Raw genomic sequence first — 72089 nt, 5'->3', positions numbered from 1 at the left:
TGATTGAAAGTTGTTCCATAATATGTGAACTTAAATTTTCATGTACGGCTTTAAGAATTTTTATTAATGAAATCTATAAAGAATTAGAGTTAAACTTAGTGGCTTGAAAGAGCTTGAAAAAAGAGAATATGGTTTATCCCACATTGAAAATAAATAAAGATGGTATTGGCTTTATATAATATCACACACATGGGTATACATGGGTATTGTACAACTACTAAGGTGTGTGATAGTGCATTGTGTGCTTCACGCGCACACACACGCGCGTCGCCGCGCCGCGCCGCACCGGTCCGGGTCGGGTTGTGTGCTTCACGCGCGCGTCGCCGCCTCACCGCGCCACGCAGCGCACCGCACCGGTCCGAGTCGGGTCAGGTCGAAGGGCGATTTGGGCGAATGTCTCGGCGTCTCGCGTATGCGAGGCGACCCGGGCGAGGATTTTATTTATTTGTGATTTAATATTTTAGTTAGAATTTATTTATTACTGTTGGGCTGAGTTCGGTTTCTGAATTGGGCTGAGTCACTTTGTAAGTTGGCTTAGTCAGATTCATTGAACCTGGACATTTGACAAATAACTTTGTAACTGGTAATATATATAAATTAATATTAAATCTGAAATATTGTGAGGGATTAATGAATAAGCTGTTACAATTTTATTTTAAATTCAAATTATCAGTTTTGATTTATCTATTAATTGTACAGTTTAATTCTGATATTAAATGGGGTGGCCAGTTACACTCAGTCTCTACTATAAATAGAGGACTAATGTGCTGAGTTTTTTACACCACACCCTACATTCTTCTTCTCCTCTCTATACTCTCTCCTCTCCCTTATTCATATAGTGGTTTTTCCGGCGAAGTGAGGTTCCAGTCGAAGTTGAGCTTTCGAGGTGCTATCAACTTAAAACTCGGAGTTGTTTTATCCTAGAGGAGTTGTTGCATAGCATCCCAACGCAACCATGTAGGGGAAACTATCTCTTCAAGAGCAGTCAGGGCTTCGAGCAAGGCCTGGCGACTCAGCTGTTTCGTTATTTTCTGCATTTTACCAGTTGCACATCACTGCTTTCTGTTCTTTCTTTATGTATTAGAGCTATGGTTACTGGTACGCTCTCTTGTTTTTTTTGTTCTTACAGTTTATGACTTGCATGTTGTTTACCTACATGCTTCGTTGCGTTAACCGTAATACTGAATCACAAGGACTCACAAGGACTGGAAAAGTAGTATGACACATAATACTGACTCACAAGGACTGGAAAAGTATTATGTGGCAAGGTTCTTTGAGTTCAAGCTGGTGAACAATAAGTCCATGACTGAGCAAGTACATGAGTTCAAGATGATAGTGCATGCTTTGAAGGAGTCTGAAATGGACCTCCGTGGGAAGTTCAAGGTTATGAGAGTGATTGAAAAGCTCCCGAAGTCTTGGGAAGAGTTCTTTCTCTCCCTCAAAAGACAAAAAGGAGAGATCACATGGACCAACCTTATGTTGGACATCTCAGCCCAAGAACAACACAAGTCCAAACAGGGACATGTGATGCCAACTGAGCACAATACCTCGAAGGTAAACGTAGCAATTATAGGACAGAAAAGGAAGGCTATTGCTAAGAAAGTGAATATTAATAAACCTAAGAGTGACGAGGACAAGGCCAAGAAACCCAAGGCAAACAAACCATGTTGGTCTTGTGGGCAGGTTGGGCACTGGAGTAAGGACTACCCTACGAAGAAAGCGAAGAAAACCGAGGTGGTAGCGCAAGCGAATGCTGTGCTTGGAACCACAAGTGGGCCCGTAGTGAACATGGTTTTTTGTGAGACTACAACTTCTGAAACCAACGTTGACCGATATGTATCCTACAACCCTTTAATATTTTCTACCTATATGTCAAATGAATGGTTGATAGATATTGGAGCTAATGTGCATATTTGTGCTGATATTAGTTTATTTGTATCATATCAACAGAGTCATAACTTGACTGTGAAGACGGGGAATGCTAGTGCCGCTCAAGTACTTGGAATAGGAAACGTGGATCTGAAGTTCCCTTCAGGACGTATACTATCTCTGACTAGAGTGCATCATGTTTCCAACATGCGTAGAAATATAATAAGTGGAAGTTGTTTAGTTTCTAGTGGTTTTGAAATTTCTTTCAAGTGTAATACAATAGTTCTTATTCATACTGGTACATTTTTTGACAAGGGTTACTTGTCAAATGGTTTATTTGTTATTAATGTTGAACCCGTTTTGGGGAATTTGAATAATAATATTATTCCTTTTGTTAACTGTGTTGAATCCTCGGATATATGGCATGCTATACTAGGTCACTTAAACTTTGGTGCTTTTAAGAATACGATGAACTTAAAGTTGATTCCAAAATATACCATAGAATAGAATTCTAAATGTCAAGTATGTGTGTCTGCTAAATAAATAAGGAAATATTTTCATAATATTGTTAGGGATTCAGACTTGTTAGATTTAGTACACACTGATATTTGTGAATTTGGTTGTGTGTTGACCACATACTAGTTTAGATACTTCATTACTTTTATAGATGATAGTAGTAGATATTGTTATGTTTATTTACTTAAACATAAGGATGAAGCACTTAGTAAATTCATTATATATAAAACCGAAGTAGAAAAACAAACTAGTAAGTTACTTAAACGATTGAGATCTAATAGAGGTGGTGAGTATACGAGTAACGCTTTTAATGAATTTTGTGCAAATAATGGTATAGTTCATGAAGTTACTCCACCATACACACCTGAGTCTAATGGGGTTGTTGAACGAAAGAATATGACATTTAAAGATATGATTAATAGTATGCTTATTAACTTTGGGTTGCCTAAATACATGTGGGGAGAGGCTCTAAATACGGCTTTCCATATTTTGAATAGAGTCCCACTGAAACACATGGATAAGACACCTTTGGAGTTATGGAAAGGCAGGATGACTAGTCTTAAGTATCTTCGTGTGTGGGGGTGCTTTGCTAAGGTGCTTGTTCCTGAACACAAGAGAAAGAAACTAGGTCCGAAAACTATTGACTGTATCTTTCTGGGCTATCTTGAAACCACTACATCTATGAGATTTTTGGTATTAAAATCTGACATAGATGGTATATTGGCAAATACGATAGTTGAATTTCGAGATGCTACATTCTTTGAGGATGTCTACCCTATGAAGACTGGAATCCCTGAAACGACTTCTGAGGAAGATCCTACTCACACATCGAGTTCTATTCCTGATCATGTGGAAAAGATGACAAATGTGGGGGCGGAACCTAGTAGTAGCTCTATTCCTAAGGAAGTAGAGGAGACAAAGAGAAGTAAGCGTGCAAAGGTAGTTAAGGACTTTGGAGGTGATTTTATCACTTACAATGTCGAGGACGAACCTTTAACTTTCCGACAAGTTATGGATTCTTCGGAGTCTAGGCATTGGAAGGGTGCTGTGAAGAGTGAAATTGCCTCTATTGTTTCTAATGGAACATGGGAGTTGGTTGATCTCCCTCCTGGGTGTTCTACTACTGGGTGCAAATGGGTCTTTAAGAGGAAGTTGAACCATGACGGCTCAATAGATAAGTACAAAGCTAGACTGGCAGCAAGGGTTTTAAGTAGAGAGAAGGAATTGATTACTTTGATACATACTCTCCGGTTGCTAGGATGGTAACAATCCGAATGCTTATAGCATTGGCTTCCGTCCATGGTCTTATCATACATCAGATGGATGTAAAGACCGCTTTTCTTCATGGTTAACTTGAAGAAGAGATTTATATGGACCAGCCTGAGGGATTTGTTGCATCTGGCAATGAAAGGAAAGTATGTAAGTTGATCAAGTCCATCCATGGCTTGAAACAAGCTCCCAGGGATTGGCATAAAAAATTTGATGAAACTGTATTGCCATTCAGTTATATGATTAATGAAAGTGACAAGTGTGTCTACACCAAAGTTAAAGGTAGTGAGTGTGTTATCTTGTGCATATATGTGGATGACATCTTATTGTTTGAAACCAATATTGAGATTATTAACGAGATAAAAGAATTCTTGAAAAGGCATTTTGAAATGAAGGATATGGGTGAGGCTAGTGTGATTCTTAGAATCAAACTGATTCAGTCGGCTGAGGGAATAACCTTGACTCAATCTCATTATATAGAGAAATCTATACTTGAGAAATATGGTTATTCACAGTGTAGAATCGCTAGTACACCCTATGATCCTAAAGTTGCCCTTGTCAAGAATACTTCAGGACTTCCCGTGTCTCAGTTAAGGTATTATCAGATTATTGGGAACTTGAAGTATCTTGCTAACTGTACTAGACCAGATATTTCATATTCTATGTCTAAGTTGGTTAGATATACAAGTTGTCCAAATAGAACTCATTGGGATGCTCTTGATAGAGTACTTAGATATCTAAAAGGCATGATGTACCTTAGTTTACACTACAGGAGATTTCCTGGTGTGCTTGAAGAGTACAGTGATGCAAGTTGGATAGCTAAGAAGTCTGGTTCCAATGGAGTGACTGGATATGTATTCACCTTGGCAGGTGGAGCAATATCCCGGAAGTCAAGCAGACAGACTATAGTGACTCAGTCTACATTTGAGGCTGAGTTGTGTGCACTAGATGCCACGGGGATGGAGGCTGAATGGTTACACGGACTTATGTCTGCGATACCCGTAGTAAGCAGACCGCTTCCTGCCATTGCTATTCATTGTGATAGTCGAACAACTATCGACAAGATTAGCAGTAAAAAGCATAATGCTAAAATAAAGAGACACATCCAAGTTAGACTCAAGTCTATAAGGGGTTTAGTGACTGATATGATTATAGCTATAGAGTTAATAGGAACTCAGAATAATATAGCTGATCTTTTGACTAAAGGAGTCGAACATGCAGTGGTCCTCAGGTCAAGGTTGAGGATGAGACTGTCAACCCAACATAATTCATCAACAGTGGGAACCCAATACATATGAGAGAAGATCCCTCGAAGTGTATTCAATGTGGTAATAATAAGCTGTAAGGATGAATTGGTAGTACCTTTGCTACGTAGATGATACTGTTGTATCTGAGTCTATCCCCTGTAAACCTATAAGGTACTAACACTGCTAGAAAAGTAAAAGTGTTAAAACTCTGAATGGGATCAAGTCATTTGACGAGATAGAGGCAGTATATCTCTGGAGATGCCCAGTTAAGCGAATGTAATTGTGTGGTCGCAATTAGAGGAAAGGGTTATTCCTTGAAGCATTCGACGAACATGATCGAGACAAGACCATTAATGTCTTAAAGCCGTAGATTGACACCATAGTCGTTGACTTATCGTCGTATATGGAACATGGTTATACTAAACAGATTAAGATTCAAGGTGAAACATTCCATCTGAATTCGATAGCCATTGAAGTAGAGGACTTATGAGGGTTCAAACCCGGAAGGGTACCGACTCTGAAAAATAAGTTAGGATGAAAAACCTGATCGCATTTCTGTATGGATTGTGGGGGATTGTTAGAAAAAAATAATTTTAGATCATAGTTTTATTATGTTCTTGATGATAATCCTAAAATCTAATGATTGGAAGTTGTTCCATGATATGTGAACTTAAACTTTCATGTATGTTTTTAAGATTTTTTCTTAATGAAATCCATAGAGAATTAGAGTTAAACTTAGTGGCTTGAAAGAGCTTGAAAAAAGAGAATGTGTTTTGTCCCACATTGAAAATAAATAAAGGGGGTATTGGCTTTATATAGTATCACACACATGGTTAGTGTACAACAACTAATGTGTGTGATGGTGCATTGTGTTCTTGTGTTTCACGCGCACACACACGTGCGCGCCGCTGCCCCGCACCTGACCGGACCGGGTCGGGTCGAGGGCGATTTGAGCGAATGTTCGGCGTCTCGCGTACGCGAAGCGACCTGGGCGAGGATTTTATTTATTTGTGATTTAATATTTAATTAGAATTTATTTATCAGTTTGGGCTGGGTTCGGTTTCTGAATTGGGCTGAGTCACTTTGTAAGTGGGCTTAGTCAAATTCATTGAACATGGACATTTGACAAATAACTTTGTAACTAATAATATATTCAAATTTAAATTAAATTTGAAATAATGTAAGGGATTAATGAATAAGTTGTTACAATTTTATTTTAAAATCAAATTATCAGTTTTGATTTATCTATTAATTGTACAGTTTAATTCTGATATTAAATGGGGTGGCCAGTTACACTTAGTCTCTACTATAAATAGAGGACTAAGGTGTTGAGTTTTTTACACCACACCCTACATTCTTCTTCTCCTCTCTCTCTATATTATCTGCTCTCCCATATTCAGATAGTGGTTTTTCCGGCAAAGTGAGGTTCCGGTCGAAGTTGAGCTTTCGAGGTGCTGTCAACTCAAAACTCGGAGCTGTTTTATCCTGGAGGAGTTGTTGCATATCTGCTCTCCCATATTCAGATAGTGGTTTTTTCCGGCGAAGTGAGGTTCCGGTCGAAGTTGAGCTTTCGAGGTGCTGTCAACTCAAAACTCGAAGCTGTTTTATCCTGGAGGAGTTGTTGCATAGCATCCCAACGCAGCCAGGTGGGGGCAACTATCTGTTCAAGAGCAGTCAGGGTTTCGAGCAAAGCCTGGCAACTCAGCTGTTTCGTTACTTTCTGCATTGTACCAGTTGCACATCACTAATTTCTGTTCTTTCTTTATGTGTTAAAGTTATGATTACTGGTACTCTCTCTTATTTTTCTTTGTTCTTACATTTTGTGACTTGCATGTTGTTTACCTACATTATTTGTTGCGTTAACTGTTATCTTGACCTTGCCTTACTAAATACAATATAAAATTACCTCTATGTTGTTGTAATAGTTAGTATTATTTACAACATCACCATCACCCCAAATTTGATACAGGCTTTGCAAATCACCAAAAAAATCAATAAACTCGTTCTCAACCGATCCAACACGAAATAAATCCAACCATAACTAAACAAAAACATAACAAAACACTCCAAATGAAGAGACAAAACACACAGTTCAAAAGGAAAGACACACAAACACCCAAAAAATGGGTTTTATTGAAAATAAAATTAACGAGAATAAAGGAGAATGAAAGGGTTGGGGTTTCCACCGGAGAAAACCGGTGGAAAGCCCTCAATTTACTTGAAAATGTACAAAATTTATTTTTAGTATTATATATTTTTTGGAATTTAATTCGAAGTAAAGTTACAAAATTTATTTATTTGAATTTTTTAAATATATGAGTTGATAATAATTATAAATATGCACATCGGTGTACAAGTGATAGATTTTTAATTTTTAAAAATGAAATGACCGAAAAATATAGTGTTTACAAAAGATAATTATATTTTAATTATTTTTTAACTCTAATCAATAATATAAAAATTATCTTTCGTTTGTTATATCGACCAAATCCAGCTAAATATATTTAGATTTATTTTAGTTTAATATGTTTAAGACCGTATTAGTGGTAAAAAAATTATGTTTAATGGTAAAAAAATTATGTTACCTAGGACAAAAATACCTATTATTTTATTTTAACTGGTCTAATTATTTTCTTATTTTAATTTTGATTTATCATGATCAATTTTATAATTTTTGTTCGAATAAATAGTATATATTTATTTATTTTATTTTGACGCTATTATACTGACAAATGAATCATCCCTGTTTTCATTATGTTAAAATAATATGAATATTATTAAAGTTTTAAAAAATCACTAATTATATAAGCTCAAACATTATACACACAAATTGTCTATCAAACTTTTAATGTTTCGGCTCAGTTATCCCAGCCTTCTGAACCTACACTTATGCATACCAATCAAATAGGCGAACTTTAATTTTATTTTAATTTAAGTTCAAGTTTTGCTTGATTGTTATTATGTGGATTCAAATGTTTTATGGAATATGTATTGTTTGACTTGTTTAAATTCTTGAATCATGGTTCTAAAAATCGATAATAGAAATTAATCGAACTAGGGTTTAATTAGCAGATATATTTTAATAGCATTTAATGTATTGGTCTTATTTAATATTAAATAAACAATTCAAAATATAATTCATAAAAATTAATCAAATTTCAAAAATTCAATCAATAATAATATAATAATAAGGGAATTTTAGAACACAGACATTGAACTTCTAATCGTTTGACTTGTACCAACTTAAACTATTGGCAAAGAGTATCTATACTACTCCCTCCGTCCCAATTTATCTATTTTATTTGACTTTTTACGGTCAAATTGACTCAACTTTGACCGAAAATTTCACATAGTATAATATCGAAAATACTTATAAAATTTATATCATTAAAAAATATGTTTAATCTCTTTTATATGTATATTTTAATTTTTCAAAATGATGAAAGAATGAGCTTTTATTTACGGTCAAAGTTGAGTCAATTTGACCATCAAAAGTCAAATAAGACAGATAAATTGGGACGGAGGGAGTATATTATAATAGCCGGAATAGAGATAATTTGGTTCAACGGTTTTGTTCAACGATAATTCCCTAATTTTAATTATTACAAAAATAAATAAATAGTATTATATATCTAATAAACTACTAAATTATTAAATTACTACTAAATATAGTATACTTATCCTACTAAACTACGAATACAACTTATCCTATTATCAAAAGATATAAATAATAGTGTTATATATCTGCTGAACTAATAAATTGTTAAACTACTACAAATAGTCTATTTATTCTACTAAATTACGACCACATGTTATTCTATTATTTTTATTATAAATTTATAATCATTATATATTTATATAAATATTTTAAAAATATAATATAACTGAATAAATAAAAATTTAAAATATTAATGGGAACTGTGCATCGCACGTGATTTATGCTAGTTTGTATTAAGATTGGGAAAAGATTATGAAAGGATGACGGATATAAATTATAAAGCACATTCTCTCCGGAATCAGGCCAAACCCAGCCGAGTTTCGTATCAATTAGATAAGATTTTGTTGGAGAAAAAAAATCAATAACCAATCTCAGTTGAGATGTTTGAGATTTTTTCACTATGGTTCGTGAACTGATCGAGAACCTAATTATCATACTGTCCATGAATGCGAACTCGTTCATGAGTGAGCTTGCCCATATACATTAATATAACATCAACAGCATTGCTTACAAGGAATGGAAATACTAGCATTGCTTACACGCTTAACAGAGAAACTTGGAATGTAAAACTTCTAGAATAAAAAAAAAACTAACTAAAGTGACTTCCATTTTATTTGAAAGAAAGAGGAGAAACTTGGTTGAAAGGAATTTATACATCTGCATCTGGAATTTTTGATCTAGTGTGCCTAGAAGTGAAACTAAGAAAATCTTCACACTTGTGCTCAACATTCTTCACGAGCTCTTTAAGGATATCGTCCAAAGAAGATCAGAATCCGATTGCACAGTTACAATCTCACCTTTGACAATATTGGATGTGCTGATTAACCCACCAAATCTCATTTCCGTATTAGCTGCATGGGAACGATTCAAATAAGTGCATTACATTTCAAAATAATGCCAGAGCCATACTTGTACAATACTTAAACAAGGATGCATTTAAAGAACATATATATATATATATAGATGTATGTACATATATAGATGTATGTATATAACAGCATATAAATAGGCGTTTTCCCTTCTTGAAAGCACATGATAATATAATTATTTTATTCAGGGAGTTCTTGCTCTCCTCTCAACTCCTTCAAACAACAAAAAAGAATGCTACATGACAGAATTTACAATGTAAGATGTATATGTCATGTTGTCATATTCAACATGCTGCTTGATGTATATATAAAAATATATACAAGTTCAATCACTTACTGAGGTTCCATTGGAGCCCTGTGGTGGTTGTACTTGCTGCAGGTGAACCAATTGGAATAAGTCCACAGTGTGGGCCTTCAACTGAGCTCTGGATATAAATATCATGATGATAGGTACTTGGAAGGAGTTGTATTAGGCAATCTTCAGATAAAAGTATTATCCGTATAGTTGAAAAACAACATAAAACATTGATATTTCCGATTTCATGGTCGAACCTTCCACCAAGTGCTCCAACAACTAGAATGCATAACTGAAAAATAAATGAAGTATTATGTTAAAGAAATCTACCATGTTCATATGATTATGCATGCACAGTTCCTTCCAAAAAAGAAACAAAACACATTGCATTCCTCATCTAATATTGTATTTTCTGTTGAATCCAAACAAAAATGAGATACAAGGAGAAAAACACCCAATGGTTTTGGCACTCTCCAAAATCCGTACAAACATTATATTCCATGTCAAACCTAAAGACCCTGTACATAATGATGAAGAGTGGACAGTTCAGTTATACAGATATTCTGTCTGAATGGTTATGCCTGAGTGCCCTATCAGCTTAATGTCACATGTTAGGGGTTTCCAAGTACAATATCTTTATTAACATGGCACCTTAGACCAATTACAATTCCAGGCTCAAAAAAATATATAACCCAGCAAATATAGTGATGCAGGATCTCTATATCTCAGCGCTTAAGATTAACACTGAACAATTAAGAGACTATATAGATTGAATATATGAGAGAAGATAACTGAAATATGAGAGAAAAGGAGGAGAAGCTAGGCCTCACACCTAGAATGCTTAGGTCTCACACACAAGAAATATATATAACTTAATTCATTCAACTCTGCCTCAATCAAATCTGAATACAATTATTTATAGGTCTCTTTGGAACATTCTAGATAGATAACATTCAAGATATTTAACTCAGGGGACTTTCAAACTCCTAGGAGACTTCTGAACTTGTTTGACTAAATTTAAGACGTTGGGACTTCCTACAATAAACTTAATTAATTATTTTCTGGAACATTTTTCTGCCTTCTTGAATATATTTTCCCAAACCTCCTTGAATTTGCATCATATAGTGAAAAGAAGCTGCCTGCTTTTTAATATTTTTTGGGTGACACGAAGAAATGACAGAGAGTTAACGTCCAATATGGAGAAGCTAACAAAAAAAAATTAAGGAAAAATATATAATTCTTGAATTATAAACAAAGGCTTCCTTTTATTTTGTTCTACAAGAAACTAATTAGATGAGTACTAATATCTTTTAATGACTTTGTTTAGAATACTTTTTAATTTTCAAACTAGTGTTCGGTCAGAAACGAACAAAGCACCTAGATTAAGCCTTTCTCGAAAACTTACTTTAAGGTAAAGGTCAATGAAGACTTAAACCCAGAGTCCCGCCAAGGCACTCAAATGTGAGGTTTGATGAAATTTTGGTCTTACATATACACCTAAAATTTTAACCACTATGAGCATTGCAGAATATAAGTTCAAGCATCAAAAGTTCAAAACCGGTGACAATACATTGGATACCTAAAAACTCAAAGTATATTATAATAGCTTACCCTGGACTTCTCCATATCTGCATGAAAATCGCGAATGTGCGCAACACTTTTATGTAAATCAGTGGTATCCTGGTCATGAGATTCATCTACAATCTTGGTCCCCTGCGCAACAGATTATTGACACCTTGAGATATATATCTCTTCCAAGATACTATATATAATACTCTAAACAAGGTATGTCAATGTGTGTGCATGTTGTGTGAGAGAGAACTGTGGATATCATTGAATATAAGCCTGCCTAAAACTTTTACACACACAAAATGCAAACAATATTTGGATGACTTCAAATATATTATATATGTAGTTCTCGGCATACTTCGACCTTTAGATGATTTCACCATGGACTAACTGACGGAGTTATTATATACGTTAGAGATAGACGCCCCAAATAGAATCCCAATCTACTTCGCCTTCATATTATTAGACACATTACTCGGCACAAAATGTGAGATAAAAAAAATTCCTGATACAGTGTTACATAATCTCAAGGACTTCATCAAATACAGAATTCCCAGTTGGTGCCAACTTAACTGATTGCACGTTGCACCTTAGAATACTGACTCGGAGGTTAGACAAAAATGAACAGGAAAGTTCTTTAACAAGTCAAATGCTTGCATTTTTTTGTTTCCATAAAATTATGTTTGTCCTCACTAATTGCAAAAAAGTCACATGGTAGCCATGGTGTGCAGCTTCATGACACTAAGGTAAGTAGGAATCCTATTGGTGCGAAACTTGATATGACTCTAGATGGTAGAGCTGTGATGTAAATGCTATATGTAGGATCAGAAAGTGAAGCCTAAATGCAGGGCTTATGCTAGCAATAAAGTAATAATATCTAGTAAAATGAGTTTAGTTTTGTACTTACAAATCATAACAATAAAATAGTATTACCAACGAATTAGTATCTCAACTTTTGTGGGTTTCTAGTTTTCTTTCTCAACCCCATTTTCTGCTCCTACAAGAAAATTCAATTTTTACCAAGCCCAAGCTACACACATTTTATGGAGCCTACTGTTTCGAATTAGGTAGATTCTATCTTTGGAAACTAAATCTCATTTTCCCCAAACAGCTTGTGAGCAAAGTAGCAAACTAAACCTTTGCCCTTTTTCAATCTAAACACATCCTTGAGCAACATAATCTTCTCGGTTATCACTACCAGCTACAATCAAATTCAACTTAAGATATATAAACTAGATAGTGACCTGCCAATCCCTTTTCTCTAGCACAGTACTGTAAACTCCATATAAACATGGCTGGGACACATCTATTTCATTTTCAGTCGTATTCCATAATAGCATGTAACTTTTAAATAACTTTTGAGATAAATTATTTAAACGTACAGTATATGTAGCATAGTAACTAGTGGGAGACTGTAGGGAATATGTAAGCTACGGACCTAGACTTGGTAGCGCACCTATATAAATTCACCAAAATTGTGCAAATTATATACAAGAAGAAGCAACGGTAAATCCAAAAATTGCTAAAAGGGAGATTTATTAGTACAAAAATATGTGTCCTGTAATATAAGAAAAGGATACATAACAATCCTGAATCAAAACGCAACTGAAATACCCTCATAACTAGAACTCGAGTTGGGTGGTACTTTAAGAGTAGAACTTGACTTGAGGAGACCAAATGGTACATTAAAAGAATATTACCAAAATCAGTTAAAGTCCTTAATCTTTCAGGCTCTGTGTGTTGCGTGTAAGATATTTTACAGCGAACTACTTTCCTTTTTTATATATATATGTTTATTTGTCGGTGAAGTTCATAATAAAAATTTCATCTTCTTACCTAATATGCTCTACGCCAAACAAAATGAGCCTTCGTTACAGATTCATTTACTAACTTACAATTTTTTCAAAATTTTGTGGTAAAATAAAAAATAAAAATATAAGCATGGCCATGGGCAGTAAATGGACTAATCATCAAAATGGAGTATACTGAACAATGAACTACACTTAATACCTAATTCACATTAATAACTGTGTTTATAGATACAGACTTGCGATTAATAATTAAAATATATTAAACAATACATGATTCACCTAAATCATTTTAAAAACCAAATCGCAGAAGTTAAAAGATCAATAAATCTCTGAAACGTATCTAAATTCACAAGTTAAATAACTTTGTTTTTTCTATATACGAAAACAGCCAAGCAGGGGGTACAACCCCCCAGACCTTTAAATCCACCCCTGTAAGACAAGCTCAAGACAAGTACTCAATACAAAGGGAGGAGGTGGCAAGTGCTTTATTTTTTCAACCAGAAAAAGTAATCTGAAAATTGGCATCTTTCATCTCGTCTACATTACTTATCTTCCCTCCCTCTTCCCCTGACTTTTTTCTAAAATTAAGAAAGCTTTAGCTATAGTTTGGGGTCTCTTAATTAAATGCCATATTTTAAATGTTAATTGGCTACTGATTTGGCTTAAAGTAACCTGTCTAGAAAGGTCAAGCATGACAACATTCCTGAGATATCAGACCTTGCTAGCAGGAACCTAGTCATTCTATCCAAGTCCCTAAAGATTAATTGTAACTAGTAGTCTAGCACAAAAGACCAAAACACATACCATTAGGTTAGACTTTGCCAAATTGCAACCAACAGTTAGGTACTCAGCTCAATTATTATTACAAACCGATAAATAATATGCTTTTACTTATTTCAATGAGATGAAACAATATTAAAAAAGCTCTTAAAAGGTTTTATTTTTTGGGCATATAAGTTGTGGTAACACGCATAACATAACAGCATCCTCGTAGTCATAGATATATTTGAACACCACGATACAATACGTCCTAAAAAGTTTTTCTAACAAATTCAAAATCAGTTTAGTTTGCGTACAAGTCCAATTCAAAGACGGAACATTCTGGAATTAATTACTAAGATGCAGACTACAAAAACGCGTCGAAATTAGCTAAAATAGTAAGTATAACCATAACATATCTTTATAGAATTCTAGTACTTCTGCACGTACCGAATCCATGTCTCCTTTTATCACATCAGGCTTATACCTGTAATTCATAATGTAATCGAATATTTACAACACTTCATTCTATACGCTCTATACAAATCGTACGGAAAAAAAATAAACCTGTTTCGAACCGAAGAGGCATCTTCGTTAGGAAACAGGTCAGGCAAATCATCGTAAAGACGATTAGCACCGCCATCAGCACATACACGAAGCTGAGCTGCACATAATTTTGTTAATTACACTTCGAATCATATAAAGCTCGATTATATGATACTAATTAGTAAGAAATGATCATAATTAAGTGAAATTTACTGATCAAAAACCCTAGATAGAGAGTTTAGGAGACTACCGTGTTGCCAGAGCAACGGAGTGAAGCGAGGGAGACTTTGATTGAGCAAAACAAGCGAGTATGTTAGACCGATACCGGAGTCTTCGCCGGCGGGAATTTCCGGCAAGAGAAATGAAGAAGAATGAATCATTACTTCCATGGTTAGGGAAATGCTAATAACGTACAATACTTTATTTTCATTTTTCAAATGCCTAAAAATAATATACAATTTTTCGATCTATATAATGCACGAATTACTTTTGCTATTCTATATTTTATATTATTTTTATTATTTATTAAATTTATTATTTTATGAAATTTTTTATATATTTAATAAAATATTAAAAATAATTAATATAAAACTATAACCATATTATGAATTCTAATTTGAGATTGAATAGTGTAAAACATATATTATACTTATTTGTATTTTTATATTTTTAAAATAATAATATTCATGATGGTTGTTGGGAGCAAATTTGGAGCTTATTTATATATTTATAAATATATATAATAATATAAATGTTATAATTAGAGGGAGTCCAAACTAGAAAGTTGGACAATATATTATTTTAATATATCCAAATTTTACGATTTTGATTATTTGATTAAAAAGCATGTCAGACGTGATTGAAATGGATAATTAAAACTAACTAAACCAAGGTTTATCAAATTATATCACCTTAGAGGTTTTTTTTTGACAAAATGTTTTTTATAAATTGCATCAAACAAATTATAACTTAATTTCAATAGGAACAAAACTCCCATCGAAAAAAACACAGCTATAGACAAATAAACGAGCTAAGCAAATAGTCGCTTATGTTTTCAGACTGTTTAACATCATGAATCTCAAGATTTTTTGAATGAAAAAAGATTAAAATGGCTTCCTGATCGATCATACATGCACCCATTCTGGAACTAGTAATATCACAAATGACCTTCACATACGCACCATCTGTAACCCAATGTTCGGAAGCACCCAAGCTATCTACATGCCAAAAACCAGCTATAGACAAGCCGAGGGTGAAAGATCTCAAAATATGAATACATTTTAGTTGTGAAAAGTAAGCTCTTGTAATATTCGGCAGGAGCCCAAATTCAATGCACGAAAAACAGATCTCCCACAAAACCACATAAATCATTTTCAAAGTAGCTAGGAACAAAACAAAAATAAGCATCCAAAAAACATACTTCAACATTCCAACAAAAGGGGGACAATCCAGACACACGTCAATAGACGAGACTTAAACCAAAAAATTCAAATATCTTGGAATAACACCAAATTTTAGTATGATGTTAAGGAGGAGGATTTGAATTTAGAGGTAATTTTTATTTGCAGAATCAGACTCAAAATCAAGATAGATCTGAGAAATAAATTCTAGATATTTGGTTTTGGTTCGATTTTTATTGAAAGGAAGAAGGAAAATCAAAGAAAAGGAAAGTTTTGGGGCTTACCACCGGTGAAGTTCCGGCGGAAGCCCCCGACAGCCGGTAGGCAGGAGCAGAAACGGAAGAAACAGAGGGCGGTCTCACCTTAGGGTTTTCACTTACAATACATTAGAGGTTTTTAAAAAGATAAAGTATTTAAAATAATATCAAATATGCGTTTACCTTAAGAAAAATATTTGTAAAATATTGATTTTGCAACTCGATGCAATTTGTAATACATCTAAAATATTTTGAATGTAACCAAAAATTATTTTAGTTTTCTTCCATAAAACATTAAAAAAATTGCATATCTGGTTGTTTTTATTGCAAATCGTATTTTTACAAATATTTGCTTGCGGTTACTTGAGAAAATCACAAGAATATATGTATATTATAAATCATGAATACTTTTTGCACTTATCTATCGATTATGCCCTTCTTAAGATAGTTCAATTTTTAACCAAAATATTGTAACAACGAACATGAATGTAATTCTATTTAAACTAAAAATGTTTAAAAAAATCACGCATGCATATGTATGATTAAACTACTGATCCATAATTTGCTTTTACTTAAGTTCAACACAGTATAGAATTTGAAATCACAAGCAAATGGGATTTGTTGCCAAAATGGGATATACGGCAATCAGTTAAATTAGGAGATGAGACAATCAAAATATTAGATTTGTATTTGAAAGAGGCATAGCACCAGTGTTCTATTTGATTTGTGACATTTTTTTTGGATAAATGAAGGTGGCACCTCGTAATAATATATTAAGAAAAGAAAAAATATACAAAGAAAGAAACTAGACTCAATATCTTTTGGAGCCTAACTCAAAACAAAATTAAACTAAAATACAACCAAGAACTACAAATCAAAACCAAGGACCCCGGGGGAGACCTTAGAGCCACACATGGACCTTCCAACCCGAAAAAACCAAAACAAACACCGCACAAAAACTGAACTTCTGCTGCATCAAACCTGCCATAACAACCATGCTCTCATCCCAATATCCAACAAAAACCCACCACAACAACATCAAATACCAGCCAAGAATCTGCTGTTTTTGCCAAAATAAACTACCAAAAACCCAAGCCTTCCACCCCACCTTAACTCCCACCTCTCACTCACACACTTCACACGGAAAAGGCCGATAAGAAGACCATTCCATGGAAAGGACAGGAAAAGAAAATCCCAAACAAAAAACTTTCTCACCTTCAAAAACCAATTATACCATAAAAGCAAACTTCAAATACTCCATCTCCTTAACTTCGAGCACGAATAAGGAATACAAGTCGGATTAGCAACAACTCGAAAAAACTTCACTCCCAACACAGAACCCTCCCAACACAGCAAAAGACTAGACTCCACTCGCCAACTTTTTGCAAACACCAGATTATAAATTAGGCCAAAACAGACGCAAGTGAAATCACAACCCCGAGAAGAATAATAAAATTTGTACATGACTAAACACGTCCAAAGCGACTTCATACACCAGCCAAATAAATGCTCCATGCTCCAACCAGCCTGCCAGAGAATTAAACTCTCCATACCCATACTAAAACCCTCCTGGCACTCAATAACTACACACAAATCAGGACATCCAGAAGTCCAGTACAGGGAAAAAAGACCCCAGTCATTGGAACCTCTCCCATGCTGCAACATTTTATGCCTCGATAGCAACATCAAAGAACTTCATGCTAAAATAAATATAGAGGAAAACTAACAAATAAATGCTACAAAGGCCAACCATACGAACTCCATGTTCCAGACATAATCCAACTGCAAACTCCAAACACCCTACCCAACAGCAAAGACCACCCCACGCAAACTTAAACCCATCTACCACCTATCAACTTTACAAAAAGCCAAGCCAAACAGTAGTCTAGTACAGAAGACGGACATAATAAGAAAACCTCAGGCAGTTACCTCCTTCATCTGTAAAAATATTTTGTACCCCAGAATCAAAAACCATAATTTACTCCCCTTCTCCAACGATCACCCACTACGCCTACACCTCGAGCTATCACCACCTCGAAAAGACCACATCCAACAGATATAACACCAGCAAACCCACATAACTAAAATATTCACCCAAAATAAGCGAACCCAGATTGAATCTTATAGACCACCAATGACGCCCCCAACACAACCCCACACGCCTGCAAACACCCACTACACGCCATAAACATCTCCCTGAACCCCATAAAACTTATCTTTTGATCGAAGAGAGCTCTATCTCAATACCCCACCCAATCAACTCAGCTTGCACTCTCGGTAACTTAGCCACAGTTAACCCCATAAACTTTTTTCGAAAATCATCCTCCACATCAGTTATAACTTGCCAAGGCCTTTTTCTATTTTGCTGAAACAACCTTCTATTGCGTTCCTGCAAAATATAAAACACAATAGCTGCCGAAACTAACTTATTGATCATGATATGCAATGAACGCCCTCTCCACTTGATAGACGCATCTCGAATAAACTCACTCCAACTTCCCTGATAACCAGTACAATAGCCTCTATTCTGAAACTCTACCAAGATTTTGTGACAAAATTCGCAAGAAAGAAACAAATGGTCTCTAGAATCTCTACAAGCTGAACAAAAACAACACGTGTCTTGCTGCTGGACCTGCCAATCTTTTAACCTATCCTGAGTAAGAAGCCGGTTACGAATGGCTAGCCACAATGTGAAACAGTGCTTCGGGATACTTTTCAAAAACTAGACCAGCTTCCAGCAAAAAACGACACTCATACTTGGTCGGTTTATGAACTTATGATTGACTAAAGGAAATGTGATAATCTGATCATAAGATCCAAACAAACAGGCAAGCTAAGTAATTTAATGTTAAAAAAGGAGGCATGTCAAAGAAAATAATTATTTTATCAAGCAATCAGAAGAGATATAAATCCACCAAGCTTTTTAACTGAGGACCATATCATAGGTATTAATTTAAAATATCCAAGTTCTTTATATACTTTTTTCAACCCTTAATTTGCACTTATATAATCGTAACATTTATTTATATTGTGAAAACATAGATTCAATTAATATTGTGATATAACTGTTGTATTTTTTATTTGTTCAATCTTTGGTTTTTGTTTTATTCAAAATATGGGTTCTTTCTTATGCCTTCAATTCATTAATTTGTGATTTTACTCATCCTCTTGCAGTTTTTAGGTATCTATATATGGATTAGTGTGTGTGTGTGTGTATGTGTGTATATATTATTTGCACAATTAGTACATTCGAAATGCGCACTGCATGTTTTATACAATGTCTGAATTATTGTGTTAAAATTATTCTTTTATAATTGTTTCATTCGGAATTATCATTTTGATTTTGCATTCCCACTGTTTGATGTGATTTCGGTGAGATTTTTTTTTTTTTTTTGTGTTTAACATCATCGCTTCGATTGTTTAAATACAAGTCGGCTGTATATATATATATATATATATATATATATAAAATTGGTTGATTCAGTTTTTTTGAATGAGAGGATGAATGATTTTTATGTATGGATGGAGTAACAGTAAGTTATGCACATTTTTAGGTATGGATGTAAAAACTCAATTCCATACAGCAGATGTTGGAGAAATAATTTTTATCATCACAACAACAAGAGTTAATAATGTCGGCACAAAATTATCACCATGGCGACCCACAAGAATGTCCACAAGTAATATAAAATATAATGGAAGAAAAAAATTATTGATGAAAACGGGCAGATTGGTGCTTCCAGTAAAGCACACGCCATTTTGGATTAACGAAGAAATATATTTTGAGGTACTAATTTTTAAAAAAGACATTTCATTTTGTTTTTTTATGTCATAACCTCAATTTTTGGAAAATTTTGAAACCCTGATGAATAGTAACTTTTTACTGATGATATTGATTAAGGAAAATTATCATACCACACTATATAGGAGTACTGTTATGGAAATTATGAGATCGTATTAGTATTACATAAAGTAAATGAGTGTATGTAAAGGTCGTCAGAATTCATATTCGAACACTTTGGGTTTTCCCGAAAATTCACCAGATACCAAAATGATTAAGTATAAGGTAACATAATTAAAAGGATTTTTATTTAAGGTTTATAGCAGAGGATCATTAAAGAAATATAAGATATTAATAAAGGTTCAGGGAAGCCCACGTAATAAGATCCCGGATATGATCCCTCAAACGATTAACGAGAACGAGAGTTAAGCGAACCGTAAAACAATTAAGCGACAAAGAGACAAGCTTGTACAAGAAGTCATGGATTATGACATCATCAAACCATAAGATTTGGACACATGGCAAGGAGGTGACATATGAAGGATGATGTAAGCAAGGGTAACAAGATATTTAGTGAGAAGGATTTATGGCCATACATTTTTAACCTTGGTTCAACATTGGTTAATATTAACTAGGATAGCAAAACCAACACAAACACAAGTATTTTCATTTCTTCATTTCTTCATCTCTTCCCTTGCTCTCAGCCAAAACCAGAGCAGAAACTTCAAATTGGCATATCTCCTTCAATACTCACTTAAATATTATGTTCTATAGCTCTTTGGAAAGGTATTGAGATGGCCTAAAACTATTGTTCATAAGTCTCATCAAAATAAACATTGTAAGACCCTCATTTTGACAGTTATTTGAATCAGACTTTTAGAAACTTCAAAATCTAACTTTGTGTTTTCTTGATTGTTTGTGAGATCCAAACTTGTATAATGATTGCTCAAGGTTTTAAGACTCCCTAGCAACTTTTCACTCACAAATTAAGATATAAAAACTTCTTGACCTTTAGTACTAAGCTTGATTGTTTGAGTTTTTAGATGAATTGGTATATGTATAGTTAGATCCACGCTTAATAGTGATTTTTGTGAAGTTGTGTTGATTTTGAATGGTGGATTTGTAGTTGATTGAATGAGTTGGTAAAACCTTAGAGTGTGGACTGATTTTGAAGTGGTTTAAGTTGTATTTGTTGTGTTATTTATTGTTGGAGGATGGGAGTGAATTGATGAGGATTTAGAGTGGTAATTATTTTGGAAAACTCGTAAACATAGCCGTCGTAATGCCCGATTTACCTTAGGCTGTTTGTGCTTGAATCTCGGAACAGAACGCTCACTGACCATTATGTAACTTTTCCATGGTTAGCTAGATCGTGTCGTATGCTTCGTTTTGGTATGTGGTTCGCTTGGATCCGATATACGGTTTAGGAGAAATGACCGTTTTAAGTAACGGCGTTTCGCGAACGAACCTTTACCCCTCGCTTTACTTTGAGACCTTGTTTAAGGCCCTTAAAAGACTAATTAGAATACGAAAAAATTATGTAAGGTGTATTAGGAAGTTGATAACGTACTCGTGAAAGAGTCGCCTTAAAACATTTAACGGTTAATTTTATAAAAATGGTGGAGTCGAGGGTACTCGAGCGACTTATGTAAATCGTTAAGCGCAAAAGCAAACGTTATGGTCTAAGTGGATAAAGTCTAGTTTCTTAAGCGACCGTGGTTTAATTCTGGCTTATGTTGTTGTTCATAGGTTACCAGACCCACTCTAAGCTTAAGTCTACCCCGAAACACTCAGGCAAGTTTTCTACCTGTTATACCGTTGTTGTGATGTATATATATATATGCATTATCTTGAGATAAGTGCATGGTTGTTATTAACAAATCTTGCGATATATTGAACCATGATATATATATATATATATATGCATGCCTATTTCAGAAACTTGATATCTTATTATCGATTCAATTGTTTATAAACCGCATAATACCCATGTTAGAAATAAGCAGTACTTGTTTATACCCTTAGTATAGGGGACCCAGACTTGAACATTTTTCTAAACCGGGAGGCGATGTTCCCGGGTATATTATATATATAGTTTTCAAAACTATTAATCGAATAATTTTTTTATTCGATAGTTTTAAATTATAAGTGAATATTAGTTTGAATATTCATTCGAGGATTATTGACTCCGTTTATTTTATTAAATAATATTCTTTATTTTCTTAAAGTGATTTGCAAAACTTTTACTTCATTTGCTTTTATAAAAGCTATTCGTTATTGGAATATTATTTATAGCATAATATTCAGATATTCTTTGATTATCTTGGAATTGATTTATTCTATCAAATCATCCTTATTCCAAACGCTTTCAAAAATGTTTTCGAGTCTTCAAAATAATTTTAAAAGTTAGAGTGGATCCCAAAACTTATTTTCAAATTTAAGATCTTCCTTTCAAAGGAGATTTAATTACTCGCTCAAAACTTAAGGGATCCGGCTCTGTGGTGTATTTTATATTCGCAACGAGGTTGCTGATTTTGATAAAGAGCTTTTGATTACTTGCCCAACATTCGGGAAGTAAGTCCTTCTAAATGAGTCGGCATAAGCGACAAGCCGGGGTATGGTCTATCAAAGTGTAAGTGGCTGGGTGGCAGTCCATCAACGCGTTAGAGGCCGGGTGGCGGTCCAGCACAAGGTCCTAATGCGCCCAGGGTGATGACCGGTGGGGGATTCATCCATCTACTAGTAGAAAAGGTTACTTATTGGTATCTTTGCCTGATCAGCAAGATATCGGGTTTATGCCAAAGTTTTCTTCTTTCCAAATTTATTGGATATTACAACTCTGTTTATATTTTTCATAACAGAGGTTTTCAAGGAGTGTATGAGATATATATATATATATGTATATATATATCGAGAATTAATGAAGTATCTCGTAACTTCATTTCTTTTAAATGATATTTCAAAGATTGATTCTATTCAAGTCTTATCTTGTAGTCTCATCTATGTGATGAACTTTTGAAATTGATTATACCTTGAACGGTGGTAGTTCAAGCAGTATTCGTAAAAGATATAAGTATATTGGAGTATCTTGTAACTTCATCTTTTCATCTTATATCTAGTAAATGATTATCTTATGCATGACAAAGATTTTCAGAAAAACGTTGAGATAAGGTTTGATATTTGAGATCACCTTGCAACGATATTTTTATACAGTTATAAAATGGAACTCTGTATATATTATACATGTCAGAGGATTTCAAAGATTTTGAAAAGTATCTATGTATATATATATACTGAATATTTTGCAACTTCGTCGCGTTAAGATATCAAACTTGGTTCATTTCTTCTTGACCAAGACTTTCATGATACTATAGGAATGCTCATATATTGTTAATTATTATACATGTTATTTTGGTGGGCTTGTTGCTCACTCTTGATTTATTCTTTCATCACACAACAACAGCTACACAAGATGAACATGACCAAGCTCCCAATTCGTGAGTGGATAGGAAACGTTCCGCAGTTTCCTGTAGTCGTTGAAGCCGCTGTAGCTGAGGTAGGAACTACCAATAGGCTAGGCTTTCAACTTTTGATGTACCAGACGTATGTATATTTATGAATTGTAATAATGACAAAGAATATGTAAATTTATTCAGAAACCCTTTTGAGGTGTAATAACTTATAATTGTGGAATAAAATGACTTGTGTTATTTTTTGGTATTCATCTCTGAGACTATAAGTTGTGGTGTGCGTGTATATTGTGGGGTCACAGTACACAGTAGTTGGTTGTTTATTAAGACTGAGTGTTATTAAGGGAAATGGAACTCGTGACAACCCGGATCCTCGACCCCGGATTTTGGAGTGTTACATTTTATATTTTTTATTGTTGGAGATGTCTGATAAGATTTTTCGATCTATTAAATTCTTTCAAGTTTGGCTCCTGATGGGCAATATTTTCTTTCTCAATGACGTACATTGCATTTTATATTAAAGTATGTGAAAATGTACAAATACAATGACCACAGAATGAATAAGTTTGTGTCTCGAGAAATTCAGCGTATATTAGTTAGTGTCTAATGAACGTATAATGAAACTACACGATATCATTTATGACTTGGAGTCAATTGAGGAGCTTGATAGGGGTAAGTTAGTTTTTTATTTTTTTTGCATTTTTATTTGGTTCTTGATACTTTATCATTACTAATGCATCTTTTTTTCCATTTAATTACGGAGTTTGTTCATTTGAATTTGAATGGAGACTTGGATGGTTGATGAAATGATAAAGTATGTAAAGTTTTGCATCAACTTTTATATTCTTCGATTAATCTTCTTTCTGCAACATGTCACTAACTAGACTATTAAATTTATCTGTCATCTATACTTATTGAATTTGTTGGCTTACTGAATTTATTTTATAAAGTTTTATAATTTATTTTTTGAAGTAGCTTCTCTTTTTTTACAACTATTTGAGTGGTTGAACCGCAAAATCAACCGCATTTACGTGGTTAAATTTGGTTGGTTTTTATATACGATTAGGTTGGTTGCGGATGAAAATACTGAAAAATTGCAAGTTACGGTTTGATTTGTTTTTACCCTCCAACCGAACAAAATTGCTTCGCGTACACCCTATCAATTTTGTTTTTTCATTTCTTAAAATAAATTATAAGAGTTAGAGTAGCTAGTTTGTTGGACTTGCTCTAAACGGCTTATCCTCTGTGATCTCCTGTCGTGAGTTCGACTCTCACTAATTTCGAAAATATTTTAGAACATATATTTAATTATAAAATTATAAGTCATATTAGTCAGAATATGTCAAACACTTTAATTAAAGCGGAGTGCTAAATATCCTAAATCAGGTACAGTTTTTTTTACTAAATAATGTGGCATATGTGACATGTTAGTATGATTTATTTTAATTGGTGCTTTTAATGCGAATATAGCGCTCGAGCCTAGTAGATCAAGGAGCCGACAATTTCGTACACGGCACGAAAATGTTTTGCAAGACATGTCTGCATATAACAAGACTAAGTCATCCTGACAGCTCTAAGGATAAGTTTTATGATAATCTAATTTTGTATTATGTAATTGTATTTCTTGATTATGTTAAAGTGTTAAGTAGATTAGACTGTAGAATTTTTTTATGAACATTCATCAAGCTAAGGAATTAACTCTGGAAGAATATCAAATCCTAATCATGTCTCATAGAGAAGTGTAGCGGCTTGGATTTGAATAAAGTTGTTCTAGGAAAAATGTTCTAAGTCAGATATCGACAAGTCACATATCAAGGAATATCGAGAAGTATGTCGAGAAGTCCAAAATGACTTGTAGAGAAGTCCCAAGAGATATCGATAAGTCAATCTGCATGTAGAGATCTCGAATATCGACAAGTCAAAAAGTCCATATAGAGAACTGGATATATCGACAAGTCATTTCTTCATGTAGAGATCTAGAGATATCAACAAGTCAAATATTCATGTAGAGAACTAGATATATCGACAAGTCAAAAGCCTATGTAGAGAACTGGAGATATCGACAAGTCTTCTACTTGTAGAGAACTGGAGAACTCGACAAAGTCATTAACACATGTAGAGTACTCAAGATATCGATAAGTCGTTTCACGTATCGATATGTGACATCTCTACAAAACAAAAGATATCTCAACAAACTATTTCATAATTCAGAATGCAGACAACTTGAAGATTTAAGATTATTAGTTAATAAACAATTATATCACTGAACTGAAAAGATTACAAATACAGCTTGAAGAAAACAAGATCAAGGGTCAAGATTCACTGGACAACGGAGGGTCACAGACCTATTAGATTATGCACAGATTTGCTAACACTGAAAATGGAAAACATACACAGTAGCTTTAGAACTTGTGTTAGTCCATTTTAGTGCAAGTTTTGTAATCCCGTGCATGTTGACCTATAAAGCATGTCACGGGTCCTTTGTTCAGTAGTAACAAACAGATCTTGGAAAATATCTTATGTTCTCTCTCAAGAATTGTAAATGCGTTATTATTTTTTAGAACAAATATTTGTAGCAAAACAAGTTTGATTTTAATAAATCAAGTTAGTTGTTGATAATCTGCATGTTTGTTTACATTTAAGCATCTTATCACTACAAGTTCATATATCTGCTATGTTCCAAACAGCCAAACACTTTCACAGTTAATTTAAAACCAAGAAAATAAATTCACCCCTCCCACTGTGTTGTATTTCATACCTAACAAGCGGCATCAGAGCAAAATATGAAGGTAAACATATAAAGATTGAGTGCACTGAAAATCATCAGTATCAAGATTACCGTCCTTGACAAGGTAAACTACACTTTGTGGAAAAAGAAAATGATGTTGTTCATCAGGATGGCCAATCCAATGTATGTTGAAATTCTAAGGCATGGACCTTTCATTCCTATGGAAAAGATTCCTGAGTCAACAGAAGGAGACATGGTCATTCCTGTACATTTTGGTCCTAAAGATCCATATACTTACACTGAACCAGAGAAAGAAAAAGTTACACTTGACAGTTGATTACAACTCATATTAATTAAGTCTCTTGATAATGTAATATACAAAAACATTATCAATTGTGATTCAACTAAGCAAATCTGGGAGAAGATATAGATTTTGTGTGAAGGAATCGAAAATGTGAGATCTAACCAACGAAGAATCTCGGTGTCACATTATGAGGGTTTCGTGGCTAAACCAAAAAAGGCATAACTGAGGTTTTTGAGAGATTCAACAAACTGATAAATGATTTGCAGCTTCATGACAAGTAATATGAAGCTGAAGAAGTTAACCTAAAATTCTTGCTCACTCTTTCTGACCACTTGGAATAAAAGATCTCTGCAAATAAGAGAAGGAAGGGATTAAGGGAGATTAACTTTGGAGGTTTTGTATGGTATTCTCAAAACCTATGAGCTGGAAATGATGCAGAGAAAGTCATTGAAAGTTAGTCAAGGGAATGTTGTGGATGTGTCAAGAGCCTTGATAGCAAATGACAACAAAATGACTGAAGATGAAATAGAACCCCAGACTCAAGTTATTCATGTTGTTGAGTAGAAAAATAAGGAACCTAAAAAATAAGTCATTTTAGAGTTGGAAGAGGATGAGTTCTATACTCTTGATGAGTTTGATGAAATGGATCAATCTATGACTTATCTAGCAAGAAAATTTTCAAACATCAGAGTCAAGAAGCTAAGATATTTCCAGGGTAAAGGCCAAACATCTTATAACAACAACTGAAAAGGAAAGACTCAGTTGAATGCAACTGGAAAAGATGACTACAAGTCAGGATCTGTGGACATATCAAGATTGCTCAATCACTAGTAAAAAAACTGTGAAGTTGCTCTGAAATGAGTAAGGAAAGAAAGCCTGTTTATTGCAGATTTATATCCGGCAGACAAGGATAGAATATGTTGTTTTTACACCAAGGCATCTATTGAGGAAAGCAAACTCTGGCACAAGAAGGCCTCTCACTTGAACTACAAAACAATCAATACTTTGGTGAAAAGAGAATTGGTGAGAGATATTCCATTAATGCCCCACTACAGCTTATTCATATAGATTTGTTTGAACTTGTAAATGTCATGTCTATATCCAGAAAGAAGTATGCTTTGGTGATGGTGGATGACTACTCAAACAACACTTGGGTGGAATTTATGCATTTAAAAGATGAAACTCCACACATCATCATTGAACACATAAAAAAATTAAGAAGCACTCCGAAGATAAAGATTGAGAAATGACAATGACACAGAATTCAAGAATGCAATTATAACTGAATTTTACAAAGACAAAGACATTTTTCAAGAGTTCTCAACTGCAAGAACACCTCAACAAAATGGTGCGGTTGAAAGGAAAAATAGTACTCTAGTTGAAGCTGCAAGAACAATGCTGCAAGATGCCAACTAGTTTTTGGGAAGAAACTGTTAACACAACATATTGCACTAAGAATAGATATTTACTGAACAAAAATATTGGCAAGTCACCCTACTCAATTTTGTCAAAAGGAAAGCCTACTGTCAAGAATCTTCATGTGTTTGGAAGCAAGTGCTTTGTGCTAAAAGATAACTCTGAATATGTTGAAAAATTTGACTATTAAGTATTTGAAACTATTTTTCTGGGATATTCATTGGAAAGGAATGCCTACATAATCTATGTGCTAGAGCAAAAAAATTTTATGGAAAGCACATATGTGATATTTGATGATGACAAATATCCAGGCTTGGAATGCCTTGATGAAAGTGAAGCTGAAGTTTTAAAATTTAAAAATCTCAATATTGACAGTGATTCTGAAGATGATGTTGAGGTCAATGCCCACAATGAAATGGAGGAAGAATCAAGTGAACCAGTGAACTCTGAGAATGAGGATTAATCTCAAGAAAGAAGCACACCTGGATTTGGTGGCACAAACACATGAGGAGAAGAAGATAATGGTTCTGCAAGTCATGCCAACAATGAAGAAAATGAGGGCAATTCTAGTCACCAAAATCATCACACTAGGAAATGGTATAGAAGTCACACTAGAGATACTATAATTGGTGATCCTAATGTTGGAGTGAGGACTAGAAATGATAATACTAATGAATGCTTGCATGCATATTTTCTGTCTCAAATCGAGCCTAAAAAACTGGGGAAACTCTATCAGATCCTGATTTGATAACTAATATACAAGAAGAGCTAAATCAGTTGAAAGGAATAAAGTTTGGGAATTGGTTCCTGCACCAAGAAACAGAAGATTAATTGGAACAAAATGGGTGTACCAGAAATAAAATGGATGAAAATGGAATTATGACAAGGAACAAAGCAAGACTGGTTGCTAATGGCTACTCACAAGAAGATGGAATTGATTATGATGAAACTTTTGCTCCAGTTGTAAGACTTGAAGCAATAATAATTTTCCTTGCATTTACTGCTTCTAATTTCAATGTGTATCAAATGGATGTGAAAAGTGCATTCCTCAATGGTATAGTAGAAGAAGAAGTCTATGTGCAACAAACACCTGGCTTTGAAGATCCATAATTTCTAAACTTTATCTATAAACTTTTAAAGGCTCTCTATGTATTGAAGCACGTACCTGAAATATGGTATGACACACTATCAGAATTTCTACTCAAACATGGATTCACTAGAGGCACAATTGACAAGACACTATTCTACAAGCAACATGGTGATGACATCATCCTAGTTCAAATCTATGTGGATGATATCATTTTTGGTTTTACTAATAAAAACTGTGTCAAAGATTCTCAAAACGCATGCAGAGTGAATATGAGATGAGCATGGTGGAAGAGCTAAGTTACGTTCTTGGCCTTCAAGTTAGCCAAAGAAGTGATGAAATATTTATCAGTCAAACCAAGTATGTCAAAGATCTTTGAAAGAAATTTAGAATGGTGGACTGCTCACCTGCATCAACTTCTATGTCTACAGCTACCAAGTAGGATGAATATAAGAAAGGCAAATGTGTAGACATATTAAGTTATAGATGAATGATTGAATCTTTGCTTTACTTAACTGCAAGTAGACCAGACATCGGGTTTGCCACATGTCTGTGTGCTAGATTTCAAGAAAATCCTAAAGAATCACACTTAATGACTGTCAAGAGGATTTTCAGATATTTGAAGGAAACACCAAACTTGAGATTGCGGTATCCTAAGGGAACTGGTTTTGAAGCTGTTGGATACACATATGCAGATTTTACTGGATGTAGGGTAGACATAAAAAGTACAAGTGAAAGCTGTCAATTTCTCGGTCAAAAGCTTGTATCATGGTATAATAAGAAACAATAATCTGTGTCAACTTCCACAGCTGAAGCTGAATATATAGCCGCCGAAAGTTGTTGTGCTCAAGTGCTTTAGATTATAAACCATATGATGGACTATGGTCTGGTGTTATAAAAGATTCCCATCATCCGTGACAATATTAATGCAATATCTGTTGTTGCTAATCTAGTTAATAATTCTATAACTAAGCACATTGATGTAAGGTAACATTTTATTAGAGAACATGTTGCAAATGTTACTATTGAGCTTGTTTTTGTTCCAACTGAAAAATAGTTAGCTGACATTTTCACTAAATCTTTGGATGAAGCAACTTTTACTAGACTTATAAGTGAAATTGGTATGTTAAATTCTTCATCTTAAAGGCAAGAACACAACTAACTAGTTGCAGCAGATTAATTCCTGATAAATCAAAATTAATCTGATTTAATTAAAAATTAACTGAAATATGATCTATAAATATTTCAGAATTCTCTATATAGTTATTTTTCAAAATAAAAATCAACTTGGAATCTTTTTGATTCTGAGAAAAACTGTCCAAATGATAGTTCACATCATTAATATGTTAAATTAATATAAGACAAATATAAGGCAGATCAGAAGTATATAGAGAACTAAATTCTCGATAAGTCTAAATGACTTGTCGATAAGTCATTTTGTAACTTCTCGATAGAGTTCTCGATAAGTCTCTTTTATGACTTCTCGATGGACATCTCGATATACTTATCGATATGGAGATCTCTACAAGTTTAAATTTTAGACTTATCAATAACACAGAACTGAAACAATTTAATTCAATATATCATTTATGTAAAATACTTTTGATATAAAATCTATTCTAATTTTATGTTAATTTCTTCAAAATAGATTAGAATATTTAGTCTAATAAGGACGTACAACATCTCGATAAGTCACTATCTAGTTCTCGATAAAAGTCAAAAAAGTGACATCTCAACATGAGTTCTCTATAGGTCATGTGACTTCTCTATAAGCAAATATTAACCGTTCATTCTTCACTTATTGATAAGTCATATCTCTACCTTATAAAAACCCAGACATCTTGACATAACCCCTATTTACGCCTTCGAGGTCTCAATTGACCTAGTTTCTGCAAATTTTCACCACTCCCAACCGTTTCAAGCTCTCTCTCTCTCTCTCTCTCTCTCAAATCACGTACCCACTAAAACCCAAACTTTTCAATGGCCGCTAACAATGTCAGGGCTGTTATCCTCAAGGATGGAACCAATTATCTAACTTTTGTTGATCCAACCCAAGCACCTGCTAACTTCAAGTGTTTTGTCAAGTTTATTTCCGATTCTTATCTTTCAGGAGGCTTAACAATATACCCAGTGTTGTACTTGGATGTTCTAAATGAATTCTAGAACACTGCAGTCATCAACACCATTGTTCATGAAAATCAAGTAGTTTCCATGGTGGTTAACTGCACAATTAGAGGTGTGGTTGTATAGTTCAATGCCGATGACATCAACAAGGCTTTGGGTATTTCTACAGGCAACTTTGTTGAAGCTCCCACAACTCAGGTTTTGGCTGAATTCATGGACTTCATCAACTACAGTGAAAAGATTGGCATGTTTAGGCTAAACTGAAGAACCTGATGAGGGAACTAAAGAGGGTGATAAGTTTGATGAATGCAAGAGATTCTTTTACATGGATGAGGAAGGCTGAATTGACTGGAAGTGTGAGAGAGAAATTTAAGACATGCAAGGGAAATAGATGAAAGGGAAGAAAATGAAAAAAATATGCTCAGGAGATTGAGATGTTTGAGTAAAGGTCAAATGAACTGAAAGCCTAAGGATTGATCAGGGTGTCTCTTAATAATATGTTTCTGCATATAAAGACTCACAAGTTATCAGGGCACATGATCAACTATCTTAACAGTTACTCCTTGGATGAATGGCTCAAGCTGGTGGAAGCTCTAGGAGGAACATAAGTCATTAAAGAACTTGAAGTCCTAGTCAGACTCAAAGACCTAATCTTATGCAGCCATGCTATGAGAAATTCAGATAATCATGTAATTCAAATATGTATGTAACTATAAGAATGTATAAACGTTGTACTTTGCAAATTTGTAAAGTCTCATTTTATTTAATTTTAGCTTGGGGTTAGTCTTGTTATCAGGCATGAATTCGTGACAAGTAATCTTCTCACAAATTGATGAAGATTGTTGTGCAAGACATGCCTGTATATAACAAGACTAAGTCATCTTGGTAACCCTAAGGATAAGTTGTATGTTAATCTAATTTTGTATCATGTAATTGTATTTCTTGAGTCTATAAAAGAGTTAAGTAGATTATACTGGAGGAGTTTTCTATAACCAACCATCAAGCTTTATGAATAAATGCTGGAAGAAGATCAAAGCCTGATCATGCCTCAGTGAGAAGTATAGCAGCTTGGAATTGAATAAAGTGGTTCTAGGAAAAATATTCTAAGTCATATATCGACAAGTCACAGATCAAGCAATATCGAAAAGTATGTCGAGAAGTCCAAAATGATTTATAGAGAAGTCTCAAGAGACATCGATAAGTCAATCTGCATGTAGAGATCTCATATATCGACAAGTCAAAAAGTCAATGTATATAACTGGAGATATCGACAAGTCATTTCTTCATGTAGAGATCTTGAGATATCGACAAGTCAAATCTTCATGTAGAGAATTAGAGATATCGACAATTCAAAAGCCTATTTAGAGAGCTGGAGATATCGACGAGTCATTCTACATGTATAGAACTGAAGACCTCGACAAAGTCATTAACACATGTATAAAACTCAAAATATCGATAAGTCATTTCACTTAACTATTTCATAATTAAGAATGCTGACAACTTGAAGATTGAAGATTAACAATCAACAAATAATTTTATCACTAAATTGGAAAGACTACAAATGCAGCTTGAAGAATACAAGATCAAGGTCCAAGATTCACTGGACAAAGGAGGGTCACAAACCTATTAGATTATGTACATATTTGCTAACACTGGAAATGGAAAATATACAAAGTAGCTTTAGAAACTGTGTTAGTCCATTTTAGTGCAAATTTTGTAACCCCGTGCATGTTGATCTATAAAGCATGTTACGGGTCCTTTGTTCAGTTGTAAAAAACAGATGTAGGAAATATCTTGTATTTTCTCTCAAGAACTGTAGTTGAGTTCTTATTTTTAAGAACACAGATTTGTAGCAAAATAAGTTTGATTTTAATAAATCAAATGAGTTTTTGATAATCTGCATGTATGTTTATATTTAAACATTTTATCATTACACGTTTATATATCTACTTTGTTCCAAATAACCAGACACTTTCATAGTTAATTAAAAACCAATAAAATATATTCACCCCACTATGTGTTGAATTTCATACCTAACAAAAAATGACACGAAAATTATGGGGTTTGGTTGACATTTTTGGTTCACGAACACAAAAGTACACGTATGAATTTAGTGTCGGTTTTGGGTTTAACTTTGGTACACGACATGAAACGAAAGTACACGAAATAAATAAATATTTAAATAAATTTATCAATATAGTAAGAATACATGTATCTTACAATCATATTTTACCTACAATTTTTACAAAAAATAGATACAAAATAGATTCAAATTTAAATTTCACATTACTTGACTACACTTGAGTCTTCATGACTTATTGACTTAAAACTCGACTAGTAAAAGTTTAATATTTAAATATATATTATATTTATCTTTATTTTTATTAATAATTTTAGATTACACGAAACACGACATGAAACGTACACGAAATGAAGATACACGAACACAAAATGAAAAGAATTCTTAACGGTCCGAGTTTGTGTTATACATTAATGAAACGAAACACGAAAGTACACGAAACGAACGAATTGTCAGCTCTACCCATAACCAATTAGAGATTTACACGTAACATTTGATAATCATTTTAAGACCCAAATTGGGTAATTTAATATTTTTTTAAAATAAATGATATCATTGGATGCCAAGAAATCCTAAATTAATTTGACAAATTATCATTCTTCATTAACAATTATCCCCAAATTTATGCTATTATAATTTTAGTTCCGCTGAAATTTATAATTTATTGTAGAGAATCATGTACCCGAGTATGATCTCATAGTGCCATATAGTACCATGAGGTTATAACATTTTCTCATATAAATAGATGAGAATAAATTTGTAATTTCATAATGAGATACTAGTATTTACAAAAATGCCATTAAATATGAGAGAAGTTTATAACCGCAAGTTTTTACCTTTCTCATTATTATCTACGTTCCTCCTCATTTTCATATTATTAAATTCACAATTTTCACTTATTCTCTTGCTCCATTAATTTCTTTTTAATTGCATAAATATATATATAATATTTCATATTTAGAAATGAATTTTGATGAAGAATATTCGTGGTATCGCCTAGATGTGATACTGTGACAAATGGTCCGAAAACAAGATATTGCTTTCATCCTCTCCGGGATATCCCATGCTAGTTGTTTTTGTTTAAAATCGAGGGAGTAAGGAAAAGATAATGTCCAAAACTGTGGATGAGAAATAAGAGGAAGTAAAATCAAGAGAAATATTTGCAGTACATACAAACAAAATCTTCCATAAAAATCTAATCACAAAACACTATCCCCGCATTATCATCCGTTGATTTCAAAAACAAAAAATTGAATTGATTACCAAATTTTTTATGAATGATGTGTCCTGACAATTGGTATATTTTAATTCAAGTGAATATATATATTTTTTATCTATTCACACGAGATCATATTTTATTATTATCAAAATTACCAACTATACATATTACATGTAATTTAAGAATGACTTGACGAACTAACTCGGGTACATAGTATTTTTCTAATTCTATATTATACTATAATAATCAGAATAGATTATAATTTGGTTGAACGATTATTCTCTAACTTTTGTTATTTAAAAAAAATAGTTTTATATATCCGCTAAACTACTAAATTGCTAGACATAGGCTTGTTTGATATTGCTGTTACACACAGTTATAATAGTTTTTTGCTGAAAAACTGTCAGAAATTTGTTTGGTAAATTCAAAAAACTGCTGTCTGAAAAAACGCTTTTGATCTAAAAATTACTGTTTCCCCATGTTTTTGGAAAACGCTGTTTCAGCTTTTTCAGGAATTAGCTATCGGTTTTATTATTAAACCTTTTCAAAAATATTATTTTTATATATTATATCTCAAAATATGCATAAATTAAAAAAATTACCAAACATTTATCTAATTTTCCACTTTTTCCATCAGCGCTTTTTTCACAGCACTGCAGTTTTTAATAGCACTCCAAACAAAACCATAGTCTATTTATTCTACTAAATTACAACCACAACTTATCTTATTATTAAAAAAAATAAAATAATATTATATATCCGTTAACTACCAAATTGTTAAACTTCTTATTCTATTAAACTGATTTAAATTATTATAAAAATAATGAGTAAAACTAAAATAAAAACCCCAGCCCAGAGCCCAAAATTCCAGCATTGTTGCCTTGGCGCTGCCAAAACCTTATCATTTTATCTCTCTCGCCAAACCCCCAAAATTCAATCCACAAACCCTAATCTATACATACACATACACCCAATTTTGGTTCAATTTAATCAATGGATTCAACTGAGGCTGCTGCAAATTTAATGGGTTCTTCTGATTCAGGTTCTTTAAAATCATCTTCTTTGTTTTTGGATAAAAATGTTATTGATTCTGATGTTTTGAAAGTTGATAATAATGATGATAATGATAGTATTAGTACTATTAGTGATGGTGGTTTTGTGAGTGGTGAGGAGGATTTTGATATTGAGAAGCCTGCTTTAGGTGATAAATTGGTTGAAATTAAGGACATTAATACTGTTAAGGTTGTTGATTCTGGTGACCCTTTTGTTGGTTCTCCTGATTACGCAACCCCGGTTGCGGTTCGGGATGAAAAGAGTTATAAAGATGTAATCTTGGAGGGTGGGGAGGAAAAGAGTTATAAAGATGTAGTCTTGGAGGGTGGGGAGGGTGATGGAAATGTTGGTGGTGTGGGAGTGGATGAGGGGTTGAAGGAAGATAAGGTGATTGAGGTTTCCCGGGCCGAGGAAGTGCTGGTGGAGGAGAAGAAGATTGAGGGAGTGAGTGGCGAGGAGGGTGTTAGTGAAGTGGTTGAAAAACATGTTGTGGAAAGCGGGGAGAGTGAGGAAGTGAGTGTCGGGGTTGTGGAATCGGGAGAGGGTGAAGGGGATGCTGTAGTGGAGAGTATAAATGTTGATTTGGTGGAGCCTGGAGTGGCTGTTGTTGGGGCAGTGGAAGGAAATGGGAATGATGATGGAAGTAGAAGTTTGAATGTCGAGTCTGATCAAGTAAGTGGTGGGATTGTTGAGGAGGGTCAAGTTCAACAAATTGTTGTTCCTACGGATTCTGAAAGTTTGAGCTTGAGCAATAAGTCTGACGAGGCGAATGAGACTGTTGAGGAGAAATCGGTTCAAGATGACACTGCACCAACAAATGCTGAGTTAATCGAATTGGATGGAGTAAAATTTACACCTGACGGAGACTCTGTCGTGGAAGATATACAAGTGAAGCTAGCTGTTCCAGGAGTGGCAGTTATTGGGGAAGAAGAAAAGGAAGTTGGCGGTGATGTGGGCGTTAGTATCGAGCCTGAACAAGTATTTGGTGATGATGTCACTGATGCTCATGATGGTAATATCGAGCAACTTGGTATTGATAATGCAGAATCTACTACTTCTGCTGATGTTAAAACTACCCCCGAAGGAGACATTGTTATAGAAAATATACAGGTGGATGTGTTAAAACCTGGGGTGGCTGTTGGTAACGTGGAAGAAAATGGTCAAGCTAATAGCTACATTGAAAATATTCAAGAAAATGAAGAGAAGCCAGTGTCACAGGTGGAGGGAGATTCTAAACCCAGTGATAAACTAGGGAACTATGTTGATGAGCTAGGAGTTGTTTCTATCCCTAATTCAGTTGGTAGTGATGCTGAAGCCGTGGTTGGTGCTACAGATGACATAACTCGTATTCCAGCCAATGTGGAAGAACATAAAAAAACTGAAGATACAAGTTCAAGTGTTCAAGATGAGATAATAGAAAATGGGGTCTCCGAAACAGTCTTAGCCAATGATTCTGCCAAACAAAATCCACTTCAAAATAAAGAACTTGAAATTACAGATGAAATAAACTTTGAAAAGAATGAAGCAAGTGATGGCGTAGAAGGCTCAGGTTCTGATGGGGAGTCTGATGGTATGCTGTTTGGAAGTTCTGAAGCTGCAAAGCAATTTATTGAGGAGCTGGAACGTGGATCAGATGGAGGTTCCGACTCTGGTGCAGAGAGTTCTCATAATAATGCACCGAGAATAGATGGGCAAATTGCGACCGACTCTGAAGAAGAGGACACTGATGAAGGAGAGGGCAAGGAGATGTTCGATTCAGCTGCAGTAACAGCTCTCTTGAAAGCAGCGACAGGTGCTGGTTCAGATGGAAGCAATATAACTATAACCTCCTCTCAAGATGGTTCTAGGCTTATCGCAGTTGAGCGTCCTGCTGGTTTAGGATCCTCAATGCAATCCTTAAGGCCTGCTCCACGAGCAAATCGGTCCAATTTTCTTGCACCCTCAAATTTTGCCAGTGGTGAAGAATCTGAGAACTTGAATGATGAGGAGAAGAGGAAGCTGGAGAAGTTGCAGTCTATTAGGGTGAAATTTCTGAGAATCCTTAAGAGATTAGGGGTGTCTTCAGATGAATCGGTTCCAGCCCAGGTTTTGTACAGACTGGCGCTTATTGCAGGAAGGCAAACTGGTCAGCTTTTTAGTCTTGAAGCTGCAAAGCAGACAGCTATGCAGCTTGAAGAAGATGGGAAAGATGACTTGGACTTCTCTGTGAATATTCTCGTTCTTGGGAAATCTGGAGTTGGAAAGAGTGCAACAATAAATGCGATTTTTGGTGAAGAGAAAACTCGGATAGATGCCTTTCAGCCAGCTACAAATGCTGTTAAAGAGATTATAGGCGTGGTTGATGGGGTTAAGATTCGGGTCTTGGACACACCTGGCCTCAAGACTTCAGTAATTGAGCAGTCTTTCAATCGCAGCATCTTGTCTTCTGTCAAGAAGTTCACAAAGAAGAATCCGGTTGACGTTGTTTTGTATGTGGATCGGTTGGATGCCCAAACTCGAGATCTTAATGATCTGCCGTTATTGCGTACGATTACCACTTCTCTTGGATCTCCTATATGGCGAAGTGCCATAGTAACTCTTACACACGCCGCGTCTGCACCTCCAGAAGGACCAACTGGTTCTCCGTTAAGTTATGATGCATTTGTTACCCAACGATCTCATGTGCTGCAGCTGTCTATAGGACAAGCTGTTAATGATATGCGCATGATGAGCCCAGGCTTGATGAATATGATGGTGTCTCTGGTCGAGAATCATGCGTCATGCAGGAAGACTAGAGGAGGACAGAAGGTTCTTCCTAATGGCCATACTTGGAGGCCGGAGTTGATGATGTTATGCTACTCGATGAAAATATTGTTAGAAGCAAACTCTCTCTCAAAGCCACAAGAATTGTTTGACCAGCGTAGGCTCTTTGGGTTTCGAGCTCGCTCACCCCCTCTTCCATACATGTTGTCCTCCATGTTGCAGTCACGTGCACACCCGAAACTCTCCAATGAACAAGGTGGTGACAATGGTGATTCTGATATTGACTTGGCAGATTTGTCAGATTCAGACCAAGAGGATGATGAAGATGAGTATGATCAGCTTCCACCCTTTAAGCCTCTTAAGAAATCTCAGCTTGCTAAGTTGAGCAAGGATCAAAGAAAAGCCTACTTTGAGGAGTATGATTACCGTGTGAAGCTTCTGCAGAAGAAGCAGTGGAAGGAGGAGTTAAAAAGAATGAAAGAGATGAAGAAGAAAGGCAAGGATTCTGTGAATGATAATGCTTACACTGATGAAGATCCTGATGCCGGTTCTGCAGCTCCAGTGTCTGTTCCATTACCGGACATGGCCCTGCCACCTTCTTTTGATAGTGATAATCCAGCACACAGGTATCGGTTTCTGGAACCTACTTCGCAGTTTCTGGCAAGGCCGGTTCTGGACACCCATGGTTGGGATCATGACTGTGGATATGAAGGGGTCAATCTTGAACAGAGTTTAGCCATTCTCAGTAAATTTCCTTCTGTTATATCTGTTCAGGTTACCAAGGATAAGAAAGAGTTCAGCATCAATTTGGACTCTTCCATAGCTGCAAAACATGGGGAGAATGGATCGAGTATGGCTGGCTTTGACATTCAGAATATGGGTAAGCAACTTGCCTATATCATCAGAGGGGAAACCAAGTTCAAGAATTTTAGGAAGAACAAAACAGCTGCTGGGGTATCAGTTACTTTCCTAGGTGAAAATGTTATCACTGGGCTCAAAGTCGAGGATCAGATTTCTTTTGGAAAGCAGTATTCTTTGGTTGCCAGTGCAGGTACAGTACGATCTCAACAGGATGTAGCATATGGAGCTAATATCGAAATGCAGCGCAGGGAACTTGAATATCCAATTGGACAGGTTCAGTCCTCATTAGGTTTGTCCCTAATAAAGTGGAAAGGAGATTTAGCATTGGGGTTCAACAGTCTAGCGCAATTTGCAATTGGACGCAATTCCAAGGTGTCTGTCCGAGCTGGAATAAACAACAAGCTTACTGGTCAGATCACAGTCCGGACAAGTAGTTCTGAACATCTCTCTCTTGCACTTGCAAGTATTCTTCCAGTCGCAGTTACCATATACAAGAAACTTTATCCTGATGTTGGTGAGAAGTACTCGATCTATTAATCTTGTTTATGTTCTGTTCAGCAATTCTTGGAGATAGCACCGGAAAATAGAAGTTAGCATTTTACTTGAGTATTGCATATTTTTGTCCTATTCAGAACTTCTTGTATCAAGATTATGTTATTTTCTAGTTTTTCTAGAATGAGACCAGTCCAGCCGGACATAATAATTTAACTTTGCTTTAAAATTATAAAGGTAAAGAATCATGGCATGCTCCTTGCGTCTATTTAATTGGCTAATTGGCTAATTGGCTTGTTCTACCTTCTACGTGCTTGAGAGGTAGTGTTGACTGCCAAGTTTATTTACTAGAAGCGAAGAGTTCTTGTGTGGAAGTTATCCAGTCCTGAATGCTGAGTCACAACCATGATTTCATTGTTGAATTTTACTACGTTAGTGATTTGTATGATTTGTACTTTGTAGTATGTTTGCATAGTTCTGTACTAAAATTGTAGACATATTCATCTTCTTGGAATTCTGTTCATGTATTTTCACCTTAATTGTTCTGTCTCACTTTCCAGGTGATTAATTTGAAGACTACATGTATATTTGTGCGTTTTTTTGACAGTTCTATATTTGTGTGTTTATGAAGAAATACAATATATTTCTGTCATTTTGCTATCTAAGAAAACCTCAAAATTCCAAGTCATCAGTTTCAAAAACCTTGCTGTAGCTACTACACTTTCATACCCTTTTTTGTCCATTCTTGTGTATATAAATTACCTGTTAGGTTTGTTTTGAATGCAGGCAGAAGTGCTGGGGATCAACTGATCAAGGATTGGCACCTTTAGGTCATTTTTACGACTTTTTAAGCATGAAATATCAAATTGTTGTAGATGTGGAATGGAAGGGGATCAATATGCATAATTTTCTATTTTTTTTTTTATATTTTTTTATATCTTTTTGTTGATTTGCTCATGGAAAGAACTGAGACATGTAACAGTGCAGAAATCAGGCGTTTTGGCAAATTTCAAACATACATCATACATCAAACTAGTACAATTTCAGTCATGTACATCAGTTTGTGAGCATAATTGAGATGCAGGGATATCTACTTAGCGAAACACCCAACTAAAGATGAAGACGACATCTTGCTATGTTATAGAACATCGCAACCCAAACCTGACCACTCATGTCGATCCTCATCGCGTCTTTACAAAGTATGCTCCATTACTTACAGGCATGCCCATTCTCAGTAGTCTTAAGTATCTTGGCAATTTTGTCAACAGGAACTAGTGGCATATAGTACAACACTCTATAGCCTCTTGCTGCGAAATGAACAACAGTCTGATTGTATCTCTCGGCGCAATACGCTGCTGTTGGGACCAACACATGAGCGAGTTGAGGAAACAAAGGAAGCCGGTTTAGTGAACACCAGGCCACAATGACATAGTTTTCAGCCACCGGCTCGTACTTGTAGTAATACTCTTTAGCTACTGGCTTGTACCTGGCTTACACTGTTTTAGCCACGTTTGTAGCCGTCTCCACCACACCAGCTCGCTTAACATCCAGGGCAATGGCTCGAGCTAGGGTTGAAGCCTCTTTGATCAGTGACGGCGTGTGGTGATCAATCTCAGTCATCAGCTCATCAACCTGTATGTACCTTGTCTAGATTAGTCTAATTTCAATTGCTAATATTCCCCAATTAAATAGAACTGTATTCAATGCATCAAGTCCACAACTTCATCGAACCAGCTATTTTTTTTTTGGGTTCAAAATCCTTTTATTAGTTTAATAAATAAATAGTGTGTTTTATTGATAGATTGTTTCAACATTCCGCTAATCTATTCATTAATAAATCTCAAAACAAAATTATTTTCAGTCAAGTTTGACTCGTAAATAAATTGGTCGCTGATCGGATAATTATTCAAGTTTGACTCGTTAATCAAACAAGCTGACTATCAAAGAATGATGCAAACAGTTATAAACAATGATACCTTATGATCGACGAACACAAGGAGTTGGAACGGAACGTTATGAAACTTATGGTAGACAGGTCCGGTGACTGCCTTAACGGCGCCTTCGACGGTTTGAATACCGGACTTCAACGGACCGGCATTACCTTTAGCGTACTTGTAGATTGATGAAAATAACACAATGACATATATAGCTACCACTTGTACGAAATTTAGATACTTCAATTTCTTGTCGTCCACTTTAACCTATAAAAATGTACAAACCACGTACAAAAATCATCAAGCATGCATATTAAAACATTGCTTCTGTAAAAAAATTGTCATGTGATGATTTTTACCGATTGTGCTGGTGGTTGCAGGTCCGTTTCCGCCATGAGATTAATGAAGTATTATAGACTGGGTTTCAGGGTTTTATAAAATGCATAAATTAAAATAATAAGGTAAATGGAAGTGCAAAACAGACCTCCTTTTTATAAGTGGAGAAGTTCGAACAAACTAAACAAGATTCTAGATGGGATGTTAATCACAATGGCCCGTTTCACTTACTCTCTTCATTTTCTGTTTTGAATTGCCCTAAACACAAAAAAAAAAAAATGGTGTATTTGTCATTCATGAAAATCTCGTTACTATAAATATCAATATCTTTGTATCAAGCCTTCATTTTAAATATGAAATATACATAAAGATCAAGAATTGATTGTTTGCAGGATAAAATAATTATCCGGATGTATACAGGAAACCTATGGTGTAATTTAATTATCAATTTCTCTGTAGTGTAAGTAATTTGAATTTAGGAGTTTTGGAGTCTTTTTGTCACTTTCGATTTGGGATATTATGAGGAGAGAGGTATGAAGTGTTCATAGTCAGGATGGAAGGTCACTAAGAGGGAGTATGGTCCGAGTATTCAATACACAATTTTTGATAATATTAAATGCATTTGAATTTAGGTATATTATATATGAATAAAACCATAGATTTATGTTTGTCTCCACCTATTTTTACATTATGTCATCAAATTTTATATTTTTAGTTCAAATTTCTACATTTTTGATATGTGATACACAATACACATACACACATAAATCAGGGTCTTTCATAAAACAGTCTCTACAGTCTTTCGGAAATCAGTCTACGTACATTTTACCCTTCCACATCCTGCAAAAACGGGATATACTTGATATGTTTGGTTTGGTTTGATAATAATATCTTTATATGAATTATTTGGTGATGAAAGAAGTATGCAAATTATTATATTTGTCTTTTATAATATAACAATTATACTTTCTTCGTCTTTAAATACATGTTCATTTTCACTTTTTAACTAGTCAAATCAAATTTCTATTAATATGATTGAAATGTTTATATATTATATAATAATAATAAAAAAACTATATCATTAATCTATTCTATATGCAGCTTTCAGTTTTTTCCAATAACAAATAGATTAATTTTAGTATTTAATCAAATATTAGTTAATTTGACTCTTACAAAATCAAAATGACCATTTGAATAGGGACGAGTGATTATAAAAAATCTCACAATATTTGGTTATTGAATTCTGAAAATTTATTGGGCTCAGCTGTTTGGACTCAAAAGCCATCTCAAATCCAGTGAATAAATCTTTTGTTGGGTTACACTCAAAAGGCTCATGTAAATTATTGCGGCCGACCACAGTTAAAGAAACTATATTAGTACAAAAGTCAGAATCAAGAAGCTGTAATGGAGGATTCACAGCAAGCAATTCTTAAGGACGTGTTTGGGGAGTCATCAGATAGTGAATGTGAAACCCAAGAAACAACAAGCAACACCAAACATGACTTTGAGTTGTTATTTGGAGAAATCCCAAAATGGGAAGCAATTAGTTCAATAAAGGGCTTGTGGGTTTGTAAAGACTTTCTTGATGATCATCAACAGTCTTTGCTTCTCTCTAATATTCATAAAGGTTCAATCTTTTTCACTTTTACTTGTTATTTGATCAACCCCAACAATTATTTGGGATTTACATGAAATTACTCCTTATTTCGTGTTTAATTTGTATGTTATAACATGATGAATTGGTTTGAGTTGAAAAGGTTTATCATTTTATGTTCTGGTTGGTTTTTTATTATGTGAATTGTGGTTTGATGCAATGTGGGAAGTTTATATTGGAAATTAAGATGCTTGACCTTGTATTTAGGGTGTGTATATTGGGTTTAGTTTAGTTTGTTTAAGTTCAAGAGAATTAGCTTCTGTTTCGGTTTATATTCGGGTCAATTGGTTTGTATTTTGACACTCTGTGCTTAAATTTGTGTATGGCATTTTCACTCCGAAACTGGAAGGAATAAGATTCCATTTTGGTATACTACCTCCGTCCCTTCCAATTGTTATCGTTTCTGGGAGAGTGTCCGACACACATTTTAAGATGAATAGAAAGTATAGTTCTATAACTTTTTAAAAAAAATTTCTTTTTCCGAATAAAAATAGAATGTTTAAACTTTTATTCAGAAAAATAAATTTTTTAAAAAAGGTTAAAGAACTAGACTTTCTCTTCATCTTAAAATGCGTGCCGGACACTCTCCCAGAAACGATAACAATTGGGAGGGACGGAGGGAGTATTTTGGATTCACAAGCAAGGAATGTATAAAATTTAATGGAACTAGATTCTATTTGGTTTATATTTGGGTTAATCTATTTGTGTTTTGTCCAGTTAATAGTGTTTAAGGGCCGTGTCGTGTTTGAGCATCGGCCGTGTCCGACATTGTCAACCCATTTAGGTTTTTTCAGATACCATTTGCCCTATTCAGGTTTTTTCAGATGGCTACTTTTTTCAGATGGCTACTTGAGGTTTTGGATGTGAGTTTTACTTGATTTTGTAATAGTCCTTGTATGTACGAGCAAGAATTGATAGCGGTGTTAAATTGTTATTATACTAAAGTTCAGGCATATGGATTACATATTAAAGCGGGATGCCTTAACTTCCCATTAACTTCCCTACTCTACGATTTCACCTTCTCTCGGAGATACCATTAACTTCCCATTAACTTCCCTACTCTACGATTTCACCTTCCCTCGGCGATACCATTAACTGAATCACTCTCTGCTCGGAGCCCGAGATACCCACAACTCTTTTGATTTGACAACAACTTTAATATCCACAACTTTAATGGCGATGGAACAGAAGAAGGGGAAGAGAAAGAGGAACGGCGGCAGAGGAAAATGAAAGAGTAAGGTCATTTTCTGATTATATTTTCATTGTTAAATTGTTATCTTTTAATTGTTAGAGTGTTAAATGTTCGAGTAAGAATCTAGTTTTTAACTTCATTATTGTTAGATTGTTAGTTTTCTGATTATATTATGTTAAATTGTTATCTTTTAATTGTTAGAGTGTTAAATGGTCGAGTAAAAATCTAGGTTTTAACTTTATGATTGTTAGATTATTAGTTTTGTGATTATATTATGGTTTCATTATTGTAAGTTTGTTTTAGGACATAGTTTGTTTTAGGACATGGAGAGGATATTAGGAGCGGTTCAGTGTAATTAGGCCTAATTTTTAAGGATATGCTCTTGTAGGTCTTGAAAAGCGGAAGCGTGAGGAATGATTGTGAGAGTGTGGGAGATATTTTTTAGTATAGTTTTAAGCCTGAAACTATACAAGAGGTTGATTATTATGAATTTCTGCTCCTTATGAGTTTGATGCATCTGTTTGTTTCATGCATAAATCTTTTATCTGTTAATTTTCTTTTTCTTTTCTCTAGATGTATGATTGTCTATATTACAATTTCGTATGGACGGACAAGCGGGCCAAACTGCTGATAGATACGTATCGTAGTTATCTGGAGCATGATGCAAATGAATTACAGGATTTTGATTCTCGCGAGCGCTGTTTGGAGAAATTGAAAACCGTCTTTAATGAGGTACCCACCGAGGTACCCACTGAGGTACCCGCTGACATCTGTCCAAATGCAAAGGCCGTTCATATCATACATATATACAGTGAAAAAAAAGTCGCCGATAATGATATTACATCTTAACTCGACGAGTTTGCTACTACTTATTTGAATAAATAAGTATTCAACCTTTTCAGGATGGGATAAAATATGGAGAGTTGAAGAAAATTTTCAAAGATAAATGGTCACTATTTAAGCTGCTGGTTCAACATGAAAAGTTTGAATACTACAGGCCATTGAATGCTCCACCCCTAGCTAGATGTGCAACTAGACTAAAAGTTAGTGACCTATTGAAAGTTTTTGCATCCAACAATTACCATTTTCCCCAAGTATGGGACTACTGATGCTGACAAGTATAGTTTAGTCGTTTAACACCATTATGTCTTTACAGCTTGAAGAAGCTATGTGTGCAGCTAACTAGATTAGAACCAAACCTGTTATCTTTTCATCGTAATATTAATTTTAACATAAGATTAGGCACCCCTCATTTGCAGCTACCTTGCTAGCTAGTCAGTGATTATCTTATACATCGTCTGTCACATTTTGGTGTACGATTCATGTGATTTATATTTTTTCTTTTGTTTATGCAAATAACTTTTATCCACATTTCAACCTTAGCCAATAGCTAAGAGCCAATTTGTAGTTTAAGCATGAAGCAGTCTGCTCCGATTTCTTCACAGAACTAGTTAACTTTTACCATTTTATGTGATGACCTTTTGGTTAATGGATCATACGGTGTATTTTTCTGCTTAGTTCCCGAACCTGAACTTGGGCCTGCAGTTAGGTATCTACTGCAGTTAGGTATCTACTGCAGTTTAAAGTGTGTCAATGATTAGATTTATTGGTTGGTTTTATCCTCTAAATTCCATTGACTCACTATTAAAATTTGCTTTCTCTGTAGGGAAGGTCCTCTAATAGTAGCAGTACAAGGTTTTACTGGGCAGACGATTTGCTGCAGGTTTGGTTCTAATCTAGTTAGCTGCACACATAGCTTCTTCAAGCTATAAAGACATAATGGTGCTAAACGACCAAACTATACTTGTCATCATCAATAGTCCCATACTTGGGGAAAATGGTAATTGTTGGATGCACAAACTTTCAATAGGTCACTATGTAATGAACTCAGATGGACAGGCCCAACCAAAGAAGCTTATCTTGTACAAACGGATTAAGAAGCAAATAAATGGGCCGACCCAAGAAGAATGACGGGGAATATAGTAAAATGAAGTGGGCAAAACAGTAAAGCGGGAAAAAAACCTTAAAGAGGATCGAGGGAGGGAATTAGGGTTTTTTATGCAGATTATAGTCTTTGCTTTATTGCGTAGGAGATAGTGGCATCTCGAAGGTCCAGAGTAACAAACTCAGGCTTGTAATTCGAAGTAATCAGTTAAATATTGTGATAAACTCTTAAGTTCACTAAATTGCAACATAGGACAACTTAATCCTTCTCAGTTGGTATCAGAGCTCTAGATCTATGGGACCTCCAACAGTCACACAGAGGATAGATCAGTTGGAAGAGAAGGCGACAGAGATAGAGTCGACGATGGCTGACATGGTAGAGAAGGGAGTCGAAAGAGCCATGGAGGCTATGCGTCATTCGTTGACAATGGAGAGTCAAGTCATGACGGCGAAGATGGCATCGGAATCGGAGGCAGTAGCAAAAAGATTAGAGGGACGTATCTCACGGAGTTGAGAGTACCAGGAAGAGATGATTAACACGATGCGAAATGAGCAACTCAAATACCAATCAGAAGTGAAGTCAACTTTGACGGAGCCATAGTTTTCAGGCAACAATAGGTGACAAAGCTGACAAAGCTACCGGGAGTGTTAATCAGCTAGGATCGTCATCGGCAGGAATGCCTCCACCTTGTTTTGTTCATAAAGAGGGGAAGCTAAGGAGTAGTGCAGGTTTTAATGGTTGTGGCTCAGGAGGAGGGCCTGGAAATTGGCGATATAAGAAGCTCGATATTCCAATTTTTGATGGCACAGACCCTGATGGGTGGATTTTGCGGATGGATCGCTATTTTGCATTTTATAAGATGACAGATGAGGAAATGATGGAGGCAGTTATGGTGGCTGTGGAGGGAGACGCCCTTCGCTGGTATCAATGGGAGAATAAACGGAGGCCTATAAGAACTTGGGGTGATTTGAAGGATTTTGTTGTAAGGCAGTTTAGACCAGCAGCTGGTGGGTCCTTGTATGAGCAGTGGCTCGCTACCACTCAAACTTCTACAGTTACGCTTTATAGAAACTGTTTCCCCTCTTGAACGCATTTTCGAGAACATTTTATTGGGGCAATTTCTCAATGGGTTGAAGGAAGAAATAAGAATGGAGGTTAGGTTGTTGGGTCCGATTACTTTGGAGCAGGCTATGGAGTATGCTGTATGGGTGGAGGAACGGAATAGGGTGAGCAATGCTAAGAGGATGGGGAGTGTGTTTACCAAAACAAGTTCGTTTTTGCTGGAAACCAGAGGGGGGTTCTACAAGCCAATTTTACCAAAATGGACCTGTTGTAGTGTGTATTCAGGATGTAGTTGGAGTATTGGGGCCAGTGATTCGGCGTTAACAGTGCAATCTCTGAAAATAAATCCAGCCAGTCAATTAGTGTCAAAGAATTTAGGAGAGGTTCGTAGATTTTCAGAAGCTTAATTACGAGAGAAGAGGGCCAAGGGGCTCTGCTTCCGTTGTGACGATAAGTCGAACATTGGACATCGTTGCAAGCGTCTTGAACTCAGTGTATTAATCATGGAGGATGAGGAGGATACAGAGTCTGAAGGTGGGGGTAGTGATGTTCCAACATCTCCGGTAGAGGAGACACCGACAGAGGTATCACTGAATTCTGTCATTGGGATCTCTAACCCAAAGATTATGAAGTTACGAGGTTTGATTGGAGATGCGGAGGTGGTGATCATGATCGATCCTGGAGCCACCCACAATTTCATATCATTGGCAACGGTTCAACAACTAGGGCTGGTAGTTACGCCGTCAGGGCCGTTTGGAGTTTCTTTGGGCAATGGAGAGGCTATAAAAGGGTCAGGAGTATGTATTGGAGTGCGGGTGCAGTTAGATGGGGGTATGGAAGTCTGTGAGGATTTTTTGCCTTTGGAATTAGGTAGCTCGGACATAATTTTGGGTGTCCAATGGTTAGAAAAACTGGGCACAGTATTGACAAATTGGAAGACGCAAGAGATGATAATTGATATAAATGGGGAGACTGTTAAAATAGTAGGAAATCCATCATTGGTGAGAGCTCAGATTTCTCTTAAGGCAATGATCAAGTCGTTAAGGAAGGAGAAGAAAGGGTACGTGGTGGAGTGTAACCGGTTGGAGAAATTGCAAGAACAGGTAAAGTTGGCCGGGAATGCAGAAGCAGAAGTACCAAATTTTTTGGTAGATACGGTTCAACGACATTATAGGGTGTTTCAAGACCCAAAAGGGCTTCTCCCGACGCAAGATCATGTTCATTCCATTGTGTTGAAGGCAGGTGGAAACCCAGTGAGTGTCCACCCGTACCGTTACCCCCAGTGTCAAAAAAATGAAATAGAACGACTCGTCAAAGAGATGTTAGCAGCATAAATTATAAAACCGTCCAACAACCCCTTCTCTAGCCCCGTGCTCTTGGATAAAAAAAGGATGGCTCGTGGCGTTTTTGCGTTGATTATCGAGCATTCAATAAGGACACTATTCCTGATAAATATCCAATCCCGATAATTGAGGAGTTGTTAGATGAACTTCACGGAGCTAAATATTTTTCAAAGCCCGACCTTAAGTCGGGATATCACCAGATTTTGATCAACCCCACCAACACTCACAAGACTGCATTCCGTACAAACGACGGACATTACGAGTTTTTGGTCATGCCTTTTGGCTTGACCAACGCTTCGGCGACCTTCCAGTCTTTAATGAATGATATAGTCACTAATGAATGATATATTCAGGCCATTCTTGCGTCGTTTTGTATTGGTATTTTTCGACATATTGGTGTATAGTTAGACTTCGGAGGAGCATACCAAGCACCTGGATATTGTTTTGGGCACGCTGTCACAACATAGCTTATACGCTAATCTAAAGAAGTATGAATCTGGGAAGATACGAGTGAATTATTTAGTGCACGTTATTTTTTCAAGAGGGAGTCGCAGCGGACATGGATAAAATTCAGGTTATAAAGGACTGGCCACAACCTCACAATTTAAGGGACTTGCGTGGTTTTTTGGGTCTGACAAGGTACTACCGCAAGTTTGTCCAGGGGTATGCACAACTTGCCCAGCCACTTACGGAGCAACTTAAGAAAGACAAATTTGGATGGTCCCCAGCGGCTACAAAAGCTCTCAACGAATTGAAGACAGCAATGACAAATCCTTCGGTTTTGGCCATGCCTAATTTTGAACAGCCTTTTGTTGTCGAAACCGACGCTTCGGGATATGGGTCGGCGGCGGTGCTCATGCAGAATCAGCGTTCATTAGGTTTTCACAGTAAATTGCTTGGGGTGCAGGTGCGACACAAATCGATTTATTAGAAAGAACTTATGGCTGTATGTTTAGCAGTGCAAAAATGGAAACATTTCCTAATGGGAAGACATTTTATTATACGCATGACCAACAAAGTATCAAATATATAACGCAACGGCGTGAGATTGTTACTGATTATCAGAAATGGGTACGAAAGTTGATTGGGTTTGATTTTGTGATCCAATTCAAACCAGGAGTGGCGAACAAAGCTGCAGATGCTCTGTCCAGGTATCCGGGAGAACAGATATCCTTGAATTTGTTGTTAAGTTCGACCGAGGTAGATTGTAATCAACTCGAAAGGGAGGTGTAGAATGATCCAACCTTGCAAGTTATAAAGCACGAAGTTGAACATCAAACCAAGGAACATAAAGACTTCACAGTCGAATGGGAGACTACTCTACAAAAACAGGTATGTCCTTCCACACAATTCGAGTTTAATACATGTCCTGCGATATTACCATGATTCTTGGTCAAATGTTATTTAAAAATTGTTGCGGAGTGGTTCTGGGCGGGAATGAGAAAAGCTGTAGCCCACTATGTTCGTCGTTGTACCATTTGCCAATGCCACAAACACTCCCAACAAGTCCCTGCTGGGTTGCTTCAGCCCTTACCTGTACCAGTTCGAGTTTTTGAAGATTTATCCATGGATTTCGTGGAGGGTCTGCCCTCTTCGAAGGGTATGAACACCATTTTGGTCATTGTGGATCGACTTTCCAAATACAGCCACTTTGTGGCCTTAAAACACCCTTTTACTGCTATTAATGTGACAAATGCATTTGTCAAGGAAGTTGTAAGGCTTCACGGGTTTCCCTCTTCGATTGTGTCTGACAGAGACCGAGTTTTTTTTAGCCATTTCTGGACATAATTATTTCTCTTGCATGACACAGAACTAAAAAGTACTGCATATCATCCACAAACGGATGGTCAGACTGGAATAGTGAATAAACTTTTGGAAACATACCTTCGTTGCTTTGTAGGGGATAAATTACGGACCTGGGTCCAATGGCTTCCATGGGCGGAATACTCATACGATACTACTCCACTTGGTTATTGTCGTGAACACCCAAAGTTGTTCAGTATCAGACCTACATGGCCAAACTCCTATGGATAGTTTGGAAAAAGTCTTACAGGAGCGAGACTGCCTGATAGATGAGTTAAGACTGAATTTATACAGCGGATAAGAAACGCAGGGACGTGGAGTTCCAACCAGGAGACCAGGAGTTTTTGAAATTGCAGCCTTATCGTTAACGTTCCTTAGCAAGACGACCTTATGAAAAGCTTGCTGCAAGGTTCTATGGACCCTTTCCGGTGCTCGAACGAATTGGGCAGGTGGCGTATAAGTTGGAACTCCCAGATTCAAGCAAAATTCACTCGATCTTTCATGTTTCCCAACTGAAACGCTACATTGGTGATGAACCTGCTAATCCTACGGTACCAACTCAATTATCACCTGACTTGGAATTGTGTGTTGAACCAGAGCAATTGGTAGCAGTTCGACACCACAAAGGACTATAGGAGGTTCTCTTACAATGGAAGGGGTGGCCCGAATATGAAGCTACCTGGGAAGAGGCGAGCACCATTCATCATCGTTTTCCTCATTTTCACCTTAAGGACAAGGTGCGTCTCTGAGAGGCTGGTAATGTATTGAACTCAGATGGACATGCCCAACCAAAGAAGCTTATCGTGTACAAACGGACTAAGAAGCAAATAAATGGGCCGGCCCAAGAAGAATGACGGGAAATTTAGTAAAATGAAGAGGGCAAAACAGGAAAGCAGGAAAAAAGAAAACCTTAAAGAGGATCGAGGGAGGGAATTAGGGTTTTTTATGCAGATTATAGTCTTTGCTTTATTGCGTGGGAGATACTGGCATCTCGAAGGTCCAGAGTAACAAACTCAGGCTTGTAATTCTAAGTAATCAGTAAAATATTGTGATAAACTCTTAAGTTCACTAAATTGCAACATAGTACAGCTTAATCCTTCTCACACCAACCTTTAGTCTAGTTGCACATCTAGCTAGGGGTGGAGCATTCAATGGCCTGTAGTATTCAAACTTTTCATATTGAACCGACAGCTTAAATTGTGACCATTTCTCTTTGAGAACTTTCTTCAACTCTCCATATTTGATCCATCCCGGAAAGGTTGTATCTGCTTGTATCTTATTGCCATTAAAAGTTGAATAACAACTACATTCGACAATGAAAACAAGTTACCTCATATTTATTCAAATAAATAGTAGCAAACTCGTCGAGTTTAGATGTAATATCATTATCGGTGCCTTTTTTTCACTGTATATATGTATGATATGAACGACCTTTGCATTTGGACAGATGTCAGCGGGTACCTCAGCGGGTACCTCATTAAAGACGGTTTTCAATTTCTCCAAGCAGCGCTCGCGAGAATCAAAATCCCGTAATTCATTTGCATCATGCTCCAGATAACTACGATACGTGTATATCAGGAGTTTGGCCCGCTTGTCCGTCCATACGAAATTGTAATATAAACAATCATCCATCTAGAGAAAAGAACAAGAAATACAGTTTGATAAAAGATTTATGCATGAAACAGAAAGATGCATCAAAATCATAAGGAGCAGAAATTCATAATAATTAACCTTTTGTATAGTTTCAAGCTTAAAACTATACTCAAAATTATCTCCCACAATCTCACAATCATCCCTGACGCTTCTGCTTTTCAAGACCCTTAAAAATTAGTCCTAACTACACTGAACCGCTCCTAATATCCTCTCAATGTCCTAAAACAAACGATGTCCTAAAACAAACTAACAATAATGAAACCATAATATAATCAGAAAACCAACAATCTAACAATAATGAAGTTAAAACCTAGATTCTTACTCGACCATTTAACACTCTAACAATTAAAAGATAACAATTTAACATAATATAATCAGAAAACTAACAATTTAACAATTATGAAGTTAAAAACTAGATTCTTACTCGACCATTTAACACTCTAACAATTAAAAGATAACAATTTAACAATGAAAATATAATCAGAAAATGACCTTAGTCTTTCCTTTTCCTCTGCCGTCATTCCTCTTTCTCTTCCCCCTCTTTTGTTCCATCGCCATTAAAGTTGTGGGTATTAAAGTTGTTGTCAAATCAGAAGAGTTGTGGGTATCTCGGACGCCAAGCAGAGAGTGATTCAGTTAATAATATCGCCGAGGGAAGGTGAAATCGTAGAGTAGGGAAGTTAATGGGGTGTTAGGATTAAAGGTGGTGAAATTAAGATGCTTAACCTTGTATTTAGGGTGTGTATATTGGGTTTAGTTTAGTTTGTTTAAGTTCAAGATAATTAGCTTCTGTTTCGGTTTATATTCGGGTCAATTGATTTGTATTTTGACACTGTGCTTAAATTTGTGTACGGTATTTTCACTCCGAAACTGGAAGGAATAAGATTCCATTTTGGTATATTTTGGATTCACAAGCAAGGAATGTATAAAATTTAATGGAACTAGATTCTATCTGGTTTATATTTGGGTTAATGTATTTGTGTTTTGTCTAGTTAATAGTGTTTAAGGGCCGTGTCGTGTATGAGCATCGGCCGTGTCGGACATTGTCAACCCATTTATGTTTTTTCAGATACCCATTTACCCCATTTAGGTTTTTTCAGATGGCTACTTGAGGTTTTGGATGTGAGTTTTACTTGATTTTGTAATAGTCCTTGTATGTACGAGCAAGAATTGATAGTGCTTTCATACAGAAAGACAGTGTTAAATTGTAATTATACTAAAGTTCAGGCATATGGATTACATATTAAAGCGGGATGCCTTATTCTGAATAGGTTTAACTGAAAATTTCTCTTCCTGCATCTTATAGTTTAGTTTCTTGTACACATGTTGTACAATTTTGTTTTGTTTGCATACTCTGAATGAGGTAAATTGTAATCTTGCTAGGTTCTTACTTGTGTCAATGCATTGTTTTTGGATGCAGAAGGGTGGTTTTGCGAAGCTTCTCACAATCAGGTTTGATATTAGATGGATTGTTCCTGTTAATGTAGTTTTTATTTTAGCTAAGTGTGTTCTTTGATTGCCTTGGTTGTTTAATGTAGTCACTAAGAAATGTAGAACAAATGAAAAGCAACTGTATTTCATTAATCATATTACTTGTAGAAGCTCATGTAGTGCATATTTTGCTGCAGGCTATGAGGTTTGGAGATCTTCCAGCATGGGCAACTGAGATTTCTACATCTGTTAAAGAAACTATTCAGTTTAATGATTATGTTTCTGATCCTGTGACAGGTGCAGACTGTCATAAGGACTTGGAAACATGTCTTTTCCCTCCTAATTTATTATCTAGGGAACCCTTTTTCGATCAACTTATTGTAAACCAATATCAACCAGGTGAGGTGAGATGCATTACACTTGTATATGTATTCCTCTAACATCCAGTACACATATTTTTCATACTTCTGAAATTTTCTTTATATTAAGTGATTAAGTAGATTGAAATAATTAAATTGCAATATCATGTGTCCATGTGTGGAGTGTTTGTAATGCTGATCGGAAATGTTAAGATAAGAGAACAACACAGTATAGAAGCACTGTCTTGATTGCATTTGTGGATCAATATGGTTATAGCCTTTTAGCATGATGCTTTACGTTGACAATGGCATATCAATCTATCACACATCCTTTATCCCTCGCAAACTCTCATGCAGTGACAACCATATAATAAGATTTTTCCTTCAGCATTGGTAACATGTTCCTTGCACACTCATTTTAAATACTAGGTTTTATGTAAACTACCTTGCACTCATGTAAATGCTGAAACTTAGCGTGGTTGCCATTTTGGGGTGCAGGGAATTTGTGCACATGTTGATCTCATGCGCTTCGAAGATGGGATTGCTATAGTGTCCCTCGAGTCTTCGTGTGTCATGCATTTCACCCGAGCTGAAAGTGAAGCAACAAACAATCGGCAGAAGGTGCCTGTGTATCTGAGCCCGGGATCACTCGTTCTAATGTGGGGAGAAGCGCGCTACCTTTGGAAGCATGAGATCAACAGAAACCCTGGGATTCAGACATGGGAAGGGAAGAACATTGACCAAAAGAGGAGAACTTCCATTACCCTGAGAAAGCTCTGCAACACTGATTAGCGTACTGCCCTGTTCATCAATATATGCAACTAGTTACTTCACCGGCAGGTCGAGTTCTGTTATCTCTTTGGGTCTTATTTTGATGTCCTGCATCTATCTGAAATGTGTTACTGACTTGAGCAAGGAAATTTTAAAAAGAAACCTTGTGTGAACTCAGATTTATAAGTTATGGTACTGATAATGAAAGATGGAAAATAGACAAACAAAACTGAACATAATTTATTCATGTATATCTTCAGAGGTACACAAGTTTAAGATTTACAACAGAAAGAAATCCAACCCAAGCTAGGCAAGGTTTAACTAGAGCCCCAGCAATGGGATTCACATTCTTGAACACCCGAAAACACTGATAAACCGACACCAACAACGCCAAACACACAACCAACCCGACTCGACTCGCTCCCATCCGAAACATAATCGGATCCCAGGCCAAACTAAGACCAAGTTGAGCCATATACATAGCAGCAGCTCTAGGTTTCTTATGAAAGCCACCTTCAGCCCACACAAGCCATGCAGAGAAGCCCATGACAAGAGAATAAACAACACACATCAAATGAAGGAGCCACAAGGGAGGAAACCAGACGGGTTTCGATACGTTGCGGTAGGTTTGATGACCAGCAGGACGGCCAAATGAGTAGATGTTAGCTACTGTCATGGAAAGTGGCAAGGCAATGGCAAAGGCCAATGAGCGGAGGCCTCGTTTGGCCATGGCTTTTTTCTTTTCAGTTCTGACATCAGTAGTGGTGGTGTCTTGGGGGTCTTGGTTGGATTGTGTTGTTGTTCTGTGCTTGAGTTCTTGAGATGAATCCATTGTATCAAAGTAATGTGTGTATTGAGTGTGTGAGGAGAGGTGTTTGTGTTGTTTGCTTGAGTTGCATGATAGAGAAATCAGGAATTATGTATGGGGAGAAATGGTGAAGAGTGATACGTGGCCTTAGGAGGTGGTGAGGAGTGGCTAATGACTGTACACGTGTTGGAATTGGAGAGCCAGCAGTGTGGAATATGATTGAGTCAAAGACACAAAATGCATATACTCTGTGCATAACACCAAACATCCTTTTATTTTGTCCCAATAAAATACTCCCTCCGTATTTAAAAAGTTTCCTATTTGTGTTGAACACGTTTACCTATGTATATTAATTATTCTTAATATCTTTAATTTCGTATTAGTATTAAATATAAAATTTTTATTATATTAAAGTATTTATAAAAACGAATTCAACAAGATCACTCGTGATTATATTTCATTGTATAAATTAGACGTAAATTAATAATCAATTGCTTACCATGAACAGTATCAAAAGTTAAAATAGGAAATTTATTATTGAACAGAGAGAGACTACATATGATAAGAATACGTGTCAATTTGATGGTTATAAATGATCCTATAAATCATGATTTCTTCTAAAAATATAAAACAGCTGTGTCATTTTTCAATTGGTTAAATATTTTTTAAACATAATAATATTTTTGTATTTACATAATTAAAATAAAAATAACTGAAATATTTTATTCTGTAATCTAATTATATTATTCAATTTAGGGGCGTTAGGATAAAGGTAAATTACAAAAGGAAAAGGGAATTCAACTAGAGTAATTTTATTTTCATTCTCTTTATCCTATTTTGGTTTTAAATTTATCCCAAACATAAAAAATTATACTTCATAACGTAAATAAACTTATTTCATTTTTACTAATTAATAACACATGCCAAATTCTCGATCTCACGTGCATGAAAAGAATTCAAACATTACACCTATTTTCTCTTGCGTCTTCTCGTGCACCTGTGCACGAAATTGTTTGGCATAAATTTTGGACTGCATGTTTATTCAAGACACTAATAAACGAATAGGTGCATATATTTGCATAATACATAATGGGTACATATATTCATTAGGTTAGAGCATTTATCGTATAAAATTCTTAACTAAATTATTTATGTAAAATTTAGGTGTCATCTAGATATCTAGATGGTAATATTTAAATATATGTAAAATATCTATTTAAAAATTATGTAAAATTTAAAGTACTCCAATATTATTTTTTTTAACAAAAATTATAGATAATTATATTTAATTTGTTAAATTTGTCGAATCACTAAATTTATTAGGTATACTTTCGATATCATATTTATATATAACTATCACAATAACCCGTGCGAGCCACGAGTTATTTTATATAGTTTTTTTATGCATGCAATTATAATGTTTTTAATTATATTCTTATTTGTAAATTTTGTATAATGTCTAACGTATTTATCTGTGTATCATTTTTATACAAGACATTACTAAATTAAACAACGTTTCCAATATAGCTCATTAAGAAAAATAAATAAAATATATATATATATATATTATTGTTTGTGTTGTATATTTGTATTTAATGAATAAATATAAACAGGTAGTCAGTGTACGTTTAAAATGAAATAAATAAACTTAATATATACAATGTCGTTGGTATGTTTACAAAGAAAAAGTTAAAAATTAACATAAATGTTGAATACAAAGTTGGCCAAAAAAATTGAATTTTATTTAAATAAACTATATAACTGGTCTATATTATTACTGAGTTCTCTACTGACTTATAATTAACTTACTCAATTTAAAAAGATAAAAATTGAATAACTGAATTCAGAATTACTTACGATCATAATATAAATTATATAAAATTTACACTACTATTAATATAAAAGTTGATTTTAATGAAAGATGTTAGTTTTTGAAATTTAAGTTTGGAAAAATGTTAGTCTTTTACACTACTCTTAACAAAATAAGATTAAGTTATATGTGTTTTTAATTTAAAAAAAAAAAGTTATATGTGTCTATGTTAGCATGTGAATTATTGTATGTTATAGTATGATCATTATTAATATATAGTGAGACAATTGATTAAATAAATAACATGTATTTATAATTATTCAAAAATTAAAATTATGTAATAAATAAATTACAATAATTTATATATGGTATTCACATTATCACTCACAAACAATCCATATCTATTTTTTACGTGGCCGAGTATCAATTATGTAACATAAAAATAAATTATATATTGTAAAACTTATTATTGATATTCATGATTTTTTTCAAGAATTTAAAGGAAAAATTGTAATTATATCGTTATTTAAACTATTTTTAAGTTTCTTTCATTACAACTCTAATATTTTTTCATATAAATTTGATAATATTGTATACTATTCTCCAAAAATTAATTTTTTTTAATTCGATCAAGTTTTATAAATATTAGTTGAACTCGTTAATTTCTTCAAATTATTGAACAATATATATTTTTTAAATAGTATAAAATGAATTGAATCAAATGTTACAATATAGTATAGATATAACTTTTATTTGAATAATTCAAAATATTAAAATAATTCAAAATATTTGTATAATACTATCTTGATCAATAAATATTATTTATCTAAAAGAATTCTTTTTAAAATGCTATTTTTTTTAAAGTGAAAAATGAAAAATAAATCGATTTTATATATCACATAGTTTTAACAAATCTCGTGAGATCTAATATCAAATTTCAAATATTTCTAAAATGGGGACAAGTCCGAAAACACAATTGCGCTACGATTGAAGTTAGTAATTTTAATACAAATAATCAGTTGACTTGATCCTATAAATACCTCAAATACATTAATTTATATTAATATAAGATATCAAAAAATTTCACATTATTGGTAAGATATTCTTGTCGAACTTGTAATTTAAATTTACTAAACATAGAATGTGACAATGTTTTTCGGCTAGTCATGTAGTCAAATTTTGAGTATTTTTTTAATAATGTGCCAAATTATGATTTCAAATTCAAAATAAACTAAAATTCATTGACTCATTATAATTCGAACTTATCTAAATATTTAATACCAATCTAAATTATTTATATATAGGCGATTCTATTTTCAATATTTTCTTTAAAAATTATATATGTACATTTTAATTATTTTTTATAATAAAAAATATGTTAAAAATATATGAGATATATTTTCAAACTAAAAAATAATAATAAATAAGATAATAATCCATTTATGTACCATGTCTAACTTTATATCTGGAATTCAGTTCTTTAAAATTAATTGTACAAATATTCAAATAATTATATTTTTTTTTGCGGAATTCAAGTAGTTATCTTTAAAATTAAATAAAATATTTCTTTAGCACACTTACATGTATGTGTATGATAAAAAATACATGTGACAATATGGTGTAGTGGTATGCGGTTGTATAGAGAAATGAAGCAACTCGAGTTCAATTACCCGAAAACACAATTTTTATATAAATATTAATAATAGGTAGTTTAGTCTTTTAATGAGATTTTTTAATCTCAGCATATTATCCCCGTGCTATTATATATAGAAGAGATGGTCTTCACCCTTCTCCTTAACTAAAATTTTACATAATTATCAATTTATCATATTTTAGCCAACAATTATATTAATTAGCACTGAATATACTCCTAAGGTCCTTTTTTTTTCTTGTACATAATAACATAACGTAACCAAAATAATTATAATGCACTTGACAAAAAGAAAAGAATCTTTTTTTCTTATACTTAATAAGATAACAAAACAAAAAGAAAAAAAAACAATTATAGCGCAAATCTATCCTAACAAAAATCACAAATATTCAGTTCAAACTTTTTTAGAATAAACTCATAGAAGCTTAAGTTAAAACACAAGTGTCCTAAACCCCCCACACTCCTGTCTAGGGTGTGCACGGTTCGGTTCGGCTCGGTTTTTACCGAAAACCGTTACCGAACCGTGTATGTCGGTTCGGTTTCTAACTATTAACTGTAACTGAACCGTTCGGAACGGTTATTTTTGGTTCGGTTAACTGTTTATCGGTTTCGGTTTTTTTCGGTTTTTATTTTTTTAAAAAAATAATTATTTAATATAATACTAAGAATATTTATAGACGTTATTTAATACAAATCTAAGAAAATTAATTGTTTAGTATAATGTAACAAACAAGTGACATCGGGATTCGTATTGATGAATTAATAGAGCTATATTATGAATGACTATCGAGTAAGAGCAAGTGCAAGTAAATGACTATCATGATCCATGTACATGCCCAACAACAAAAGGTTTTTAAAATTTGTATATAAATTTGGCAAGTATCATATACTCATATTTGTATAAAATAGATAAGTAAATAAATATATATTAAATATTTTAAAATAATATTAGCAGTTCGGTTTTTCGGTTTGGTTTTAAGGATAAAACCGTAACCGTTACCAAACCGTCCGGTCGGTTCGGTTCGGTTACGGTTTTTTTCGGTTTTTGTCGGTTTCGTTTTTTTTCGGTGCGGTTTTTCGGTTTTTCGGTCCGGTTTCGGTTTTCGGTTTTCGGTTTTTGTTTGCTCGCCCCTGCTCCTGTCCTGATAAAAAAGAAAGCCCTATAAACCCTGTTTCGCCAAAACCCATAATTCAACTCACAAAATCTATACATACATAAATTGATAAATACATACACAAATTGTCAAGTTTTGAGCTTAAGGGTCATCCTGAATAAATGGAGTCGGAGGAAATTGCAGCAAAATCATCACTTTCTTGTGAGAAAGCACCAGGTTCTTTTTCTGTGGAAAATTCTGATACTAATGCAGTTAAAGATTTAAACTTTTTGAATGTTAATGATAGTAGTGGTAGTTCTAGTAATGGTTCTGGCTTTTTTAGTTTTAGTAGTGATGATAATGGTGTTGTGAGCAGTGAGGAGGGCTTTGAAACTGCTTCTGAGAAGCCAATTCTTGAGAGTACTGATATTGAGACAGTTGATGGGGATTCTTATGAAACTTTTGTTGGGTTTTCGATGTCAAGGAAGGATGAATTTGTGGAGTTTGGTGATGATGTTGTTGGGGAAATTGATAAAGGTGGAGTCTTGGAGGGTGGTTTGGTTGGAGAGAAATTAGTTGGTGGTTTTGAGGCCTTTTTGGGGGAGGGTTCTGGTGAGACTTTTGTCGGGGTTTCACAGTTTTTGAAGGTGATTAAGGATGTAGTAAGGGAAGATAGGGAAGATAGTGAAGATGATGTAGAAAAATTAGGAGATAGCTGCGAGGCTTTTTGTGGTGAGGATTTGAGTTTGAATTTGAATGGAAGTGCTGATGGTGTGGGACAGGATGATAATGTGATTGAGTACAAGGGGGATTCTGTTTGCGTATTGAGTGAAGATTTTAGTTTGGTGCCAAAAGAGGGCTTTGTTGGCAAGGAGACGGAGATTGTACTGAAGGGTGATAATGTTATGGAGGATGACATGATTCGAGCTTTGAATGGTAAGGATTCCGATAGGGATATAGTTGAAAAATATGGTATTGAGCAAATAAGTGCTGACATTGTGCAAGGAATAGAGGGTAGCTTTGAAGTTGCATGTAAGGGGGACTCTGTGGTGGAAGCTATGAAGGTTGATTTGTTGTGTGCTGGAATGGAAGAGGCCGGGAGTGTGAAGTCAGATTTTGAATTATATATAGTTGAGGTCACTAAAACGGACGATAAGATCAGGCAACTAAACGAGGGCAATCTTGAACAAAGTAATCCTGCAGACAATGTAAATGTGGATATGTTAGAACCTGGGGTGGCTATTGTTTGCAATGTGGTAGTAAATGAAGAGGCTGATGGTTGTGTCGGAAATATTCAGGATTATGGAAGAAAGAAAGTGACACAGGCCCAGGGAGGAGAAATTGGTACAGAGGCTATATTGGAGAATCATATTGACAAAGAAGTTGTATTGACCTGCAATTCGATAAGTGATAATGCAAATGAATTTCTTGATTCGGTTGATCAGACAGAAACTGTAGCAAATAGTCCATTCAAGGTGGAAGAAGACAAAGAAACTGACGATGCCTTTATACAGCCTAAAGAAACTTATGATGACAATTTAAGTGTTCGAGATGAAATAGTGGGAAACAGTATGTTGGAAAAATTACTTACACATGAATCTTCTGAACTAAATCTAACTGAAAGGAAGCCAACTGAAGAGGAAAATGGAATGAAAGTTGTCATGAATGCAGTAAGTCATATTAAAGGTTTGGGTTTAGAACGGGGGACAAATGGTATGACATTCGGAAGATCTATGACGGAATCAGATGGAGTTGATTCTGATGAAGAAGAAGAAGAAGAAAAGAAAGAGGGCAAGGTTTTATTTGATTCATCAGTTAAAACAGATTTATTGAAAGCAGCAGTAGGTGTTGATTCAGGAGGCAGTATGACATTAACTTCGCAAGATTTGTTTAGGCTTATTTTTTCCCAGCAGTCTTTTCAGCCTGCTGCAAGACCTAATAGCTTCAATATTTTTAGGCCTTCCAGTTTATCTGGTGTTGAAGAATCTGTAAACAACTTGAGTCAGGAGGAAAAGAGGAAGTTGGAGAAGTTACAATCAATCACGGTGAAATACTTGAGACTTGTTAAGAGATTAGGCCTATCCGCAGATGAACCCCTAGTAGCCCGGGTTTTATACCGTCTGGGACTTATCGGGGGTAGGCAAAGCTGTCCACTTTTTGGCCTTGATACTGCAAAGCGAACAGCTCTTCAGCTTGAAGAAGATGCGAAGGAGGACATTGACTTCTCCTTGAATATCCTTGTACTTGGAAAATCAGGAGTTGGTAAGAGTGCAACTATAAATTCGATATTTGGGGAAGAGAAAGTACGAATCGACGCATTTCAACCTGCAACATCTTCTGTGAAAGAAATTACAGGTGTGGTGCATGGAGTTAAAATCCGGGTCTTTGACACGCCTGGACTTAAGTCTTCTGCGGCAGAACAGTCTTTCAACTGTAGTGTCTTGTCTTCTGTAAAAAAAATCACTAAGAAAACACCCCTTGATTCTGTACTGTACGTGGATCGCCTGGATGCTCAAACCGGAGATCTCGATGACTTGCATTTGCTGCAGACAATTGATACTTCTCTCGGATCTTCTTTTCTGCAAACTGCCATAGTAACTCTTACTCATGCAGCTTCTGCACCTCCAGAAGGACCTTATGGGTTTCCTCTAAGTTATGATGCGTTTATTAGTCAACGATCGAAAGTTCTGTTGAAATCTATTAGAAAAGCTGTCCCAAATTCGATGAATCAGGTTTGTCTTGTTGAGAACCACTTCTCATGTCGGAAAAATAGAGAAGGACAAAAGGTGCTCCCTAATGGTCAAATCTGGAAGCAACAGTTAATGATGCTGTGCTACTCCACTAAAATTTTAATTGAAGCAAACTCTATCTCAGAGCCTCAAGAATCATTCAACTATCGTAGTCTACTCGATAGGTATTTTAGGCGCTCACTGCCGTCTTTGTCGCTGTTGTCTTCGACTCTGCAGTCTCACGTGCACCAAAAAATACTGTCCTTTGGACATGGTCATTATAATTGTGATGCTGATATTGACTTGGAGGAGTTATCTGATTCAGACAAAGATGAATATGAAGAGGATGACTATGAATATGATCAGCTTCCACCATTCAAGCCTCTCAAGAAAACTCGACTTTCTATGTTGAGCAAGGAGCAGAGAAAAGCATACTTTGAGGAGTACGATTACCGTGTAAAGCTTCTTCAGAAGAAGCAATGGAAAGAGGAGTTAAAAAGAATGAAAGCAGCAAAGATTGAAGGCATGGATTCCACAGATGATTATGGTAACACTGACGAAGACCCCACTGATGATGGATCTTTCCCATTACCCCCACCTTCCCCCGATGGTGATGAACAAGCATACCAGGATAGGTTTGTGGAGCCAACTTCCCATTTTCTAGCAAGGCCCACTCAGGATACTATCGGTTGGGATCATGGCCGTGGCTATGACGGGGTCAATCTTTTAAAGAGAATTGCCACTTCCAGTAAATTTCCTGCCGAAATAGAGGTTCAGATCAGTGCAGATAAGAAAGAGTTCACCATCAACTTGGTATCTTCCATTGCAACAAAACATGGGGAGAAAGGATCAAGTTTGGCAGGCTTTGACATAAAAAATATAGAAGGCCAGACTGCTTACATCATAAGAGGTGAAACTAAGCTAAAAAATTTCAAGAAGAATAAGACAACGGCTGGTATAACCATCACACACATAAATGAAAAGTTTGTCACTGGTTTGAAGCTTGAGGATCAGATTACCCTCGGTAGGCAGTACTCTTTGGCTGCTAATGCCGGCATGATCCAATCTCAAGAGGATGTAGTATATGGAGCCAATTTCAATATCCAGCGGAGGGAACATGATTATCCGATTGGACAGATTCAGTCGTTACTTTGTCTTTCAATGGTATGTTTGAGAAATGAATTGTGTTATGTGTTGAACAGTTTTGCACAGTTTTCTATTGGATGGAATTCCAAGGTGGATCTTAGAGCCAATATAAACCAGAATCGCAGAGGCCAGATATGTGTACGGACAAGCAGCTCTGAATCTCCCTTTATGCTTGCTAGTATTTTATATGCTGCAGTTGCGATATGCAGGAAACTATTTTGTGGCACAGATAAATAATGAAGTTTCACCGTGAGATGATTATTGACCTTCAGGTTTAGCAAATACTCCTTCATTTTCTAGAACACTATGTAGTAGATATTAGAAATTTATCGGAGTACTGTTTAATTCTGTCCATGTCGAAACTGCTTCATTATCAACATCATTTTACTACTATAGTTCTCCAGTTATCTTCAATTTACATACCATTGTGCATTGTGTTGTTTTCAATTTACGGAGACTGAGATTTGATTTTACTACAGTTTCTGTCTGGCAATTTTGCCTTTTTAGTAGTGTGGTCTTCATGAACAATTTTTTTTCATTATCTGTACATATTGATCTTATGAGCTTCTTTCTGCACATACATTCTTGGTCAGTTAGCTAGAGCTGTAGGGAAGAGATTTTACCATAGAGAACTGTTTAAGTATATTTCTGCAATGTAGCAAATCAATATACTTTTATGACCTCTCCAACCAGATGTTTAAGCTATGTTTTTTATATAATATAACTTGGTTGGCCATATTTATTTCTGGCATCTTCATGATCAGAATTTAACCTTCTAATTAATTTTCAGATCATCTGGTGTCGGACAGTTTTCAAATAATATCATTGATGTCAATATAGTCGACTAGAACGCCTTTTCATTTTTTCCCCTGTTAGGAGAACTAGTTGAAAACCCGCGCTTCCCGCCATGAAAAATTATTTCTTAAAAACTGAAATGGATTTAAGTGTATAAATTGATTAAGTGTATAACGGCTAAAAACATGTTTAACTGTCTTTTTACTAATATATTATATATATATATATTATTTTTTGAATAATATGCTCAAATTAGGGAAAATAATAACAATGCATCATTTATCATTATTATTTCTTGAATTGTAGGCTCAAATTAGGAATACCAATACATATTTAATTTCCTTGTATATTTTTTAAGTTACCAAATTATGGAACGATCTTGTAGTTCTAGACGAATAATTATAGGAGTAACTCACATCATTGAATAACTTACAAATATAGATGCGTAGGCTTAGGACGTGAAAGATGTCATTCAAAATTAATTATTATTTACTGATAAGATTCTCGTGAAATTTTAGCAGTAGTTCGAGTACTTTGTTTTTTAGCAATATGTTCTCAATTTTTAACGGCATGCTTGAAAATTAGAATATAAGATTTTCGGGCTTGAGTTAATTTTAAAGTGACCATTTTAAGCTAAGCAAGTTTAATCTTTCGTATTTATTTTTGTTTGCCTGACACTTGTAAAGGACACGCGAATAAGGAAATATGTGTTAAAAGAAATCCATCAACTTCTAATGTCACTATCATGCATTATAATATAAGGATTTACGGAATAAATGGTTAATAAAGGTGCTTTGTGAGCTTAATAATCCTCGTACAGTAGTTTATTGCGTAGATAACCCGTTAATTATTCTCAACGAATGCAAATCCTGGCTACTTCTTACTGTTCATTTATAGAGAACAGATTAATAATAATATATAATAAATCAGCTCAATGACAAGTAACATAAAAAAGGTGGCCCACATATAAAATAAAATGATCAACTTATGCCAAATCTTATGATTTTGTTTAACAAACTACTTGCAAAGGAAATATATACACATTATAATTACGGATCACAAAAGTCGGTTTAGAAAATGAAAGTAATTGATGCAATTGTCACACAACTCTATTTTATTATATTATATTATAGACAACACAAGATTAAGGATCGATTTAGACGCACGAATGACCATTTAAGAAAATATTTTGACTTGATCTTTTTAACTTTGAGTGCACTATTAACATCATGTCCTACGGAGATGTGAAAAAAGCAGGTATCTAATCTTATATTATTTGTGAAGCTTGTGTTTAACCTTTACCATTTGCAAATAGTATATATGTAGGGAACAAAGTGAAACACAAACCAAGGCAACAATTTTGTAGCTACATGTCCATCTTATATACCAGTTTCCAGCTCTTGAAATCAAAAGAATTCTAATGAGTAGCAAGAATCAAGCTTTTGCACCAAAAAAATATAGTTTTAAAAAGATTGGTCTATAGAAGACAAAGTATACTCAATGAACACCAGAAAAATAAGAACATTGATAGAGATATAAACTAACTTATTAGCTTACTATTGCCCAACCTGCTTGTTATGAATTGATAGAAGAAGCCCTATGTAAACTGTGGCACCCTGCCAATCCTCCAACCGATTTTCTGGATCCAGAGTCAGCTTATAACTACTTTAGTAACACAATACAACTGCACAAAAGATCAAAATCGTGAATCAGAATATTTTTTAAATACAATAATGTACAAATTTAAGGGACATATCCAAAAATATATACCTCACATATGCACGAGTAATTACCTGGAAAAAAATATATATGAAAAAATATGTGATAAATTACTAAATGAAATGATATGCTTGTTAACAGTCATATAATTTATAGTTGCAGCGTAGTGTGAGGAGGTGTCAGCAAGCTGGGCTTCACCAAGAATTTGAGATAACTAATTGTTGGGCCACAACCCAAGTTGTAAAGAACCCACCTAAAAAAGCCCATGTAAGAAGTATATAAAGACTTGTAAACACACTTGTAAAGGGATCTGATCAATATACTCTAACAATGGCACTAGAAGGAGAGGAGGGGGTAGACCCTCCTTCTATTTATCATTGTTATTTATCATTGTTTTTATTTGTATGCTGTTTCTAGGAGGGGGTAGAACCTCCTTCTAGCGCATGGAAATTATAATGGAAGAAGTACATTCGGGCATATGTGGAGCCCACCTTGCAGGAAAGAACATGGCCTTAAAGATTATAAGACATGACGTTTTTTGGCCCACCAGGCGCCAGGATTGCGAAAAGTACACGAAAGAATGCAAACCCTGCCAATTGTATGGCTCGAAGAACCACAAGCCGTTTGTGACCTTTAATCTTACCACTACGCCTTGCCCATTCTACATGTGGGGCATAGACCTAGTGGGACCACTTTCAAAGAGTTCCAAATAGTGCCAATACATCATTGTAGTGGTAGACTACTTTACCAAATGGATGGAGGCAAAACCCCTCGCCCGAATCAAAGAGCTGGATGTAATACATTTCTTAATGAAAAATATAGTATTCCGATTCGGAGTACCAAGAATCATCATCACAGATAACGGCACCCAGTTCACGGGCGAAAGTTGGAAGAACGCTCTCGAAGAGCTCGAGATCCAACATCTCAAAGCATCAGTGGCATATCAACAGGCCAATGGACAGGTTGAAATCACTAACAAAGCAGTTCTACAAGGCCTCAAAAAGAGACTGATGGATGCCAATAGAAACTGGGTAGATGAACTTCCAAGCGTACTGTGGAGTCTACGAACCACCCTAAAAGCTGCAACACACTACTAGAAGTAGTAGATACAACATCGGTATTTAGACATCGACATGTAATGCACCCGATGCTAAAAGTCTGTTTAACATCGGTTTAAAATAAGCGATGTTGATTATAAATGTTGACATCGGTTTCACATAGTAGCCGTTGTCTATATTCAAAAATTAAAAAGGCCAAATATATATTTTTAATTTTGACATCGGCTGATTTTGTTAACCGTTGTCTATGACCATGTTAAAAAAAAATTAAAATTTCACTTATCTTCCCCCCCCCCGGTTTCAGTACTTCCCCCCTTTAATTTTGACAAATATTCACTTTATTCTTATTCCCCCTTTTCCAAAATATACCTCACCGACTTCCCTCGTCTCTCCCGAGACCCTCGTCTCTCTCACCGTCTCTTTCTTGTTTCTCTCACCTCTCATCTCTCTCCTCTTTTTCTCTTACCTTGAAACTCCCGCTCATCTATCATCTCTTTTTCTCTTTTTGCCGAAACCCTAATTTCAGCCCCAACTCAAATTTAAGCTTTGGAGTTTCAAATTGAGCTTCAAACTAGTAAGATTATAAACTAGTAGAAGTTTTGGAGCATCCAGAGGTTCACAGATTTGATGCTTTGGAACTTTCAGGTTTTGGAGCATCTGGAAGTTCACAGTTTGGAGGTTTGGAACTTTGAGGTATATTCTTCTATCTCCCTCTTTTGTGCATGTATATAAGAAACGTTTTTTTTTGGGTTTTATGTTCGGTTTTTTTGGGTGGTTTTTGGGAGTTTTCGGTCGGATTATATAATTGGACAAGACGGTTTTGGTACTGTTTACAAGGGAAATATTGATGAGAATCTTAGAGTTGGTTTGAAATATCTTCCAGTTGCGTTTAAGATTCTTATAAGGAAGGGCTCCAGGGTCATTGTGAGTGGCTTGTGAGTCTTCAAATTCATATTACTTGTTGTTAGTCTAATTATTATGTATTGTGATGTAATTGACTTTTGGTTTGTTTTATATACTGTGAATTTTCTAGGTGAGCTAAGGCATCCGAATCTGGTCATGTTGTTTGGTTATTGCTGCGAGGATGATCATAGGTTACTAGTTTTTTACAGGTGTTGTTCATCCTGTGTATGATATCGAGATTTGCTTTTATCCTCCGTTATCGAGATTGTAATATCATTATAAATCTTGTCGTTAAAGTTTCTCATATACAATCGATACTAGCTAAAACTTGATAATTTTTTTAACTTGTGTTTTCAGGAAGTTATTTTTGTGTGTGTGCGTTGGTCTCTGGGCAGGGCTTATTATTGGTTTTGTTACTGAGTACTACACGAGCAATGCTTACAGGTAATTGTCCAATTGTTGATAAAATAATGTTATGCAAATTTATATGTCAAATTTGCTATCATTTCCTTGTATATCTGAATTGATTTTTTCTTCTCATGGCAGCCCTGTGCAAGATGTAGCTGATTCCTTGCAGGACTAGAGCTGCAACAAATGTTATTTTTGGCCTTGCACTAGGATACAAATCTGTCATTATTCCCATTTTTGCCATTGCAGTCAGTATTTTTGTTAGTTTTAGCTTCGATGCCATGTATGGTATTGTCGTGGCTGCACTTGGTATGCTGAGTACAATTGCCACTGGACTGGCTATTGATGCATATGGTCCTATCAGTGATAATGCCGGAGGCATAGCTGAGATGGCAGGCATGAGTCACAAGATTCGTGAAAGAACTGATGCCCTTGATGCTGCTGGGAACACAACTGCTGCCATTGGAAAGGTACAATGATCCTCTCTTCCTACATAGTGACTTTACTTCTTATCTCTAGACATATGCAATTAGACAGAGTGTTGTAAGTTCTTCCATATTTTTATTATAATGCATGCTGTAATCGTTAGATTATTAAATTTTCTATTTCTATGTGAGAGCACTACAATCTCTTCTTACCCATGCATTGATCTAGTTTTGGATATCTGAGAGCTATTAATTACTCCAAAGTCCAAACTTTGCTGCTATTTATTATTCTGTGATTATTATTTAATATTATTTTGTTTTCTTGAAATGATCTTATTCAGAAATTTAATTACCGACACTCACACATGCCTCTGCCAAGAGGCTTGAATCCTGGATCTGCTGCCCTTGTTTCATTAGCACTTGTTACATTAGCACTTTTTGGTGCCTATGTAAGTCGTGCATCAATCATAACAGTTGATGTATTGACCCCAAAGGTCTTCATTGGCTTGCTCGTTAGTGCCATGCTTCCTTATTGGTTCTCTGCCATGACCATGAAGAGTGTGGGTAGTGCAGCTTTGAAGATGGTGGAGGAGGTCCGCAGACAATTCAACACCATTCCAGGTCTCATGGAAGGCACTGCCAAGCCTGATTACGCAACCTGTGTTAAGATCTCAACTGATGCGTCTCTCAAGGAAATGATTTCTCCCGGTGCCCTTGTGATGCTTACACCCCTCATTGTTGGAATCCTATTTGGAGTGGAGACCCTTTCTGGTGTTCTTGCTGGTTCTCTTGTTTCCGGTGTTCAGGTAATTTTTACTAGCCAGAATTAGGACAGAATGAATTATCTGCATGTCCAAAAATTATTTTATTTTTAACCCTTTGGAATGCTGGATCCGTAGATTTACTTGCTAGATCACTGCGAGTCTGTTTTTCAAATCCGGATACTAGAAATTGTAGTTCATTACTTGAACTTTTTGCCAACAGATAGCAATATCTGCATCCAACACAGGTGGTGCCTGGGACAATGCTAAGAAATACATCGAGGTAAATAACAGTTTATTTGAACGTGTCAAGTTAGTGCTTTAATTTTTTATTATTTTATCTTGATGATCAAAATTTTGTTATTTCCGTTGGGCATTTATTATTATTTCATTTGATGATCAAAATTCTGTAATTTATGTTAGGCCGGGGCCTCTGAACACGCTAGGACCCTTGGACCAAAGGGTTCTGATCCACACAAAGCTGCTGTTATTGCTGTACATTTTAGCTCTCATTTATGTTTTCATTTGATACATTTGTGTTGCATATCTTATGTCTCCTGCTAGTACTATATTTACGTTTCTATTGGCACAGTCTCTTTGGATGCAAAACATTTTCTAGCCTAGACAAAGGCGGTGCTATTCAGTACTTACCGCGTAGCCTGATTTTTAGATAACGACATTTTATGTGAATACTATACTACGCTGCAGAATTGGATTACATAATGTTGAAATATAAAAAAATATAGATCTGAACTAGATAATGAAATTATATGAAGTTGCCAAATATTTTACAGTGCTTGTATTTTGGCTCCCCTGACCCTCAATCCTAGCTTGTAGGTGCCAATGTGTGCAAGCATGGATGAACAATTGTTGGATGCTATGTGTGAAGGTGATCCAGTTGATGAAATGCTTTTTGTGATGCGTGGAAAGATTTTGACGATGACCACCAATGTATAAACTCTTGACAAGTCCTTAGTTAAAAGAGTCTGGATAACTAAGTTATTTTATTGTTATTGGTTGGGATGTTTATTTTAGACTTGGAATGTATGTTCGAATTGATTGTTAGAATATTGTATCTTAAGATATTTGGTATCAATGTAGCTTTATGTTTCTGTTGGATGTTTTTGGTTGGATGTTTCAATGTTTGGTATTTTTTTGGTTGTGTAAATGCAATTGGTTCATGTGGCTGTAAACAGGACCAGGATGGCATGTAATTTATACCACATTAACATCACAATGGTAAATGTAAACCGATGTAAAAAATGTACAAAAGACATCATGTAAAATAATATTAAACAAAAAAGAACTAAAAAAACCGATTTGAAATAGTCATTTGACATCGGTTCTGAGAAATTGGCCGATGTTAAACAAAAAGATTTAACATCGGTTTCGTGAAGAACACCCATGTCTTATCCATCATTTCACATTGGGGGGCTAATTTAACTGATGTCTGATCAAACATTTCACATCGGTCAACTAATCTAACCGATGTCTGATCAAACATTTCACATCGGTCAACTAATCTAACCGATATATAGCACTGTAATATACATCGGTTGTTAACCGATGTCAAAGACTAATGACATTTAACATCACACGCGAAGACATCGGTTCAGATTTTTTTTAACATCGGTTCTGAACCGATGTCTGATCCCATATTTCTAGTAGTGACAGGTCAAACACCCTTCAGGATGGCATACGGGACAGAAGCAGTATTACCCATGGAAATTGGGTCTAAGACTTTGCGTATTAGGTCACACACACTGTAGAGGGGGTGAATACAGTGTATAGCACAATCAAATCGAACTTTAATAACT

At 35.2% G+C, this 72089-nt stretch overlaps 6 protein-coding genes and 1 pseudogene across 18 annotated transcripts; 4 read left to right on the top strand and 3 right to left on the bottom strand.

Moving 5' to 3' along the window:
- Window positions 1–9056: 9056 nt before the first annotated feature.
- LOC141684410 (thiamine pyrophosphokinase 1) lies at window positions 9057–14906 on the bottom strand. 3 transcript variants are annotated; one of them, XM_074489383.1, is made up of 6 exons: window positions 14719–14906; window positions 14490–14586; window positions 14338–14409; window positions 11395–11497; window positions 9826–10075; window positions 9057–9470 (listed from the first exon to the last, which is right to left on the bottom strand). In XM_074489383.1, the coding sequence occupies exons 1-6, from the start codon at window positions 14855–14857 to the stop codon at window positions 9352–9354; spliced, it is 780 nt and encodes a 259-aa protein (XP_074345484.1). In that variant the 5' UTR covers window positions 14858–14906; the 3' UTR covers window positions 9057–9351. The 3 variants fall into 3 exon arrangements, with proteins under 3 accessions (XP_074345484.1, XP_074345485.1, XP_074345486.1); XM_074489384.1 differs by having other exon boundaries at window positions 11395–11496; window positions 14373–14409; XM_074489385.1 differs by having other exon boundaries at window positions 14490–14581; window positions 14719–14842.
- A 20286-nt stretch (window positions 14907–35192) lies between these two features.
- On the top strand, window positions 35193–40034 carry LOC141683402 (translocase of chloroplast 159, chloroplastic-like). Its single transcript, XM_074488107.1, has one exon. The coding sequence runs from the start codon at window positions 35328–35330 to the stop codon at window positions 39525–39527; it is 4200 nt and encodes a 1399-aa protein (XP_074344208.1). The 5' UTR covers window positions 35193–35327; the 3' UTR covers window positions 39528–40034.
- Window positions 40035–40488: 454 nt separating this feature from the next.
- LOC141683403 (stress-related protein) lies at window positions 40489–41878 on the bottom strand. Its single transcript, XM_074488108.1, has 3 exons — window positions 41776–41878; window positions 41459–41683; window positions 40489–41114 (listed from the first exon to the last, which is right to left on the bottom strand). Exons 1-3 carry the CDS (start codon window positions 41809–41811, stop codon window positions 40974–40976), a joined length of 402 nt encoding a protein of 133 aa, XP_074344209.1. The 5' UTR covers window positions 41812–41878; the 3' UTR covers window positions 40489–40973.
- Window positions 41879–43250: 1372 nt separating this feature from the next.
- Window positions 43251–55127, top strand: LOC141684214 (uncharacterized). Of its 11 annotated transcripts, none has more exons than XM_074489080.1 (8): window positions 43251–43379; window positions 44357–44640; window positions 45172–45354; window positions 45501–45641; window positions 46265–46321; window positions 53788–53856; window positions 54033–54239; window positions 54693–55127. In XM_074489080.1, the coding sequence occupies exons 3-8, from the start codon at window positions 45172–45174 to the stop codon at window positions 54984–54986; spliced, it is 951 nt and encodes a 316-aa protein (XP_074345181.1). In that variant the 5' UTR covers window positions 43251–43379; window positions 44357–44640; the 3' UTR covers window positions 54987–55127. The 11 variants fall into 11 exon arrangements, 10 of the variants coding, with proteins under 10 accessions (XP_074345181.1, XP_074345182.1, XP_074345183.1 ...); XM_074489081.1 differs by having other exon boundaries at window positions 43264–43379; window positions 44352–44640; XM_074489082.1 differs by lacking the exon at window positions 43251–43379 and adding an exon at window positions 43386–44269 and having other exon boundaries at window positions 44352–44640.
- Window positions 55128–55181: 54 nt separating this feature from the next.
- Window positions 55182–55873, bottom strand: LOC141684216 (translocator protein homolog). Its single transcript, XM_074489088.1, has one exon. It carries the CDS (start codon window positions 55795–55797, stop codon window positions 55222–55224), a length of 576 nt encoding a protein of 191 aa, XP_074345189.1. The 5' UTR covers window positions 55798–55873; the 3' UTR covers window positions 55182–55221.
- A 4558-nt stretch (window positions 55874–60431) lies between these two features.
- LOC141687465 (translocase of chloroplast 101, chloroplastic-like) lies at window positions 60432–64779 on the top strand. Its single transcript, XM_074492758.1, has one exon. It carries the CDS (start codon window positions 60511–60513, stop codon window positions 64438–64440), a length of 3930 nt encoding a protein of 1309 aa, XP_074348859.1. The 5' UTR covers window positions 60432–60510; the 3' UTR covers window positions 64441–64779.
- A 1206-nt stretch (window positions 64780–65985) lies between these two features.
- Window positions 65986–71229, top strand: LOC141686246 (pyrophosphate-energized vacuolar membrane proton pump-like; annotated as a pseudogene).
- Window positions 71230–72089: the final 860 nt, after the last annotated feature.

The sequence above is a fragment of the Apium graveolens genome, chromosome 9 (genome assembly GCF_009905375.1).
Source record: "Apium graveolens cultivar Ventura chromosome 9, ASM990537v1, whole genome shotgun sequence".
NCBI lineage: Eukaryota > Viridiplantae > Streptophyta > Magnoliopsida > Apiales > Apiaceae > Apium > Apium graveolens.
The sequence above is the reverse complement of the archived record's forward strand: the minus strand, read 5'-3'. Positions and strand labels throughout refer to the sequence as shown.

Coding starts and splice junctions, on each gene's coding strand:
- LOC141684410 (XM_074489383.1), bottom strand. CDS start 14,857: ATGGAAGTAATGATTCATTCTTCTTCATTTCTCTTGCCGGAAATTCCC. Junction 14,587..14,718: donor TCCGTTGCTCTGGCAACACG/GTAGTCTCCTAA, acceptor AATTATGTGCAG/CTCAGCTTCGTGTATGTGCT. Junction 9,471..9,825: donor AGGGCTCCAATGGAACCTCA/GTAAGTGATTGA, acceptor GTTCCCATGCAG/CTAATACGGAAATGAGATTT.
- LOC141683402 (XM_074488107.1), top strand. CDS start 35,328: ATGGATTCAACTGAGGCTGCTGCAAATTTAATGGGTTCTTCTGATTCA.
- LOC141683403 (XM_074488108.1), bottom strand. CDS start 41,811: ATGGCGGAAACGGACCTGCAACCACCAGCACAATCG. Junction 41,684..41,775: donor TGCAACCACCAGCACAATCG/GTAAAAATCATC, acceptor ACATTTTTATAG/GTTAAAGTGGACGACAAGAA. Junction 41,115..41,458: donor TTGTGTTCGTCGATCATAAG/GTATCATTGTTT, acceptor AGGTACATACAG/GTTGATGAGCTGATGACTGA.
- LOC141684214 (XM_074489080.1), top strand. CDS start 45,172: ATGTATGATTGTCTATATTACAATTTCGTATGGACGGACAAGCGGGCC. Junction 53,857..54,032: donor GCGAAGCTTCTCACAATCAG/GTTTGATATTAG, acceptor ATTTTGCTGCAG/GCTATGAGGTTTGGAGATCT. Junction 54,240..54,692: donor ACCAATATCAACCAGGTGAG/GTGAGATGCATT, acceptor TTTGGGGTGCAG/GGAATTTGTGCACATGTTGA.
- LOC141684216 (XM_074489088.1), bottom strand. CDS start 55,797: ATGGATTCATCTCAAGAACTCAAGCACAGAACAACAACACAATCCAAC.
- LOC141687465 (XM_074492758.1), top strand. CDS start 60,511: ATGGAGTCGGAGGAAATTGCAGCAAAATCATCACTTTCTTGTGAGAAA.